The sequence below is a fragment of the Terrapene carolina genome, unplaced genomic scaffold (genome assembly GCF_002925995.2).
Source record: "Terrapene carolina triunguis isolate 2854851 unplaced genomic scaffold, T_m_triunguis-2.0 Scaffold22, whole genome shotgun sequence".
NCBI lineage: Eukaryota > Metazoa > Chordata > Testudines > Emydidae > Terrapene > Terrapene triunguis.
The window spans coordinates 18,101,605-18,173,693 of record NW_020664373.1 but is presented as its reverse complement, the minus strand read 5'-3'; positions in this window follow the sequence as shown (position 1 = coordinate 18,173,693).

The window sequence follows — 72,089 nt, the reverse complement described above, 5'->3', positions numbered from 1 at the left end:
TTTGACAGTCCCTGTGCCTCACCAGTCATTATGGTTCCTAAATGAAATGGGACTATAAGGTTTTGTGTTGATTATAGAAAACTTAACACTGTCACAACAATTGAGGCTGTTAAGGAAATTAGCAAGAAGCCCTCATAGTCATCATGTGAGCAATAAAGAGGTTGAGTTTTGCAATTGACTTAAATGGATACAGGTTTTCACCCAAAATTCTATCGTGGATTAAAAAGTAAGTAAGAGACAGAAGATGAAGGATGGGAATCCATGACTAATTTTCCTCATGAGAAGAGGATTCTCCAAGGAACCGTAAAAGGACTGGTGTTGATGATCTAGAGAAGAGGGTGATCAGATAGGTGGTGAAATTTGCAGAGGATACAAAAATTATTTAGATTATTTAGATTCTCTACACTAGAGAAGACTCGTCACTAGGCTGTGACTATTTCAGAGGGACTTAAATAGGCAGGTGTTCAGTCTGATGGCCGGTGAAATGCCGTAGACAAAGGCAATGCAATGCACATTGATGGGTCTTAAATTAACTGAAACAATTTAAGAAAAATACAAGGGCATCATTGTGGAAAGCTTAATTAAGACTTCTACTCAATGATCAGCAGTGGTCAAAAGAGCAAACTAAATAATATGATACAAAATGAGAGATAACATTAAAATATTATGCACTTATATTCATTTATGTTTAAAAGTATTATTGTGCTTAATTCTGTTCACCCCATCTCAAATATGACATCATACCAACAGATAGGGTCCAGAAACAGGTGTCAGAAGATACATAAATGAAGTGTGATAGAGGCATTTAAATTAATGAATGGAATATAGAAGGTCTTTTCTCTTACTACACTACAAAAGGAAGTAGATATTCAGTGAAACTGAAAGGCAATAAGTTGGAAACTCTTAAAAGGAAATCCTTTTTTTATATGATGCTTAAACAACCTGTAGAAATTGCAGCTAGTGCTAAAGTAACATGTATCACTGAGGCCAAGTTTTTAGTAGGATTTAAAAGAGAATTAGACAGTTGTATGGATAACAAGGACATCCACAGAAACAAAGGACAGCACAAAAGTATCCCAGGGATATTAATCATCGTGATTAACCCCACTGACTACCTTAGATTTGACAAAAACTTTTCCCATGGATAGATTACCCCATAATTTTCCATTACAGAAATTTTTGTATCTTCTTCTGAAGCATCATGTACTGACCACCGTCAGGGATGGGATACCAGACTAGATAGACCATTGGTCTGGATCTAGTGTGGTAAATACTATCGAGAAAAAAAACAAAAGGGAAACATGCTGTTACTTCCTCAGAGATCACATTAAAGAGTCATCTATGTTTGGTTTGTCAATTTTTTTCTACCTTCAAAGAGGTGGACCTATCCTGGGCAAACTTTTGCAATAACATATTAGTCAAATTTATTAAGGCTCCATTGTCTAGTCACCTGCCCATCTTCACTTTTAGGCACCACTTGCTAATAGTGCATCCTCTGAAATATCCTGCTTGCTTCCAATTTTAGAAAGCTAAGGATATTACTAAAATAGCACTAAAGAGCCTACTGTCTTTTCATCCTTCTCCAATGAACACTTATTTATGAAACAAATCTGTCATTTAACAAACAGAAAACATCCTCTGCAGGTGCCTATGCAGGACACTAAGAGCAGATGTCAGGCCAGATTTGAACAATTTGTATGTGACACTAAAAATTTGGAGGAGGAGATACTGGAAGAGACATATGCTGCTGAGCATTCCATGTAGAAGGAAAAAAGCTTTGAAAACCATCTTTTTATAACAATGGGGAGGAGGGAGAGGAAGTTCACACTTGATCTGACAAATCACTTGCAGCTGGTGGCAAAAGCACCAGGATGTTACTGACTAATCTGATAGTTTAACTTGCTACATCTTCACACAGTGGATATGTCTGAAGATATTTCCTGCATTTGCAATAAGAGAGTAAGTTATGGCAAGCTTCCAGCCTACCTTGGCACGTTTAAAGTTAGATGCTATGCAAAATGCTACTGGTTGCTAGCTGAAGAATGACAGGGCCATGTTTCTCTACCCTTCCGCACAATAGGTAGTACCTTATTCTATGAGTAGTTCTTGGAGATCAATGGGTCTACTGGAAGAGTAAGATATTACTCACTGTGGGGAAGGTGGCAGAATCTAGCCCTTAGCGATTGCTTTGTTCAACACCAGGAACTCTTTTTCTTCCTGCCTTCTCCTCCTCCACTTAACCAGTTGTTTCAAATCCAAGAGTTTGTTTTATGAATGACAATCACTAGGTATTGTAGAGCAGGAATTCTATGTGACAAGTTTAATGTGTGTGTTAGCAGTGGTCACCATTAAAATCTTTACAATTTCCAAGCTAGGTTCATCCACCTGAACTCATGCTGACTGGGACCATACTCCAGGAGTGATCCCATTGGAATAAATGGGACTACTAAAGGAGAAAGGCACGATTCAGCACAAGAGTGACAGAATGTGGCCCTCTGTTTGACAGTCATATTATGGTGGTATTCAGAGACCACATGATCCCTAAGCAAAGGGAACATCACATTGCATTTAATTAGGAGAAGGGTAACATTGTACCCATTTTAGTGGTAGACACTGTGTTAAGTCTCAGTCACAAAAGTAACTTGGTCAGTTGTGGAGAAGACTAAATAACTTGATTGGAACGTCAGTGCTGTCTCTGTTGTAAAGGAAGTTAATTAGTGCCAGTAGGCTCCTTTCTGAATGCAGAAAGCTATGAGTCATCTGAACAATATCAGATGGCTACTTCTGGTAGCTAGTGAGCATAAGAACACCACTTACTGCCGCAAGGTATGCCACTGCTGCCCTATCTACACCATGCAACACATCAATCAATGGCTTTATGAGCAGTTTAGAAAGGGGGATTTTTTAGGGAAGAAATTCACACACAGTAAGAAACAAGAAACATTTTTCATTTTTGGCTCTGTTTTTAAAAATATCTTCTCTTTCCCCAATGTCACAGGGAGTGTAGGGAGAAGGGGCTTCTCTTTCCTGTGTACTAATACTGCTGAATATTGCAGATATAATATTCGGTCCAAACCCAGACAGTCATTTTCAAGTAATTACTTGGCATCATGGAGGATATTAAGAGCTCTGCATTCAGTGCTGGTAGACGGCTAAAAAACAAAACGAACAAACACAGACTTTATTGTATTATTTCATAGTCAGTAAAACAACAGACTTAAGTTGTTTTATTAAGGGAAATCATTTAAATGATAGTATAACTAGACTGGGGATGAACAGGAAAACAATCAAACACCATAACTCTCAATGCAGGGGACACAGCAGAAGGTCATGCAATGAAGAGGGAGAAATAAGAGCTAATGATAATTACTTCTGAACTTCAACCACTTATGCCAGAGAGCAATGAACAATTTGAGGGAAAACAGACGATAGAAGATACCACATACTGCAAAGATTAGATGCTTTGGGAACACTTGTTGTATCCGGTGGGTGGCCCACTCTTTTGACATCAGTGGTAGCTGGAATGTTTTCTCAGGCTGGAAAATGTTTTTCTTCTTTATAACTCTCCATTTATGTTTATTAAATTTGTTTAGGCTGCTGAAATTGCCACAATTAAAGACAGAACATTGTTTCAAAATCACATCCCTGGGTTCAAGACCCCACTTTCCACTCCATACTCCTCAAAAAACCAAACAAACAACCCATCTCAGACCAAAACCAACCAAACAAAAAAACATCCTTTGCGGAAGGTTAGCGCCATAATCCACCATCACAGCAAGTTCCAATAGGTCAACCCCCCAAAGCTGATACTTGTGAATTTTGGAGGATATTGGATCAGAGCCTAGTTCTGAAGCCTGTTCCTATTCTACATAAAATATGAAAACCTGACTTCCTTCATACCAAATAATTTCTTCCAGGGTGGGTATAGGTTTCACAGGAGTGTCAGCACTGAAGCTTTCACAATCACAGACATGTTAGCAGCATTTTAAATTGAAGGTTTCCGAAGCTAATGTGGATAAAATTCAGAAGCAAAGAGTTCTAGGGGTCAGGAAGAGGTTCTGGGATGGAAAATCCTGGGAGCTATAGAGCTGAGATAAAGAAAAGGAATGTGTCAATCACTGTAAGAATATGTTTTTCAGTAAAGAGAGGTACTGTCTTTCCTAGTCCTTTCTGGGATCCCAGCTGACTAGTTATCCACCAGGGTTACTCCAGCCAGTTTCTCTATACCACAGATTTAGAAGGGGGTCTTCATTAATATTTGAAACAGTTTTGTAAGCCATTTTATTTCAAAAGAGAGGCAGAAAGCTGGCTAATATGACAGAAAGGAAGTTACAAGTATGTGGTATTAAAAAAAAAAAAGTATCAACTGAATTTCCAGAAATCTAGTGATTATAGTTAACACAAATGCAATGCCACTGGAATTACCCAGATAATTCTCTTCCTACCACAGCTATATATTTTTTTCTTAAAAAAAAAAAGAATTAGCTTGTTTGGCAAAATAATCTTATCTTTATCTGAGCTGAGAGAATTTCAAAAGGTTCTGATAAAAGTTCCCTCTAAAACTAGCTGCTGTTCTTCTGCTTTTTCCCAATTGCTTGATACTGTGTGGCATTTGGTTTTGGGGCCCTGCTGAGTGCAGTCAAACATCCTGTCAATTAGTCTTTGCTACACATAGTTTATGTTTCTGTTTCAGGAAGAAAGAAGGGCCCAATGGTATTTTTCAACCTGAGTCTATGTATTCTAGTCTATGTTGGTTCATATACTGTGCTCATCACTAGTATCTGAGAATCTTTCAGTAGTACATTAGGCAACACGAGTGCACATCTGTCCATAACCACAATATATTGCTCCATCTTGTGCAAAAGAGGATAGTATAGTTTCTTGAAATTTCTGGAAATCCTCTCCTCAACAACTCTCTCTATCTATATCTCTCTTCCTTTCCCTTTCCCTCAATTCACTCTTCCTGGGGGGGGGGAGCCCCAGTGATATGTTCAGGCATTTCTCTTATCAATATGGTTTAGGTTATGCAATCAGGGAGCACAAACAGTACCATGTGACTTAGCTAGCAAACCGCATGTAGTGAATTATAATGAGTAACATAGCATAACATCCACTGGAGGAGGCCTGACCTGTTGCTGGTGCTGCAGCAAATCCTTCATCTGCTGCTTCCCAGGGTAATTTCATGGGATGAGACTCCTCTAGGTTAATTCATCAATGCAGAGTCTTAGCTCATAGAATACAGAGGGGACATGAGATGCACTACAGCCAACATGCAGGAGGACACCGTAGACCAGACAGAAAGAAAGAAAAGCTCATTGAGAATTTATTGAATTGACTTGTGCAATGCTGGTGAGGCCCATAAGGGTAATATGCGCATGCTAGCAGTACACTGAGAGCTTCCTTCAATGCCAGCATCCCTAAAGGATGGTATGAAATTAGCCAGTATCTTTATAATTATATACAGCATATTTGTAACAGACTAACATGTGCTGGCCCATACAAAGTGATTTTTCCATTGCTATGCTCTGGTCATAGACATAGGTATGGTACTGGGAAAGGCCTAAACCTTTAAAAGTCCTGGTTGCTATGTATCACTTTATCCAGGTTGTCCCTAAGCTGATCACACAAATCTATGATGGCTTATGTGGTGAATTTATATTGTCAGATAACCCATGTCTGTGAGTTAAAGGAAGGTCTGCTTTGGCTCATAGACAGTATGAGCAGGGTTTGAAGGTTTTTTTTTCTGGGCTATGGGCAAACATTGCCCTTCTTCTCCTTTCCCTCACTAGCCTCAGAGAATACAAATATAGTATGATCAGGTGCCAGGAGTTGCTGCAGCACCCAAAGAGTCACGACTGACTGATCAGAGAAAAAAAAGTTTGTTTCAGATAGACTGAAACCGTCTAAGCCAACTAACAAAAAAAAGTTTCATTACAGTTTCATGTTTTAATAAGGGTGGGTTTTTTTAAATATATAAATATGTTTAGGAAAATTTCAAAGCAAAATGTGATTTCAAAAAGTAAAAACAAACCCAAACATTTGAATTCAAAAAAGTCAAAATGTCAAAACTTTTTCAAAATTTCTTTTTTCAGGCTGAAACAATTTGCCGAATTCAGCATGAATTCACAAATAGTTTCAGTTGACGTGAAGCCTGCATTTTGGGTGAATATAATATTTGTCTGAAATTTCATTGAGCTTTAGTTGTAAAAAGACTGGCTGAAAGGCTTAACTTGAAACTCTGATTTAATTATGCCATGGTAACGCTAGACCAGCTACATCGGTCTGCAGGTGAAGTGTCTGACGCTTGAAAATCCCAGCTGAATAGATAGCACTTCATTATGTGTATCATAGCATTTAGGACCCCCATTAATGAAACAGGACCCTATTTTACTAGTCCACAGTCACCCCTCTTCCAGATAGTGTCACAACCAAGTTTCCTGAGCTCAATCCCTGTACTGAAAACCCATGAGTGGGCACATATATCTTTAGCCACATTTGGGTCATAGAGGAGACCATTTGCACCCACTCACATTTCTGACTATTTCCAGAATTTTAAGGCTAGTCAAAGAATCATTGGAGCTAACAGCTGAGTGTATAATTGGTAACAGCTCTAAGGAAAACAACAGTGATGAGCAAGACAATGAATCTATTAAAATTTTAATCAGGAAGGGGAAATCAGAGGTCAACTGTAAGGAAACTGTCAGAACAGATCATGCATAAATGAATGGCTCCTCAGTACTAACTGATCCTTTAAAATATATAAAGTTGCATCGAAGGATAAATGAAACAGCCCCCCCCCCGCCCCATCCCACCCCCCAAAAAGTGAGTCTCTGTGCATGAAGTCTTTGTCCTGCTATGAGAGTGTGTAGTTGAGTACACCATTGAAAGACAGGCTTGAAGATTGAGAAAGAGAACCTTTCTGGTTCTACTTCTGCAGTTTCCAGTGTATAGTTCCATGGTCTCTCTTATATAATCACTTCTGAAATTCTGATCCTGCAATGCAGGATATGTACATTAGTAATAATAATGAACAATCTCAAAACTTTTGAGAGGCAAATTCATCAATAGTTTTATCTGAATCAACACTAGTTTCAGAGCACTCCTAAAAGGAACCCAGGTGAGTTAAGAAATACTGTGATCAAGTGAAGACTGTTCTTTTTATCTTCAAAACATTTGTTCTCAGTACTCAAATTTGTAATCTTGTATAGATTATACTTTTTTAAAAAATCTGTTGAAAATAATTGGAAAAGAAAACTTTTTTGGAAAAAGTCTTGCATCAAACAGAGCAAATGTGAGATTTAATAATAGTGAAGGATGCAATTGACTGGAAGTCTACCACCTTTATCTGGAAGTACTACAGTCAAATGTCTTATCCGCTGCTCAAACTGATCGGAGGACAGGCCAGACCAAAATGACACAATCAGAAAGTCTAAGGCACAAAATGAATTACACCTAGCAATGGACATAAAATACAAAAAGAGGAGATCTTTACATACATTAAAGGAAAAGAAAGAGGATGGAAAAATATAGGTCCTCTACTAAGTGGTAAAGAAGAGCGAATGACATCCAGAAAGCAGAGGTGTTTAATGCCTATTTTGCTTCAGTCGTCACTAAAAAGGTTAATGACAACCACATGCTCAACACAATTAATACTAAAAGCAAGGAGGAAGAAATGCAAGCCAAATGCAAGGGAAAAACAAGTTAAAGAATATTTAAGAAAGTAAGTTAGCAGGGGCTGACAAAATTCATCCTAGGGTACTTAAGGAACTAGCTGAAGCAATCTTGGAACCATTACCAATTATCTTTGCAAATTGCTGAAGAATGAGTGAAGTCCCAGAAGACCAGAAAAAGGGCAAATGTAGTACCTATCCTTAAAGCAGGGTGGGGAAGGGGGAAGTATAGACCAGTCAACCTAACTTAGAGACCTGGAAAGATACTGTCACAAGTTATTAAACAATCCATTTGTAAGCATCTAGCGGGTAATAGGGCTATAAGGAATAGCCAGCATGGATGTCAAGAACAAATCATGACAAACCATGCTAATTTCTTTCTTTGACAGGGTTACTGGCCTAATGGATGGGGGGGGGGAAGCAGTAGACATGTTATATCTTGATTTTAGTAAGGCCTTTGACACAGTCCCACATGACATTCTCATAAGCAAACTAGGGAAATGTGGTTTGGCTGGAATTACTATAAGATGGATGCACAATTACTATAAGATGGGTACACCATACTCCAAGAATATTTATCAATAGTTTGCTGTCAGACTGGGAGGGTATATCTAGTAGGGTCCTGCAGGGGTTAGTCCTGGCTCCCCCCACTATTCAATATTTTTATTAATGACTTGGATAATGAGTTGGAGAGTATGCTTATAAAATGTGCAGATGACACCAAGATAGGAGGGGTTGCAAGGACTTTGGAGGATTCAAAAGGATCTTGACAAATTGGAGAATTAGTTTGTATTCAACAAGATGAAATTCAGTAAAGACAAGTGTATAGTACTTCACTTAGGAATGAAAAATCAAACGCATAGTCACAAAATGGGGAATAACTGGATAGGTGGTGATACTGCTGAAAAGGATCTGGGAATTATAGGGGATCACAAATTGAATATTAGTCAACAATGTGATACAGTTGCAAAAAAGACTAATATTCTAATGTGAGTTAACAGGAGTGTCATATGTAAGACATGGGAAGCAACTGTCCTGCTCTACTCGGCACTGGTGAGGCCTCAGCTGGTACTACGTTTGAGGAAAAATGTGGACAAATTGGAGAGAGTGCAGAGGAGAGCAACAAAAGTGATAAAAGGTTTAGAAAATATGACCTCTGAGGAAAGATTTAAAAAAGATTAAAAAAAAAAACTAGTCATGTTTAGTCTTGAGGGGAAAAAAAGGCTGAGGGGGGACCTGAGAATAGTGTTCAAATATGCTAAGGACTGTTACAAAGAAGACACTGGTCAATTGTTCTCCATATCCACCAAAGATGAGACAAGAAGTAATGGTCTTAATCTTCAGCAAGGGAGATTTAGGTGTGACATAAGGAAAAACTTTCTAATTACAAGGGAAGTTAGGCACTGGAATATGCTTCCAAGGGAGGTGGTGGAATACGCATCATTAGAGGTTTTTAAGAACAGGTTGGACAACCACCTGTCAGGGATGGTCTAGGTTTACTTGATCCTGCCTCTGCACAAGGGGTTGGACATAATGAATTTGAGGTCCCTTCCATTTCTACGTTTCCATGCCTTTCAGTAGATAGTGATAAATCTTACCTGGAGTGTATAAAAAGGCTGGACCTATGGTTTATTCTTATGCAGTTGTGAAATGGAAATTTACTTATGTGTCCAATGAAAACTACTCAGATTTTCAGTTAAAAATGTCAAATTTGGAACAAACTGCTTGTCAGCAACCACTAGTTATTCCCAGAAATTATAAGGCAAATAGTTGTGTAAAAATGAATACTTAAGAAAATTATGTTTTACTCATGAATAGTTTGTGAACAGAAAAAGAGACATTTGTTGAATAACATGTTGCAACTGAGTTTGTTCTTTTTACAAAAATAAAAAAAATTTTGCTTGATAGTCTTTTAACCTTACTGAACTAAAGTCTTGTCCATATTCTTTAGCTAGTTTTCCAATGTGAAGTTTATCTATATCTATACCTCAGTCTGAAAACAAAACAACATTATGTAAAGGGACTTGATTTGGGCAGTTACTACAACCATGATTACGTCAAAAGATAACAAAACAGTCTGGCTTTATTTTTCCATGAATGCACCATCAACAGACAGTAGAAAAGTACATGCAGCTCTAAAGGGATTTAGTCCTCCTGTCTTTTGTTCAGGCTCATTTTTCCATCTGGCCATCTTAGCTTTTTCAATATTTTTCTGCACAGTACCATTCCATTTATAAATTTAATTTCCAATCTGCCACAGAAATGTCAATTGTTGTCCTGCCTCAAGGGTGTAGGAATGGCTTTAAAGTTGGAGATACAGGCATCTGAATGGAGAGTAAACCGCAACTTGGTAATCATTATTCTATTTGTTTTTCTTCAATTTATTCTAAAAAAACCCAACAACCCAGGATCTTATTTCTTTAGAGTCAGTAGATAACACCTGTCTAGAAAACAGAATGCAAAAAAAGTCCATTTAATACCTACTTCCACAAGAAGTGAACCTATTTTGTTCTGAAAGGCCTGGGCACCTCATTAAGACACTTCCATGCTGTGTGGTGTGATGAGCTTCACACCTCAGACCTCTCACTGAGATGAATACGATCCAACCATTCAGCTGGGATGGTAAGAAGTTCTTTCAAGTTCTCATTTTAATTTGTATTCCCTACATAACAAATCTTTGCTATGTTTCTCTCTATTATAATTATTGAAATAAAGACAGAAAATTATCAAACTATTGTCTTTTCTTTTAGTTACCTTGTGACAAATCTCTGACTTGTCCCTCCTTATAAGGCATGTCCCTTATTTCTCATTTTAAGTTTGCCTCTATCCCAGGGTGATCATACTTTTATTATTGAAAATAAATTGAGTTTCATATTGCATAATTGTGACACCGTTCAGGTTAAAAAATAATTCTCCATCAATGTAAGCCTCCTGCGGTACTATTTATTTTTCTATCGCACTTTGACCCTCTTTCCCATATTACAGTATATCCCACATTTGTGTGTTTGGTTAATCAGTTTGGTCAAAATAAGTCAGTTTTGTCCCAAACTTTCATCCACCTATCAAACCATTTCTGATGTTCAGGAATGAGCTATTTATAAACAAACTCTATATGCATTTACAAAGGACATTAGAATGACCAAAATGTGTCCAAGTCTAATATTAGCATATACAAACAAGATCTCCCCTGCCTAACTCAAGAATTTTCTGAGCACCCTCAATGGACCTTCAGAAAATGTCTGGCTAAGCAGATAGGCCTTACAGTATGCTGTGAAGATGAAGAAATTCAAGCTCTGTGAGGCCAATGGAGAAGAAAGATACAGAGATGATGGTCCTATACTGAGAATTCGGTGTCCCCCGGCACTGAAGTCTAAAGTTTCTCAGAATGAGGTTACAACTGATCTTAATTTATACCTACTATAAAGCACTATTACACTGCCAGAGTCCTGTAAAATTGCCTTAATATAAATCAAGAGATTCAGGCCCAATGAGTGGATCAGAAGAAAAAGTAGGTTACACCAAACATGATTCATTAGAGTTTTTGTTTGTTTGTTTGTTTGCTTCACTTCCTCAGACTTCAAAGTTGGGCTAGGGATATAAGATATACTAACCATTAAAGTTTTTGTTGGTCAAAAACAATATTCTGAATTGCATCCAAAAATGAAGCATAAGTCTACACAGTCCTTGGAGCAATGGTGTAATGTACTTCCAACAATAAACACCACTAAGTAAATGAATTGCCACATTCTGCTCCACCTGAAATTTCTGAAGAGGTCTTGAAGTGTGTTCACGAGCAGGTATCTAGGGACACTGAGGCACTAACAATTTATTTCTTAAGAGATAAGTACCTTGCCCTTCTGCAGCGATGCATGGCTGATCTCTGCTACTAATGGATCCAATATTCTACATGACTTTAAGGGGCAAGAAGGATGTGTGTCCAAATTATAAATGATATTCCAAAGTTTCTCAAGTACTCCCAGAATTTCTGTGATGAACTGGCCAAACCCAAACAGAGACAATTCTCCCCCACACACAAACATAGTTCTGCCACCATGGAAGCCAACAAATTGCCCTAATTCCAAACAACCTAATTTGTGAAGCAGATAGAAAACTCCTCACAGTGAGAAATACTTGACTCTGTGTGAAAACAATCAGGAGATTTGCCAGGCTGTTCGCCACCAAACATAATTCATCACATGGGATTTTGCAGGTGCTGAAGGATAGATACACTCTTTTTCATCTGCAGCACATCCACAACATAACATTGTCAAGGAATCATTATGTCATAATTGATCAAACGCAAAATAAAGCTTCTAAAACTAGCACTGTATGTTCCTTCATTCATACCACATTTGCTCTATGCCTTCTTGTGATGAAGTGGCCACCCCTCACAGGATTGGAAGAGGTTAAGATGGCCAGGCAGGCCAATTAACTCCACAGGCTGCACCTGGAGGAGGAGTCAGGCAGCAAAGAACTAATTGAAATCAGGTTCAGCTGCGCAGGAACAGGCTGGACCTGTATAAAGCCAGATAGCTGGCAACAGACAGGGTTATAGGAAAACAGGCAGCAGTCACTCCCTGGAAAGAGGGTTTTGGAACTGGTACACCCAGAGAGTTAAGGGTAACCACGTGTAGTGGAAAGCAGACCAGGGAAGGAGCAGTGAGGGCTAAGAGAGGAAAGGCTGGAACTATTGAGCTGAGGGTCCATGGACTGGAACACTGAGTAGAGGATGGGCCTGGGTTCCCCTACCAGCCACTGAGGCAGGGCCGGCTCCAGGGTTTTGGCCGCCCCAAGCAGCCCCCCCCCCCCAAAAAAGCCGCGATCGTGATCTGTGGCGGCAATTCGGCGGGAGGTTCTTCGCTCCGAGACAGAGTGAGGGACCGTCCGCCGAATTGCCGCCGAATACCTGGACGTGCTGCCCCTCTCCAGAGCGGCCGCCCCAAGCACCTGCTTGACAAGCTGGTGCCTGGAGCTGGCCCTGCACTGAGGTAGTGGCACTGAGACAATGGAAGGAAGGCTCCCTAGAAGTGCTAGGGAGAAAGGACTTTGTTACCCTGGAATGGGGGAACACTGAGTGACCCGGCTGAAAGGCTGAGTCATGAAGAGAATTCTGTGGTTCCTGGAGTGATAGAGGGGCTGCAGACCAGAGGGAGAGAAAAAGCAATGGCAAGCAAACCATGGAAGGGGGCAGTGACCTTAAGAACTAATCCCCAGAGTGACCAGGAGCAGGTGTCAGATGTGTGGTGCATCTTGTGAGAACATGGTGGAGAAAACAGGTACATGGCTGTCCCTGATGCAATGGGAGGTTGAGAGATTGTGGAAAAAACTGTATAAGGTGGTTACCCTGATACAAAGGGAGTAAAGAGACTATAGTAATGACACTTGAAGCAAAGAGATGATGGAGCCACAGTATGTGGAAGCTTTGTTTGCAAAGGGCACTTATACCCAGCCAGGCTGAACTCCTGAATTCCTGCCCCTGCAGAAGGGAGGGTGAAAAATAACAGGCACCGAATCAAGTCATGCTGTGGAAGGTGCTGGAGAGCCAGCAGAGGCAATGGGAGGCACATTGGTACTTGGCCAAATAGCAGCAGGCTCTAGTTAAGCTGCTGTGTGATGAAAGCAGCAAAGGCTACAGGGAGCGAGATTGGAAGAGAGATACCAGGAGAGCTGAGCCAAGCCATGAAGAAGAGACAGCAGTCCCTGGACTGGAGTGAGAGGGCCACAGGACAAGACAACATGGGAGGAAGACACCGTCAGAAGGGGAGTGCAATGCCTGTCAGAATTAATTCCTAGGACAGCTAGCAGAAGGTGCCACACTGTGACACTTCTATATACCAAAGCATCCTGTGATGATGACACAGGTGAAGGAGTAGGGTGACCAGATGTCCCATTTCCCCCAGTGGAGCATATCCCACTCCAGTTGCTGTGTGGAGAACCAGCCCCTGGTTGGAGCGCTCAACTCACCTACAGCCTGGCTGGCAGGCTCCTTTCTTGTCCCACTGCCTCTGGCTGGGCCGGCACCCCGGGAAAGCCCAAAACCCTCTGGCCCAGGGTGCTGGCCAGGAGGAGCCGAGCCCTGCATGTCCCAAAGACCCACATAGCGCTGGTACAGAGAATCCTCTCCACCCCTCAGCTAAGCTCTGGAGTGACGTGGGGAGGAAAAGATTTCCCGCCTGTTCGCACCCTGGCCCTGCAGGCTCCACAGCAGCCCTGGGGCAGGGGCTTATCACCCTCTTCACTCAGGGAGTGTGGGGTTGCTCTATCCCCAAGGCACCCTCCCTCTCTGGCCGGGTTTGCTGAAGCCCCTGCAGTCAGGTTCCCTGGGCCCTTGCTGTAGCCTGGGGACAGGAGATGTCTGGTTTTGAAGGTGGCCAGCAGCAGCTGCCTGGAGGTGTTAGCTGCCTTGTGGCCAGGAAGGGACAAGCTGCTTCCAGTCACACAGGGGGAGGCGGAGAAGAGATGAGCTCTGCAAAGACATGGGCCTGGTCATCCCTTCTCCTGCCGCCGCCTCCCCTGAGGCTGGAAGCAGCTCCCATCCCTTCCCTCCCTCACAGTGCTGAAAGGCTGCTGCTGGCTACATTCTGGTGAGAACCCTGGCAGAATGTGACCCGCGCGCCCCCCCCCCCCATGTTGACTCTGGATGACGTGGTGCCAGGTACCAGGAGAGGCAGGTACATCCTGGGAGCCCAGCCAGGCATGGAGTATGGAGAGGGAAGGAGGTGTATGGGAGTGTGTGTGTGTCACCCCTCCCCGTGTGAACCTTAAAGAGAAGAAGGTAAATAAAAAAAATCCAACCACATAGTATTTCTTTTTAACAGTGGCTTAGTCAATTTGATGTTAATTTGTATGTTTGTACTGCATAGTTCTGATTGATTGCTGTTGAACTCGCTTGAATACAAGTAATTTTACCAGGTGTCCCGTATTCAGCACAGGGAAATGTGGTCACCCTATGAAGGACTAATGAGAAGACACGTTATGATCTCCCATAGTCTATGTTAACCATGCCTCCATTACACTGGTCCATTCCTCAGTCATCTGAAACTTATTTGGTGCCATTTACCTCTGAAGGTAAACCAATAAAATAGGACCCCTTGAGGCTTCTCTCTATACTAAAAAAGGAAACATTCCTTGCTATTCCATATCAAAATCTATGGCAGTCACACTCTTGGAAGTTAGGTTGGGGGCTATAACCACTTCTATGGGTTGCATAACACCAGGCTGATAGTGTGGATGTGGTACTGGAGATGTTGGGGAAAACCTGGTGAGGACATGTCTGGAGAGGATATCATTTCCCATGAGTTTTCTATATCTCATGCGACTGAGATTTGTGAAAGCAGGCTTTTTTCTTTTGGATATCTGTGGCCGATTATAGGGCTGCTGGTTTGTCTCCACAGCCCAGGAAAGACTAATCATGCCCAGAGTCTCTTCAGGCCTTCTTCAAACACAATAACAGGGCAACATAAGTTCCACATATAAACCTGATCTTCCCCATACCTGGGGTCTTCCTTGGGGTCTCAGAGGTCTTTTCTTCTGCATCCATATCCACTCATGCCCACCACCCACTCCAGAGCCTGCTACAGAAACCACCCTATTTCCTACAGTTCCTCCCTTCAGATGGTCTTTCATCACTTTATAGGAATCACTTGACCCCTTCCCAGCTGAGTTTGATAATCCCTTCTCCCAGGCCAAAACACACGTCTTATTTATAAAAAAAAAAAAAAAAAAAAACTCTCTTAGAACAGGGCTGGCTAGCTCCCCACTTCCCCCCGCCCTTAAGGGGGCAGACCTCAGAGCAAGCCCCATGTGCACAAATGACTCATCAGCCAGTGCCCCCTTGTGGCTGGGCACAAATTTATCAGTCCGTCCCATTGAACATCTCTTCCTATTGATCATCACTATCTGCACCTTCTGTGGCTTTCTTCTCTGGCCAGGTCACTTACTCAATCCCCGTCCAGACTATTCAAATCTAGCTGTAACTGGTCATGCCTCCAGCTGGCTTCTCCCAACTGATCCATTCAAATTCCCTCTGCACAGCTGTCTGCTGGGCCAGCAACAAAGTTTGTCCAAACAAAACTAAATTTCACTCTTCTCTCACAGAGCAGCAGGTCCCAGGGCTGTTCCCTGGACCCCTCAGTAGAACTGCAAAACTTTAATTTTGATTGTAGTTTTGAAGCATTAAAGTATTTTTTCAGCCCTCATCACTTGTGAACTCCTCTTGAGCTCCCTTTTTCTCTTGTGGAACACTGATCCCATGCCTGGAACCTTGCTCAGGACCATGGGCGCTGACTCTGTGGGTGCTCCACGACTGGAGCACCCACAGAAAAAAATAGTGGGTGCTTAGCACCCACCAGCCACAGCTCTTCAGCAGGGCCCTGCCAATCAGTTGTTTTGTGGCTGGGGGAGGGTGGAGAGCAGCAGGTGGGTGGGGCCTTGGGGGAAGGGCAGGAGTGGGGGAGGGGCCTCAGGGAAGAGCAGGGATGAAGCACCCTGGGGGAAAAAAAATCAGTGCCGGTGCTCAGGACCCCCTACAGGCATTAGTTCAACTGCTTTTCTCCACAGCTAGCTGCAAATGGTTAGGCATCATCCCTTTTCAAGTGCTATACCCAGTACAGGTGTGGCGGAGGAGGTCTAATGAAATAGGGCTGGCCTGGAACTGGCCAGCCTACCCTGTTCCATAGGGCTAAACTTATTTATACATCAACATGATAGCTGATGAATTTGTATCTGCAGCCTTCCTGGGATTGTTTGTTCCAGAAGTTTGAGTAATGCTGTTCTGGATTGAATTCTCAACATACAGCCACTACAAGTAACAGTGAAATTTACCATTAGTGTTAATATTTGCCAGGTGCACTGCTTAATTTGTAATGAAAGCTATGCTGGGGTTCAAGCAATTTTTTTTACATTCAAAACTCATGCAGCAAGCCCAGAGGTGCCAGGGCTATGAATTGCCAAGCCTAGAGATGCCAGTGCTTAGCACTGGCACAAATGAAGCACTGGCCAGGTGCACATTTTGGGTTTGATCCTGCTCTTATTGAAATCACTGAGGTTTGTCATTCCTTGACCTCAACGGGGGCAAGATCTGGCCTAGTATTGAAAGCTGGTCTCCACAGATTTATACTATCCACTAGTAGTTATCATAGGAGAGGTGGCCTAAGTACGTTATCATTCCACTGGCATCTCACAGAATGATGCTTTGCCGTGTAAAACACTTTAAGCATTCCAAAGATAATAAATAAGAGTTGCTTTTATCGGGCCAATCGTACTGCAAGTTGACATTGCCTTTATGGTTACAAAGCAAAAGAAAGCATGCCAACTCTCTGCTGAAACTGCAGAGAAAGCAAAACATTTTCCTGAGAATGGAATGTGGTTATTAAAGTGGTAATAGTCTTAAGCTTACTGAATCACTTCCCCCCCAAAAAAGTCTGTTTCACTATCAACCAAAGAGCTTGCCTCATCAAACAGTAATGCCTACATTAAAGAAAATATGAAATATAATGTTACTAAAGTATGGCTTAGAATCATACAGCATCTTTTATGCAGTATTTATACAATATGCTGTAATCCACTCATGATAGGATATCCAGGGTTTGATTCTTCATCACTTTCTCCTTTGTTTTGAGGCTTACATTTGTTCTGAATGAGTGTCAAGTAGGCATAGATAGCTCCTAATTCAAAATATTTATATACTGCTCATTTTGCACAGATGCAAATCACTAGTCTATTCCATGTAGGCTCTTACAGCATACTCCTCACCATAGTGTTTGAGCACCTTCCAGGAGTGCATTAAGCAAAGTGGCTATGTCACAAACAAAGGTACAAGGCAATGGGAAGAAAGGTCCCACAGGTTTTCTTTGAGTGTCATTCCCCAAATGATTACTTTTTTTCCCCTTTCAGTTGATTTTATATGAAAATAAACATGTATAAACATTAGGAACAATTCTGATCTCACTTAGACAAATGTAATTCCAGAGTAACAACAGTGGAGTTACTCCACATTTTACACTAATTTAATTGAGATCAAAATCTGGCCCAGAGTTTTTGAATTTTGTCTTTTTTTTTTTATTGCAAAGATAAACAGTGGTGACATTAAGAAATTCAGGGCCTGATTCTGAAATCTCTGCATGCATGACACTGAGGGCTTATCTAAACAAACAGCTAGTACACAGCAAGATAGGGTGTAAATCCATAGAGCACTAGACTATGGTGCAATAACTGTCCCTGTGCACCGTGCTACTAGTCACTAAAATTTCCCAAACAGGAATACACCAATGCCTCGATTTTTAATAAGGGTAATGAGCAGCTTTGGGGCAGTGGCTGGGAGGATAACGGGAACAAGGATATGGAAGTAGAAAATACCACATCAGAGGTGGAAGCCAAACCCAAACATCTTAATAGGACCTAATTGGAGAGCCTGGATAATCTCCATAATCTCCATCCAAGAATATTGCCACATGAAATTGCAAGCCCTATAGTAAGGATTTTTAATGAACATGTAAACTCAAGAATTGAATCCTATGACTGGAGAATTGCAAATTGGTACCTATATTTCAAAAAAGAAAAAACAGATACGAGAAATTACAGAACCATTAGTTTGACCTCAATTATATGCAAGGTCTTAGAGCAAATTTTAAAAGAGAAAGTCGTTCAGGATATAGAGGTAAATGGTAATTGGGATAAAATGCAACATGGTTATACAAAAGGTAGAACATGCCAGACCAATGTGATCTTTCTTGGAAAAGATAACCCATTTTCTAGACAAAAGAAATACAGTAGATCTACTGTACCTGGTTTTCAGTAAAGTATTTGATACAGTTCCACGTGGAAAATTATTAATTAAATTGGAGATGGGGATTAATACGAGAATTGAAAAGTGGGTGAGGAACTGGTTAAATGGGAGATGACCATGAGTTATACTGAAAGGTGAATTGTTAGGCAGGAGGGAGGTTTCTAGTGGAATTCTTCAAGGATTAATCTTGGGACCACTCTTATTTAACATTTTCATTAATGAATTTAGCACAAAAAGTGGAAGTGTGCTAATAAAATTTATTGATGACACAACTTGGGAGGTTTTACCAATATGGAGGAGGAATGGAATATCATTTGAGACAATTGGGACAACCTTGAAAACTGGAGTAATAGAAATGTAACCGCACAAAGTGCAAGGTCATACACTCAGGGACCAACGATTACAGTTTTTGCTTAAGTCGGGGACTTTCAGTTGGAAGTGACAGAGGAGAATGACCTGGGTGTATTGACCAATCACAGGATGACTATGAGCTGCCGATGTGATGCAGCCATGAAAAAGGCTAATGAAATCCTAGGATGCATTAGAGGAGGTATTTCCAAAGAGATAGGGACGTGTTATTACCATTGTTCAAGGCACTGGTGAAACCTCATCTTGAACACACTGTGCAATTATGGAGTCCCATGTTCAAGAAAGATAAATTCATATGGGAACAGGTGTAGGAAAGGCTATTAGGATGATCAGAGGAATAGAGAACCTGCCTTAAGAAAAGAGATGTTAAGAGGTTGGCTTGTTTAGCCTAACAAAATCAAGACTGCAGGGAGACATAGTTGCTCTCTATAAATTTAGTGTGATAAACACTAGGGAGGGAGAGGAGTTATTTAAGTTAAGAGCCAAGGATGGAACAAGAACAAATGGTCATCAACAAGATGAAGGTTTCTAACTAACAGAAGAGTGAAGTTCTAGAACAGCCTTCCCAGGGGAGTAGCGGGGGCAGAAAAACTAACTTGTTTGAGGTCTTAGTTTATTAAGCTTATGGAAGGATTGGTATAATGAGGTTGCCCACAATGGTGTATGGCCCATCCGTGACTGCAAATATCTCCAATGGCTAGAGATGGGACACTAGAGGGGGAGGGCTCTGAGTTAGTACAAATAATTCTTTAACTGGAGTCTGGGTGACCCGACATGCTCGGGTCTAGCTGATTGCCATATTTGGGATCAGGAGGAAATTTTTCCCCAGGTCAGATTGGCAGAGATGCTGGATGTTTTCACCTTCTTCTGCACCTTTGGGCATGAAATACATGTTGGTTTGAACTAGAGTAAATGGTGCATTTCTGTAACTTGTAGTATTTAAATCAAGATTTGAGGATGTCAGTAACACATCCAGAGGTCATAAGCCTGTTCTAGGAGTGGGTGGATGACGTTCTGTGGCCATCAATATGTAGGAGGTCAGACTTGGATGATCGTGATAGTCCATTCTGGCTTTAAATGCTATGAGTCTATGAACTTTTAGTGCAAGTTATCTGTAACTACATAGACAATTAGTTCATGTCATATTAGTGCTCTGGAGACTTACACCCCAGCTTGCTGCATACTAACTGTTCATTTAGAAAAACCCTGAGAATTCAATGGGACTTGTGTGGATGACTTGCCTTGCTCTTAGGATCCAAAAATTTTGTTCTTATTGAAGGGCCCGAGGAGGAGGCAGGAAGCAAAGTGACTTCACACCACCTCTGTGCTTTCCATTCCCAGAACTGCTGGGGATTTGTTTGGTACCTGGTGAAAGTTAGAGCAGCCTTCAAGATTCTCTATCTTCTGCCGACTAGTAACAGCCCTGAAGAGGTGATCATGCTGATCAGGGATTTGCAGCATGCAGCAGTGTTCCAGCAACACCCCCAACATTTTCCCTATGTCAAAGGTTTTGAGAGGGGAAGCAGAGAGCCAGCTAAGCTCCCTCATGCTATCTGGAGATTTCCCCATACTTACACCACTAAAGTAGCTCAAAAGACTGCAAAGGATCTTGCATCAAATTTGTGATTGCCCAATAAACTGGCATTTTTGGACTATAGAGGATATGTCACTATATTTTCCTAACTAGATATTTCTTGATATATAAATAACTTTACTGGTCACATTTTACCTTGAAAATTCTGAGCACTGAAGCAGCAACTTCAAATGCTTTTTTGACTTCCCATTTAAAATCCATTTTCTAGAGCTTTGATTATACAACTAATTATTAATTTGTTTCAGCTACCACTTTACAAGAATTTAAGTTGAAATAAAATTAAAGGAAAAAAAGAAACATACAAAAGTTATCGTGCCAAGCTGCCAGCATCCATATTAATAATGACGGATTATTATTTGTAACCATGCCAAATAAATCTATAGCTGAAATAAAATTATTTGCTTATAAAATCATAGGTCTCGAAGGGACTTTGAAGGATCTCCAGCCCCTGTGCTGAGGCAGAATCAAGTAAATCTAGACCATCCCTGACAGGTATTTGTCTGGCCCAGCAGTTGGCAACCTGTGCCCCATGGGCCGCATGCGGCCCATCAGGATAATCTGATTGTGGGCCGTGAGACAGTTTGCTGACATTGACCGTCTGCAGGCACAACCCCCCGCAGCTCCCAGTGGCCGTGGTTCGCTGTGGGAAGCAGCGGCCAGCACATCCCTGTTCTTAAAAACCTCTAGTGATGGGGATTCCTCATGCCCCAGGAAGCCTAGTCCACTATTGAATGATTTTTATAGTTAGCAAGCTTTTCCTTAATATCTAACCTAAATCTCCCTTGCTGCAGATTAAACCCATTACTTCTTGTGCTACCATTAGTGGACGTGGAGAACAATTGATCACTGACCTTTTTATAACAGCCTTTAAGCTATTTGAAGACTGTTTTCAGGTCCCTACTCAGTCTTCTCTTTTCAAGACTAAACATGCCCGATTTTCATAAATCAAGTTTTCTAACTATTTTATCCTTGTTGCTCTCATCTGCACTCTTTCCAATTTGTCTAGATCTTTCCTAAAATATGGTGCTGAGTGGGACAATTACCTCCATGTCTTATGTACAACACTTCTGTTAATGGACTCAAGAATGATATTAGTCTTTTTTGCATCAGCATCATATTGTTATATAGTAGGGCTGTCAAGCGACTTAAAAAAAATTAATTATGATTAATCACACTGTTAAACAATAGTAGAATATAATTTATTTAAATATTTTGGATGTTTTCTACATTTTCAAATGTATTGATTTAAATTACAACAGACAATACAAAATGTATAGTGCTCACTTTATATTTTTGATTACAAGTATTTATGCTGTAAAAAAACAAAAGAAATAGTATTTTTCAATTCACCTAATACAAGTACTGTAGTGAAAAATCTTTATCATGAAAGTTGAACTTACAAATGTAGATTGTTTTTTTGAATGCAGTTATGTAAAAAAAAATGTAAAATTTTTACATCCTGCAAGTCCACTCAGTCCTATTTCTTGTTCAGCCAATTGCTCAGACAAACAAGTCTGTTTACATCTGCAGGAGATAATGCTGCCTGTTTCTTGTTTACAATGTCACCTGAAAGTGAGAACAGGCATTCTAATGGCATTGTTGTAGCTGGTGTCGCAAGATATTTATGTGCCAGATTTGCTAAAGATTCATGTCCCTTCATGCTTCAACCACCATTCCAGGGGACATGCATCCATGCTGATGATGGATTCTCCTTGATAACCATCCAAAGCAGTGCAGACCGACACATGTTCATTTTCATTATCTAAGTCAGCTGCCACCAGCAGAAGGTTAATTTTCTTTTTTGGTGGTTCGGGTTCTGTAGTTTCCTCATTGGAGTGTTTCTCTTTTAAGACTTCTGAAAGCATGCTCCACACTTCATCCCTCTCAGATTGTGGAAGGCACTTCATATTCTTAAACCTTGGGTCGAGTGCTATAGCTATCTTTAGAAATCTCATATTAGTATCTTTGTGTTTTGAACAGGGAACCCCAAGGAGTTCAGTCACAAATTTAATGTATGCATTATTTTTTTAACAAGTGTCATCAGCATGGAAGCATGTCCTCTGGAATGTTGTTCAAAGCCTGAATGGGCGTACGAATTTTTAGCATATGTGGCACGTAAATACCTTGCAATGCCAGCTACAAAAGTACCATGCAAATGCCTGTTCTCACTTTCTGGTGACATTGTAAATAAGAATACATTTACAGGAGATAATGCTGCCCTAAACAAAATTGTTTGTCTAGTGATTGGCTGAACAAGAAGTAGGACTGAGTGGCCTTGTCGGCTCTGAAGTTTTACGTTGTTTTGTTTTTGAGTGCAGTTATGTAACAAAAAAAATCTACAATCACTTTCACGATACAGATTGCACTACAGTACTTGTATGAGGTGAATTGAAAAATACTATTTCTTTTATCATTTTTACAGTGCAAATATTTGTGATAAAAAATAATATACACTTTGATTTCAATTACAACACACTATAATATATATGAAAATGTATAAAAACATCCAAAATATGTAATAAATTTCAATCGGTATTCTATTAACAGTGTGATTAAAACTGTGATTAATTGCGATTATTTTTTTTTTTAGTTAATCGCGTGAGTTAACTGTGATTAATCGACAGCCTTTTGTGTAGCCAAACAGTTTTCAACTGATGCTTCTGGATAACACATTCTCAAATTTTATCTTGCGTCTCCATCTTAAATGCTTGAAAAACATATGAAGCTCCCTTTAATGTACCTTGCAAGAGAAAAAAATTGCAGAAGTTTTGTGTCTGTATAGATCTTTTATGGTGGTGATCTCAGAATTTACAGCAAAATAGCAAGTGTAGAAATCTAAAACTATCTACTCTCCTATTATTCTTACCCTATACCAGAAGCTATGTCCATCGATATGGGACATCATTTCATTGGCAGGTTTTTTGTGACCATTGTGGTAACTTCACAACGTTTAAACCACAGAAAAAGCAATATATATTGAACTGTTAGCAGAAATTGACAAAGAGATGGAGTTGCCAGGTGCTGAGGAAATAAACTCCTTAGAGAGGAAATAAAAATAAATATACACTTGTAAAATATAAACATTTAGTCATATCTATAACAATAAGTCATGGAAAAAGAAATACTAAAAACATGACATTTATTACTATATCATTTTTTCCATTATCCTTTCATAACTCGCATGCATATCTCCTTGCTGCATTGATGCTACAAAAGGGCAATAGGAAAAAAAAATATTCTCATTACTTGCTAAGGCTGTTTGCACTGGTTGGGTGGGTGGAGGAAATCAGATGAGCAACACTTCCAGGCGGTATACAGCTAATAACATGCTGCCAAGCGCTTAGCAACTTTAAGGATTCAGAGTGTTAACATGTGTATTTTAAGGATCCATTAGATGCTGCTGTCTGAAAGACAGAAAATGTTTACTTGTTTTGTGCTGTAGGGGTGTTGAACTAATGACATGCATTTTTATTGCCTCCCTTTCTGTTGGCTGATGAGTTTGTAGTATGCTTACAGCATCAGTAGACAAATTTTCTATTGAATTTATACTGTGATTACTATTGGAGCAAACAAGCCCTTTTCCTATTCTTCCTAGCAGAAAATTAAACAATGTCATAATTTGGAATGGTTATGAATTGACAATTTCCCAGTGGCTTTCACCAGAATATAATAATTAAGGCAATGAACAATGGCCACTGTTTTTCATAAAATATTCTAAAATAAAAATACATTAGATGCTTATAACTTGTCTCAAATCATGAATCAACTTTTATCTAGGAGTCTAGCATGGGAAATATTTATTTTCCCTAAATTTTCCTCTTGTCATAAATGCAGGAGAAACAACATATTCTTTACTTTTAACTTCAATATAGTTTTATGAAATGTCTTTGAATAAGCAGATCAATTCCACCATGGCTAGAAGAAGCTAGAGATGTGAACAAAAGACTTAGTGAGGTTTAGATAAACACCATTCTCGCTGAGCAGTACTTCTTTCCTTGCTTATAGGATTGTGCAGTCCTTGAAATGCTTGCTTTCACACTGGGCTTTCTCTTTTAAGATTGATGTTAATATTCCATCAGACTTACCTCTTTTTTTCAAAGACTGACTTGCTTTACTGGGAAAATGAATTTTTATAAAGAGATTTTAGAGGCCAATGGAGGCAACAGCTGTTAGAAAATAAAGAACTTGCATCATCTTGCAGATGTACATGGTATTTTGGACTTGATTCAGGAAGGTACTCCGGCACTTGCATAATTTTAACATTAAATTCAATGGGTCTCTTGATATGCTTAAAAATAAGCATTTATTAAATAACACCTCCTCTGTGAACATACAGGTAACATTATAGTAGCTGCTGGTCTAGTCAGCTATAAGTGAAATGCGTGAACTTCAAAAATGTTACCAGCTTGAAAAGATATACTACTTACAGCAAAATTGTCTTGCTATCTAATACAGGGATGGCCAAACTGAGCCTGAGAAGGAGCCAGAATTTACCAATGTACATTGCCAAAGAGCCACAGTAATACGTCAGCAGCCCCACATCAGCTCCCCCTGCTCCCAGCGCCTACTGCCCACCAGCAGCCCTGCTGATCAGCACCTCTCCCTCCCTCCCTGCACCTCCTGATCAGCTGTTTTATGGCATGCAGGAGGCTCAGAGGGGGAGGGGGAGGAGCGAGTGCATGGCAGGTTCAGGGGAGGGGAAGGGGTGGAGTGGGGGCACAGCCTGTGGCAGAGTCAGGGATTGAGCAGCGAGCACCCCCCGGCACATTGGAAAGTTGGTACCTGTAGCTCCAGCCCCAGAGTTGGCACCTATACAAGGAGCCGCATATTAACTTCTGAAGAGCCATATGTGGCTCCGGAGCTACAGGTTGGCCACCCCTGATCTAATAAGTAATTCTACTAGAAATGGCAAAATCTTTCAAGCTTGAACACATTTTTTAAGGAAGCTCATTACAGCTAAGGTGGCAAAACAGCTTGTACTATCAAAGCTTTTTTTTCTTCCAAACACTCCAAACTTTCTGGTATTCCAAAGCTTGCTTTCTTCTAAAAGATCTTTTTATTTTTTTCTTGAATGACAAAGCAAACACTATTTAATCATTGCTAAGTGAAGAGAGACCTTCAACGTGTATTTTTCCTGCTGTGAAAAAAAATATAACCTGCAGGAAAATGTCTGAAGGGTGAAAGTTTAAACCTGGCATTGGCATAAAAGATATTTACTGATTTCTTGGGTTAATATACACATAGGTAACTCGGCCAAGTTTATAAAGCTGTACAGTGTAAGTGCTGAGTTGTGATTAAATTAGGTCACACGACTTCAAATGTCCAGACAGAGCCAACCAAAGATAATGGGAGGGCTTCAGGAGAATGTTGAGAGGAGGGATAAGGATAGCAGTAGTAAGAAAGATGTATTTATATATATTCTATATGGAGCGGAGTGAAAAATAAATTGCTAATTTCTGCTGACAAAGACAAATCTGAAAAGAAATTAGATTGTTTCATCTGATTTTTTTTCTTGCCAAAATGCCCACCCTCCCTCCGCCCACCAAAAAAAAAAAAAAAAAAAAAATCTTTCATTTTGAATGAAACATTTCAAACATGGTTTGGAAATTACATTGTTTAAATGAAAGATTGATTCAAAATGATATTTTCAAATGAAATGTTTTGTTTCAAATGAGACGTAGAAAAGGTTCATTCTGAACATGTCAGAACAAACTTTTTCAAAATTTTTTTGCAAATTTTTTTAATCAGGAAAAACTATTCACCGAACAGACCCAAATTTGCAAATAGTTTAATTTCCCCCAACTGCATTTTTTGGTTCATTTACTATTTGACTAAAATTTTTGCCTATCTCCAACTAAGTACAGAACTTGATGGTTCCAAGTCATTTAAACTTTTAAAATATATATAATTGATAAACATGGTACAGCCATAATTTTTCTCTAGGTAGGCATCATATTATATATCAATTAAAACATACCTATTTTGACCATTGACTGGTTTCCTGGTGTATTTCATCAATAACAGGTGGAATTTTTATTACACACAATATGGATTACTATGTATCACAAGTAATTTCCTTGCTTTTCTCCTTTTATTTTTCTTTCTGTCTTGAAGCTTCTTACGCTGTTATTAATAAAAGAGTAATGAAATATAAAAACCCCCATGCAATATTAAGGAAGTGACAAAGTGGCAAAGGCAATAAAATCCTGAGTTTAGAGGCTGTCACTCTTTCCTTATTAACAGACTCTACTATGCCTATATACTGTAACACATATGGAGCCAAATTCTAATAAAGCTGCAGCCAACAGTGGAAGCATGGGATGGAATTTGCCCCTCCCTGCTGGGTCCTTTTGAAACATCATGAAGATTCTGCTCTACTGACCCCCATTTAAAAGGACTCCAAAGAGTGTAACATGATGCATCTAAGACATCTGGAAAGGGTCTGCATACTCGCTCACCTTGTATGATACACTACACTTGTACAGTCCCTTCCCCTACTGATTATTTCTAGTCTTGGCAATTGATTTTGCAGGTACTTGGGCATGGGGTTGCTGACAACCAAAATATGGGTACAGTTTACCATGCAGCATATATGTGTGCTTGATTGTAGGATACTTATGCGACTTTCCTTGCACTTTTAAAGAGTTTGGCATGGCTATATATCAGGGATCGGCAACCTTTGGCATGCGGCTCACCAGGGTAAGCCCCCTAGCAGGCCGGGCTGGTTTGTTTACCTGCCACATCTGCAGTTCGGCTGATCGCGGCTCCCACTAGCCGCAGTTCACTGCTCCAGGCCAATGAGGGCGGCGGGAAGTGGCGGCCAGCACATCCCTTGGCCCGAGCCGCTTCCCGCAGCCCCCATTGGCCTGGGACGGCGAACCACGGCCAGTGGGAGCCGCGATTGGACGAGCTTTATTAGCCTTACCCTGGCGAACTGCGTGCCAAAGGTTGCCGATCCTTGCTATATATGATATCTATTAGGTGTCAAGTGCCATAAGAATCTGGTGTCATGGAGGTTTCAGAGAGAGGCTGATATAGCCAGTTCTCTCACCCCTGCTGGGAGGAGAATGATCAAAGTGGGGTGACCAAAGGTCACTGGAGGCCCATTGCCATTCCCATGGAACAGTAATCCCACCGTTTGAGACCACCAGACACCGCCCCCCCCCTTTGATAAAGCTTTCCCGCTACACTGCTCTACAGCCAAAATGCTTCTGAAATAAATGTAGTCAAACTTTACTAATTCTGGGTCATTGAGAACGAAAATGATGCTTAAAATTGTTGATTGGCTCTAGTTTTCAAGATATGCTATTGGGTCAGTATATACGACCCTTAACTTGGGAATGGCAGAGGATAAGTGAGTTATAAAGGGAAGGGATCTCAATTTAAACCAGAAATGACTAAAATACATCTTTGACTGGATCTATGAATAAATCTATGTCTGGGTTTGGACAGTACTTGCTTTTTAGGCAAAACAATGAATGATGCAATCTGAAGCTGGTATTGCATCATACATGATATGAATTGCATCATGTTATTCCTAGAAGTCATGGATGATGCAATCATAACGAAGCTTACATCACTCTGCTGAAGAAATTGCCCTATATCAGCTCTAGAAATCATACAGTGTCGTGCTCTCTTATTTGTCAGTGTTTGATTTTGCAAAGAGACACATTTCTGTTTAGCCAAAGTTAGCAGAGATGCCTCGTACTTGTGTGAACAGTGCAGATAACTTCTGCTTTGTTGGTGGTGAAGTGACTTTTGCATCACAAAAGCGCAGTATAACCACTATGGTTAAGAAAGCCTATCACCTTTCTTTTGGCTGCAAAATTGGAGATCAGGACAAGAGGTGGGCCCCACACATATGCTGCAACACTTGTGCAACAAATCTTCGCCAGTGGTTGAACAGGAAAAGGAAATCTATGCCTTTTGCAGTGCCAATGATTTGGAGAGAGCCAACAGATCATACCAGCAATTGTTACTTCTGCATGATTCCTCCAGTTGGGAAAGGTGTGTCAAAGAAGAAAAAGTGGACTGTGCATTATCCAAACATTCCATCAGCTATACGCCCAGTACCCCACGGAGAAGGACTGCCGGTTCCTGATGCACCAGAATCATTCTCACTTGAGTCAGACGAGGAAGAGGAAGAGGATGAAACTTCTGGTCCTGAACCATCAATGTCACAGGACCCACATTTTCTCCCATCCTCCTCCTCTGAACCACACCTCATAACACAAGGTGAACTGAATGACCTTGTCAGGGATTTGGAACTCCCCAAGAGTAAGGCAGAGCTGTTGGGCTCCAGACTACAGCAGTGGAATCTCCTGGCAGGTGATGTTAGGGTTTCCATGTTCCGTGACCGTCAAAAGGATCTTGTCCCATTCTTCTTCATGGAAGGTGATCTTGTAGCCTGCAACAACATCGATGGTGTGATGGCAGCCCTCAACATCATTCACGATACAGATGAGTGGAGACTGTTCATTGATTCATCGAAGACGAGTCTTAAAGCTGTTTTACTGCATAATGGCAATGTTTTGCCATCAATTCCAGTTGGTCATGCAGTCCATATGAAGGAAACCTATGACAACATGAAACAACTTTTGAGGTGCATAAACTATGACCAACATCAGTGGCAGCTTTGTGGCGATTTGAAGGTTGTTGCTCTCTTGCTTGGTCTGCAGACTGGAAACACAAAGTACTTCTGTTTTCTCTGCAAATGGGATAGTCATGCAAGAGATTCCCACTACATCAAGGAAGACTGGCCACTCCGACAGTCATTGGAGCCTGGGAGGAAAAGTGTTCAGCATCCACCACTTGTTGAATCAAGGAAGATTTTGTTACCACCCTTACAGATCAAGCTGGGTCTGATGAAGAACTTTGTCAAGGCCATTGACAAAACACAAGCAGCTTTCAAGTACTTCCGTGGAAAATTTCCAAGGTTAAGTGAAGCTAAGATAAAGGAAGGTGTCTTTGTTGGTCCTCAGATTCGTGAACTTCTTCGAGATGATGCATTTGACCATGCACTGCGTGGCAAGGAAAAGACGGCATGGAAAGCCTTCCAGTTAGTGGCAATAAATTTTCTCGGAAACAACAAGGCAGACAACTACAGGTTGTTGGTGGAAAACCTCCTCAAGGCATACAAAAGCCTTGGTTGCAACATGTCACTAAAGATACATTTTTTGCACTCTCATCTAGATTTTTTTCCCACCGAACTGCAGAGCAGTGAGCGATGAGCATGGTGAGCGATTTCACCAGGACATTGCAACAATGGAGAAACGCTATCAGGGCAAATGGAGCCCATCAATGCTTGCAGACTATTGCTGGACAGTGACAAGAGATGCTCCATTTAATGAATACAAGAGACAAGCCAAGAAGCGCCGAGTAGACACTGAATAGGACTAAACTATGTACATAATAGTTTTTTGCCTTTTGTTTCATAATAAATTTTATTTATATAACCCTTTTGCTGATTTTTAAAGTGTTACATAAACAGGACAGGTGAAATATTATCATGTAAAGCAACCATAAACACATGAAAAGACCTAGGTTTACAATTTATGATTAAAACTCTACTATCTACACAATATACATAGACATAATATGTAAAAACTTAAATATCTTAGAAACAGTAGCCAATCAGTTGTTTTAATTGTCATATTTGAATTCAGCACATCAAAATACATAATAAATAGCACATTTTATCTCTGAAGCAAACGACTTCTCAAAAATTGTAGACCAGTGATTAGCACCAACTTTCCTTAAGTCCTTCCTGACTCAGAGCTCTCATTTATTTTTAATTCTTGATCTGATTTTTTTCCCATCTAACTGGTCAAGTGCCTTGGGGAAGAAAGATGTAATTGTGGTATTACATATATAGCTCTTTCTATCCATTTTTAATATATAGTTACTGTCCACTCCATTCCAGGTGCTCGATCGAGCTATTGTTGCTTAGCTAATTTCTAGTAGGTGTCATGGTAACAGAGTCATCAAGAGGGACTTGTTTTCCTAGGTTGCAAGAGGAACCATTTTTCCCCAGCTGGAGGCTGACTCTCCCTTTGAATAGAGATAATTTATTTTTAAGATAAAATTGAATAGAAAAAATATTTCCATCACATTTTCTGATATTGCCTGCTCCTGCTAACCTTGATGCACTCACTCAACCCATCCCACTCACTCATGCAGTCTCCTCTTTCCTTCTCCCTCCCTTCCAGTTATTCACTCTCTATATTCTTTTTACAGTACCTATAACTTTTAGAATCTAAATGCCATTGTATTGCTCAACCAGCTAGTCATTCACTCACTACCCTCAGCCATACAGAGCAGGGTTATAATGAAGCTGTTGGATTATCAATAGGTTTCCCACCCTCACCCCCATGCCCTCCATAGAATGAACTTGAAGAAAAGGTTTGAACATCAGGATATTCTGGGTGAAGCAGAGAATCAGACAATAAAGAGGCATTGTGTTAACTGCAGTGACCAAGGCAAGGATGTGTCATTCTGGAGACAGAGAGCATTAGGCACAGGGAGAAGAGGACTGGTGTGTGTGAGCAGTGAAGTAGGCAGTCTGGGAGCTTGATGTGGAAGGACATTTAGAGGGAGTGACCTCAAGAGAGCAGCAACTGCTATAGCTGGACAACAGCAGGATAAAACAGTGGGATCCCCAACAAGATCACTGATAATAGAGGGCAATGTTCAATCAGTCCAATAAGAGGTACTAGAAGAGGCACCCCAACTAACCCCATAGGCCAAGGTTAGCCCTGTACCCATGAGCTAGGATTAACTGTGTTTGTCTTTTATTAAAACTGTTTAAGCCATTGCACATAAGGTTTTTGTACCCTTTACTTTATGCTACCCTGAGGTGTTTTTTTTCTTTTCTAGCCATTCACGTAAGTCTCACTGGACACCTATCAGGTGCTATTACCTATAGCCTAGCAGCTGGAGCACCTGCACTGCTTGTCTCTTAGTATATGGTACACCTGGAAAACCACCAAGTAGTTTAAAATGGATGAGTGTACCACAGTGACTCCTTGCAGTGGTGGTGGGATGTGGTTAGAGTACTTTAAGTCCCTCAGGCACTAATCCCCTGCTATCACCCACTCACCAGTCTCACCCACCCACACTAATTATTTTTTCCTGTGTCCAGGGTAGCATCTCTCCTTATAGGTTACGGTAGAAGGATCAGGAGGAGGGAGGATCAATGAGGATATTCACCCCTATTGACACACAGAAATTCTTCACTGGAAGCCTGAAGAGAGGGTTTATGGCTGATCCAACATGTGGGAACTGCACTCTCCACATATTGAATGGTAAACATGGGCAGAGCCTGCATAAATATGGTGGGTCCAGACAGAGACCAGGCGGAAGTGACACATATAGAAAGCCCAGGACTAGAAAAAGAGTCATCCAGGAACCTCTTGTTGCTATTTGCTTAAATTATTTCCTTGTGGTAAAAAATCCTATAGCATATATATGAAGGGGATCACTTTTTTATTGATCATCATATATTAATCTATAGCAGGAATAAAATTCTTTACTAAATATCACAGGTTGGTTGAAAAATTTGATAGTCAAGATATATTTCTCTATTTCATTCTATACACTTTTGGAATAACTTCTATAGAACTCTGAGTTCCATTCCTATTACATTTTATGACTCTTCTCACTAAGAGCACACTTGCTGGGATCCCTGTGCTCCCTGCTAAGCTAGAGCCTGGGACTATCTTACCACCTATGCCCTGGGAATAGTAAAGAGAGTCAGTAACAGCATACACTACCATTGGTCTGAGTTTTCTTCAATATACAGGTTAGGTGCAACAGGATGATCGAGAATGAGAAGACAACTTTAATCATCATAGTGCCAGGCTTTTTCTATCTATAAATCAGAGCCAGACATTGAACACTAATGTAATATAGTTTTCTTTATTTCATACATGGAAAATGAATATGTAATCATAAATTAACAAACCTAAGACAAATCTTCTCTGTAACTAAACCTATATGACCCGTGAGTTATTGAATATTTTTAAAAAGCGGTGCATGTGTATGAGATAAGCTAGGGTGCCCTTGAACTCATTCAACTGTTCAAAGCTTTGCAAGGTCCAGCAGGCTGTAAATTGCAAAATGGCAAATCCTGACATTTCCTGATTATAATGCAAACTCTTATTTGAAATACTACCATGTACTTAACATAATGCAAAGTAGTTTACTGCAGTCTGTCAAATCATATTACTTAAGATAAATAGGCAAAAATTGCTTATAGAACATACCTGTATTGAGCATGGACAACAGGAGACCCACACTGGATTATATTGGCTCCTAACTGTTCACAGAGGGGAAAAAAATCTTCCTCTTCCCTATGAACAGGACTTTTTTCACATTGTGAAATAATGACATTTTGCTTTGTACACTGAGAAATGTGAAAATCAGTGATGCTCTTCACAAATCAAGGATGCTTGCCAAACACCTGCTTTTTAGAACTGGTGATAAATTGATAAAATGAAAAGAAATCTCCACGCTTTTTTCTCTTTTGCTATCATTTCCTTGTTGCACAACCTTTAGAAGCATAATACAACAGGGGTGGAGAGGAGAACATTAAGAAGGGTTAATATGCATACCAATATATTAAAATAAACACATTTAGTAATTAAGAGCTGTGGTTAAAAAAAAAACACGTTTGATATTCTGGATAAATGCATGGGTTTACAAGATATATGTAAATGAAAAATTGTTGTTCTATAGGCTGAATGCAGAAAATCTTGAAGAACTAATTACATAAAGGTAATAAACCTATCTTTCATATTGTAATATCACTTTGAGTGGTAATTTTGAATGTCATTCTGATGTAAAATTTCTTCAGTGTTAAGTTTTAATCAGCTGAAAAGATGAGGTTTCATTCAAGCCACTCACAAGGCTTTCCACGGAACAAAAATCCTGGAGGTGCCTAGTAATATCAAGGGACTTCTTTCTTATGAAATCTCTGCCTTGGAGATTAAATTATTGAAGGTGCATAACAGCACTTTAGGAATTCTTTCTAGCTTCTTGACAGGACTATCTCAAAGTCCTCTCTTTGTTAGAACGACAGTAACCTCTCCTCTGTATTTTGGAAAAGATCCAAGAGTCAGTCCCTTGTGTTCTCAGTCGTAGGTGGGTGTTTTGTGTCATGCAAAGTATTTCTATGTCTGTTATTTCTCCTTAGTTGCCTTCCCTCCCTTCTGTCTGGTTAGCTCTTTCACTGATTACTAAGTTAGAAAGAACAGATTTATTTTAAAGATCATTTTTAAGTCTTTGTTCATGGCAGATTTAAAAAACACAATGACCCATAAAAAATCACAATTAAACAGCTTAAAGCAGTATTTCAGTGGCACTTGTTTATGACCTACTCTAAAAAACTGAGGAGTAAGCATGAGAGGAAAATGAAGGTTAACGTGTGATTATGTTCAACAGCCTGCTGTAAAAAAAAAATGTGTCTGCAGTGTGGAGGCGAAGTCGAGATCCTCTCCAGCAGTTGAGCTCTGAGATGGGACTGTGCAGGGTGAATTCAGGGGGCATTTAAGAGGGATGGTCGTGGGATAGGGAAAGAATCATAGGATGTGTGACTGTGTGGATCCTGTAGTCCAAACCTACAGCTAGTTAAACTGCTTGTTACAAATAATTAACTTGCAATGCTCTGAGCATGTGTTTGAGCAGCGATCAGCCCTCGCTCCCATTGCAGTCACTGGAAAGTGAGAAGGCTCCTTACTTCTTAAAGCAGCTCAGAACTTTATTTTCCATGTTTTCTAGTTTCCGATGAAGTATAACCTTTCTTTACTGAATTCTCTGAGAGCAAGAGAGCTTTCAGATTCTCCAGTTCAGTGATCAGAGACTTAGAATTTTTTCATTCACAGGGCTTGATTCTGATTTTAGCTCTGCACATGTTTAGAACCAAAATTAGAATACACCTCTACCCCGATATAACGCGACCCAATATAACACAAATTCTGATATAATGCGGTAAAGCAGCGCTCCAGGGGGGCAGGGCTGCGTGTTCTGGCGGATCAAAGCAAGTTCGATATAACGCGGTTTCACCTATAACGCGGTAAGATTTTTTGGCTCCCAAAGACAGCATTATATTGGGGTAGAGGTATAGTGCAAAAAGAGCTAGAGAAATTCTCCACACTAAGCTATTGCTCTGATATGCCATAATATTATATGATATAATCTCCTTATACAGCATTGGAAAGTCCATTTGTAAGGTGCTGTGCAGCAAGATCTGAAAGAGCTCTTATCTAATTCCTTGTGCAGCTTGCATATAAATGACTTTTCTGGAATCTGTTTATTTGGTATAGACATAGTAGTCCACTATACTAGAAAAAACACATGTGTAGTTAAGGTTGTAGAATAAAGTGGTGTGTGTGTGTGTGTGTGTGTGTGTGTAGGGAATAGTGGGTAGAGACTATTATAATGCATATGCAAAAAGAGAGTAGAGTCAAGTCTCTGCATTTGAGTAAAGCCAGTTCGAAAATTGGGGGGAAAATGTGGCAGATTGGGGAATAAAACTTGTTGGGTTTCTTTTGTCGCTATGTTTTGATCAGGTATAGCATTGGTCAGAAAATATTAATGACAATGAGAATTCAGTGAAAAACCAAACATTTTTCAAACACATTATTTTTTTGGTCAAAGTTTTCCTGCCAGCCCTATGATAGTGCTTAAAACAATTATAATGTTCTCAACATAGTGTCTTTTTGTGGCACATTAATGGGTTAATGGATGCAAAACCACATAAACAATAAATGATGGTACACATACTCCCTTCTGCATACCAGCAGTACAAAAGAATTTAATGTGCTTTCTGGAATAAATTACACACTTGTTTCCTCAGATATGTAATTAATAGGGATATATCTGATTTTACACAATTTGCAGCTTGCTCAGATTCAAATGGAAACTTCAGCACTCTGGAGGATCATATGAATGTATGATACTCTTTGGGACTTTTGGTCCATAAATCAACTAATGAATTAGTCATATATTGCACATGTGTATATACATTGTTTTAATCAGTGGTGGCTTTCTGTAGTATTCTTTGTTTAATAAGTAGTTCAAGTAAAATTCAAGACAGGTTTCTCAAATATGTTAGAAATATTCTTCAATATACATAAATAATTCAAAATATCATGAATAACAGAATGCAACTAAATGGAAATAACCTATACATAATATGAGCGGGGGCAGCAGCATTGTGTGATGTGTGGCATGCCAGTCACTGAAATGAAAGGCATGTCACACTCTGTGTTTTGTTTTTTTTCCTTTTAGCTGAAACATGCAACCAAAGCTGTGGGATGTCAGTCAAAAAGACATCCTGAGATCCACTTTTCACTTAAGTGAGAGGCACATCATATGTCACAAAATGCTGTAATTTACTAACATTATTGTAATGCAGTGCATGTTACGGTGTAGTTATATAGAACTTAAGATTTCAGCAGTTACAAATAGAACATAAGCAATGTGAATAAACACTGTACACAGGTACATTGTATTTCTTGTTCTTAGCCTGTATATACAGGATTTTTGGGAAACAGAGTTTGAAATGCATATATATTTAATATCTAATTTAGCATCAGTAACTATGAAAATCTGTGTCCAGTAAATAAACCACAAAGCCTACCATGGATCTAAGACAGCCAAAATGAGACACATTGTAGGCAAAAATTGTGTAAGTCAAATACATATATAGATATAGATAGGGTGAAAATGTGCAAGAAAACTAGACATAGAACCATATCCATAGTTTGAATGCACTTTTTTGCAAGACATGTATAGAACTATATGATGTAAACTGTAGTGGTCTTGTATATATTAGAACTGAGACCATGGTTTGCAATTTATTATGTATGTATTGTCCAAGTCCAGTAATTTGCAGTGCAAAAATTTCTAGATTCCCTTGCCGCGTCCCTCAATTTCTTCCAAGAAAAAGGAAATAATTCTAGCAAGCTGTTCAAACTCTATAAAAAAAAATCCCATCCAACTAGTAGTCTACTGGGGTACATACTGGAGCAGTCATTAGAAATCAGGGGGAAAGGCACGGAGAAATAATCAGGATTAACCAAACAACTCAGATGTGTAGAGGTTGTTCACCCTCAGTATACAGATACACTGTGCTTTTAACATTTTAAAAGAGAATCAGAAACACTGCCTGCAGTCTGATACTAGGATTCAATTCCTAGAAGTACTGATTTCCAGGAAATGTGTACTAAGTGTAGGTATCTGAGATAATGATGGCAAGGACTGGTTTTGAGGCAGGTGAAGTAATCAATATGTCTTCCTGACCTGGGGTTCCCAAACATTCCTGTATTTTTTTTATGGAGTAAAGGTCTACAAGAGACTGATGAGGAAAGGCCAGAGTAATCCACAAGGATGTAAGCATAGTATTCTTCTGGGATTTAAATTTACTGTCAGTTGAAGGAAAAATACAGATCAGAGAAGCTGTAAGAAAAAGGGACATACTGAGATTGTGTTTGGAGATCTGAAATTCTAAAAGTACTTCTTGGAAAGATCGAGACCTTGGTCCAAATTCTACTGATATAAACTTGGAGTAAGCCTGTCAATCAGACTCAGAACACCATGCCTGAAAGCACCATATAGCAGCTAATGTACACCCCAGAGAGACAAATAAAGACCAACAAGAGATGTCTTTGAGAAGGGCAATAGCTTGATGAATCATAAAATTGAGGGACTGGAATGGACTTTGAGAGGTCATCTAGTGCAGTCCCCTGCACTCCTGGCAGGACTAAGTATTATCTAGACCAACCCTGACAGGTATTTGTCTAACCTGCTCTTAAAAATCTCCAATGATGGAGATTCCACAACCTCCCTAGGCACTTTATTCCAGTGGTTAACGAACCAACCTGACAGGAAGTTTATTTTCCTAATGTCCAACCTTAACCACCCTTGCTGCAATTTAAGCCCATTGCTTCTTGTCCTATCCTCAGAAGTTAAGAAGAATAATTTTTCTCTCTCCTCTTTGTAATAACCTTTTATGTACTGGAAAACTGTTATCATGTCCCTTCTCAGTCCTCTCTTCTCCAGACTAAACAAACCCATTTTTTAAAATCTTCCCTCATAGGTCATGTTTTCGAGACTTTTAGTGGCTCTTCTCTGGACTTTCTTCTATTCATCGACATCTTTCCTGAAATGTGGCACCCAGAACGGGAAACCTACTCTAGTTGAAGCCTAATCAGTGCAGAGTAGAGCAGAAGAATTACTTCTTGTGTCTTGCTTATGACACTCCTGCTAATACATTCCAGAATAGTGTTAACTTTTTCAGCAACAGGATTACACTGTTGACACCATATTTAGCTTGTGATCCACTATGACCCTCAGAGCCCTTTTCACAGTACTCCTTCCTAGGCAGTCATTTCCCATTTTGTATGTGTGCAACTGATTGTTCCTTCCTACGTGCAGTACTTTGCATTTGTCCTTATTGAATTTCATGCTGTTTACTTCAGACTGTTTGTCCAGATCATTTTGAATTTTAATAGTATCTTCCAAAGCACTTGCAACCCCTCCCAGCTTTGTATCATCCGCAAACTTTATAAGTGTACTCTCTATGCCATTATCTAAATCATTGATGAAGATATTGAACAGAACCAGACCCAGAACTGATCCCTGTAGGACCCCACCTGATATGTTCTTCCATCTTCACTGGGAACCACTGATAATTACTCTCTGGGCACGGTTTTCCAACTAGTTATACACCCACTTTATAGTAGCTCCATCTAGGTTGTATTTCCCTAGTTTATTTATGAGAAGGTCATTCGAGACAGTATCAAAAGCCTAACTAAAGTCAAGATATACCACATCTGCTGCTTCCTCACATCCACAAGGCTTGTTACTCTATGAAAGAATGCTATTAGGTTGGTTTGACATGATTTGTTCTTGACAAATCCATGCTGACTCTTACTTATCACCTTATCTTCACGGCATTTGCAAATTGATTGCTTAATTATTTGCTCCATTATCTTTTCAGGTACTGAAGTTAAGCTGATTTAACATATCAGATTTCCTTGTGATACACAAAAATAAGGGAAATATGGAAGGGATGAGAAAGGGGCTACAGGGAGGGAGTGGGGCACAATGGACCAGCGTTAGCGTGGTGTCTAGGATCCTGCATCACCTTATTCCAGACTGGCAACAATAAACTTTTATGGAAATCCTTGTTATGGATTGATTTTGCTGCTAAGGAGGTGTCTATGGCAGCTTTGATATACCCCAGTGTTTCTAAATTGAGACCATCTTCCAAGTTGAACAGTACGGGGTAGATGGCAAGATGAGAAAATATATCTTTAAATAGCTGCACTATAGAGAGAGTCCGCCATACTAAATAGAGTGCATTGGAACAATAATTTATTGAAAATTGCAAAATGCTAGGTCTGCTAACCTTATCATAATGATTTGCTGTGACAACCCTTCACAGAGTTTTATGTGGACTGAGTCTGAACTACCCAAAGGTATTTTGTATTGTTGAAACTTCAAAGTTATTGCTTTGAAGTGGATGCAGCTTTTATGATACGGTCCAGCTTACATACAGAGTGTGAACAAACTTACAGGATATCACTAATGTCCTGTTCTTTCCCATATAACAAAGAGTTAGTTTGCAAATGCAGATTTTTCCTCTGATAGTTCTAATAAAACTGTAGAAGCATCTCTATACACAATGGATTGCAATGGGAGATACCCATAACTGGTCTCAATTGATGTATTACAGCAATCTGGAGAAGCTGTCACATAGTAAAATCTTCTATGAACTACACCTGTGTTTGGCAATTGTGTCCTAAACAGAAGCATTGAAACACCAATAGAAGTAGTTTTAAAACATCCATATGACATTTAAAGAAGGATATAGTTACCTGTCTTAAAGATCTTTCATTTAAGATTCCAATATTGGCTTTTGCAGCCCCTGAAGTGATGTACTTGTACAAGTTTATATAGCCATGCCAATAAAATCTATAGATAAACTTCCATTTAGTTCTTAAATCTAATCCTGAGTTTGAGCCTTCTCTGACTTCCTCATCAATGTTGCTCTTTAGGTATGTTCTCTAAGCTGAAGAAATATTATTTCAAAGTTTGAAGATAACAGGCCATGGTGTCTTGCGTATGGGAAAGATTTTTGTTTTTTTTTTTGGGGGGGGGGGGGAAACACATTTTTTTGGAAATTGTAATTTTATCTCAAATCTCTTGGTCTCCAGATTTGGTTTATTCAGTCACACTCATTGAGAACTACTAATCAATCAGATTTTTTTTAAATGAAAAATGTGTCAGATGGGAAGTAATTTTAGAATTAAGAACAATGACTCCATGAACCCTTGAAAATAATATCTGGTCCTAAGGAAACTTTAATATTTCTGTGGTTAACCCTTTGAGTGTCACAACCATCATTTTATTTATTTTAAGGATGGTTTCCATAGTGAAATTAAAAAAAACCCAAAACCCTAAATATTGATGTTAAAAGTTTATGATGTCAAGTATCAGGGGGTAGCCGTGTTAGTCTGTATTTACAGAAACAAGAAGGAGTCTGGTGGCACCTTAAAGACTAACAGATTTATTTGGGCATAAGCTTTCGTGGGTAAAAACCTCACTTCTTCGGATGCAAGTTTATGATGTGTCCTCCTTTCCATTCATTTTCCAGTAATTGTAGCCCTTTCATTTTCAAGGCCTCTCTCTCCTGCTGGAGCCTTGAGGGACAAAGCCTGGGACCAGTGGGTGCACTGTACAGCATCCATCCCACTTTCACAGGATGGAATAGGCCATGATTTGTCCTTTAATGTCCACTCTATGTATTAGATCATCTAATTAGAGTCAGTTCTTTAATTGTAACTTCAGTAAGGGATTCAGGGGGAAAAAAACTATTTTATTTCTTTTATCTATCCAGTGTTCCTTCTGTCTACAATTTATCTCATTTTTAATTAAAACTATAATGTTACTAGCATCATGATCCACCAATTTATTTTTCTCAGGGCTTTATCAATGTACATTCTGTCCTCTGTTTATCTGAGCCTTTGGTTCCTGCCAGCAGTGTCACACAGGTTTCATCATTTTAGTAAACAGCCACTTTGTTTTACTGTTCACTGAAGTATAAGCCCATTTCTTAATTAATTATTTCCATAAATTCTGTGGAGGCCTTTTCGTCCTGGAGCTGTGGGGTGGTGGCCAGCATAGAGAATTATGAGTTTGTCAATGCAGCACTCACTTGCAAAAATGATCTGTAAGTTTTGTGGTTAATTAATTTATTTAAAAATATATTTCATTCAGTCTTTCCAGAACATCGTGATGTCATGACACATTTGTTATCGCAATTCCAATTTTTTTTTTAAAAAGCACCATAACTGTCATATTTGTTGCAGTTTTTAAGAGCTCTACAAACCTGAATCTTCATTCAGGGCTGGCAGGCTCATCACCTTTTTGGAACATATATTTTGTACTACATCCACGGATTTCACATTTTATATAGGAAAAGATGAATGGACCATTATAACAGGGCCAGCTGCCACCCAAACACCCCCTCATGGCTCGGGACGCCTCTTTTCTTTGCCCTGACTTTCAGCAGAGCTCCTCCAACAAACTCCACAGTCTCTTTCAGGAACTGCCCTTCTTACGGTCTTGGGGTTTTTTTTTGTTTTTGTTTTTAAATTAAATTAACAATATTATCAATCAAACAAGCAATCTTCCACCCAGACTTATGCTGGGCATGTCCACTCCTTCATAAAGACCTGCTCTTTCTCAGGACCACTGCAGGAGAAGACTTCCTTTCCCTGCTGCTTCACTCTGCAGATCCCTCACTGTAGGAACCTCCTCCCTGCAGCTTCCTACTTCCTTTTACCCTGGGATCATCTGATTGAACCCTGGTGGGGCTCATGCTGGCCTAGCCCCAGACACTCCAGCACCCTAATACACTCATTTATACTTACTGGTGATATGCAATAATATTGTACATTTCATAATCTGAATGTAAATGTTCAACACATTTGACATGAAGGATTGGGTTGTAGAGGGACACAATTTTTTGCAATGGTTAGAACAAAAGAAGGGGACCCAGAATATCTGGGTTCTGTTCCCGTCACTTATTTACTGTGTGATATCGAACAAGTCACTTAACCTTTTAATGTCTCATTTCCCCATCAGTAACACAAATGGAAGTTACATATTACATGCATAAATGAGAAAATATGTCCCAAAGTATTAATCAGATGCATGGAATTCAACTGTTTAATTATTAGTTGATTGAACTTTCAATACTGATTTTTCTGTAGCTATTATTCAATATATTTTAACATTACAGCAGCTTGTAAAATCTGTTACAGTCATTAAACACAGAAACACGATTTCATTTTATTTTACATTTCAGAACTCAAAGAATGAATTGACTACTTTTTGTTGTGTTTTTGTAGTTTTATTCAAGTACTTAGTAAAACAGGATATTATTTGTTTAGACCAATGTCTACTTTCAAATAAGATACTAGAGAACAATTTAATATTACAAATATATGCAAGTAAAGTTAACATAAAAACAGACACATGCATATACTCTTCATAAAGGAGAAATATTCCTTTTTGCCCACAAACACCTTTGACGGGGTAATTCAGGAAAATGAAAAGTCAATATTGATACTTTCATTTTTAGATCAGCTGTTCAAATATACTCAAAAGTCACCACCATTGAAAAGCCCTTTGTTTGCCTCTGCACCTGAGTTGGTGGACCAATGTTCATAGCCCAACAAAATCAACATCGAATTCAGGAATCACTTGTATCCCCAGAAAGGCCAATTATTGATGAGCAAACTGAACTAATTAGTGGGGCTTATTTAATAATTTATTCAACTAATTTTGCCTCTTTTTTGGGTCAATCAGTGTGTTTTTGGAATTCAACCAGCTTTAGTCATTATGCTCCTTTCCCCTAGAGAGGGTCAGGATTGATAGGGGAATGGGGGGAAGCTTAAATTTTTGTTGCACATGCTGTTCCTGTAAACATAGGATTAATATTCCGTAAATGTCCTCTGTGTAGCAACTTTCACTATTACATTTAGTATGGGGAAAAAAAGTGTTTATCACATGTTTAGAGCTGAAGGACTGAATTCTCTCTTCAATTTATTAATATACTCGCAGTAATGGGAATTGTGCATATGTGAGTCAAACTGAGACTATAAACCAGAATGTGCCTTTTCCATAATCGCAGAGGTACTCATTAAAACAATACTTAAACAGGCAGGGTTGGATCAACACTGAAAAACACTTTTTACTCTTAATATGTTTAGTATGATACCAACATTTGTACATAATGCTGTTGAACTACTATAAATATGATAATTAAATTTGAATTGTTCAGTACCTGTGAAAGGGAAAAATGCTCTTTGCAGCTTTGCTTGGTGGCTCTCACTTCTAAAATTTTGCTCTCTCCACGTGCACTGAATACCACAGATGTAACAAGAGAAGTTTGTCCTCATTCTGCCTCTCAGCCATAAGTATACAGCACAAACAATGTCTACTAGATTGTAGAAAGGTAAGAAGAAACAAGGCAATGACTAATGTTATGCCAATTTTTAAAAAGAGTAAACAGGAAGACCTGGTAGTTGTACGCCTGTCAGCCTGACATTGATCCTGAGCAAGATAATGGAGTGGCTGATAATGGAACTCGATTAATAAAGAATTAAAGAAAGGTAATGTAATAAATGAAAATCAATATGGATCAAATAGATCCTGTCTAACTTGATACCTTTTTTGGATGAGGTTACAAGTTTGGTTGATAAAGATAATAGTACTGATGCACTACATTTAGACTTTTCTAAGGTGCTTGACTTGGCACTGCACAACATTCTGATTAAAAATTAGAATATAAAATTAACATGGCACATTAAATGGATTAAAATCTGGCTAACTGATTTCTGGTCTCAGAATGTAATTGTAAATGGGGAATCAGCATCAAGTGGATCTGTTTCCAATGGGGTCCCGTAGGATTTGTCCCTTGGGTCTATGCTATTTAACATTTTTATCAGTGACCTGGGTGAAAACACAAAATCATCAGTGATAAACTTTTCAGGTGACACAGAAATTGGGGCACGGCTAAATAATGAAGAGAACAGGTAAGTGTTTCAGAGCAATTTGGGTGGTGTAGTAAACTAGGTGCAATCAAACAAAATGAATTTTAATACAGCTAAATGTATGTAAATTTATACATCTAGGAACAAAGAATATAGGCTATACTTATATGATGGGGAAACTATCCTGGGAAGCAGTGCCTCTGTTAATGATCTGGTGATTGTGGTAGATAATCAGCTGAACATGAGCTTCCAGTGTTACGCTGTGGCCAAAGGAGCTAATGTGATCCTGTGATGCATAAACAGGAATCAAAATTGGATGTTTTTCCTAAAAGATATACTCTAGGAATTGTTTTGGGGAAGTTGTATGGTCTGAGTTATACGGGGGATCAGACTAAATGGTCCCTTCTTTCCTTGGAATCTATGAATATAAATGACATTGCAAATTAGACTTCCATGATAGTCCAGGGTGCACACTTTCTCACTCAAAGAACACAAGGAGATACAACTATTCACTATGCAGCTATATTATCCACACATTATGCACAGCACAGATTTAGAATGTTGGGTAAAAGAACTAAAAATGTACTCAAAGCCCTGTGCTCATTGAGAAGTGCAATTTTCAAACTCTCATAACTCTATCAAATCAAAACCAATTGTCACTGGAACACTCAAAGGCACTTCTTCTCCATGAGGTCAAACTTCAACTTTCAGCTCCTAATTGTTTTGACACTAGAACTATTAAAAAAAAACCCACACAATTGCAAGATTTCTTTTTTTATATATAATTGGAAAAGAAACTCAGCCAACAAATTTAGCAGCTGAGCTGACTCTCAGCAAATGCTGGTCCCAGGGAGAACAAGAGAGCTGGATTCAGAGTCCTGAATCTATCAGATGCAAGTTGTGAAAAGGACCAGATAAATACAGAAAGGTTCTGTGTTTAACAAGTGTGTCGTTATTTGGTAGACTATTCTCATAGTATGGGACAATGATAATTGGCTGTATCTGCCTGGACTGAGGTTGGCTTTCAAATAAATCACTAAAGAAAAGTTGGTGACATGACTGAGGCCCTATCTACAATGGATACAAACAGTTATATTTAAATCAAGTCATGAAACATAGTTGTAGCACAAGTGCCTTATACAGCAGTTTTCTTCTTGCCCACGTAGACAAAAAAAGTAATTATTTTAGAGACCTATGTTATCTACCATGGTTGAAAATGGTTCTCTACCACATATTTTTCTGTCCACTGGGCAAGAACAAACACATTACACCATGTTTTGGCCAAAACCATATTTCACAACTCTGTTTAAACTGGGTTATTTTTGATTGAGTACATGGAAGCGGAGCATCTAACACCAGCCAGTGGTTGCTCAGAATGATCTCATGAAATTTGGAACTGTTTCTCTAACCATTATTTCTCATGTGCATTCCTCAATAGCTGAAAGCTGAACAACAGTTGTCTGACAATCTGTGTTATTTGGCCAGCGAATTACAGAAGATATCTCTTACGTTTGGCAAATTTAGCACCCAGTTTACCTACCCCTACTTGCAGGTAGATGCTTGGTTGATGTACAGAAGCTGTTGGTGCTGTTATTAGGGATGTCGTGTCTGAACAGACTGATTTTTTTCATCAGCATCTCACACTTTCACTTTGAGACATAATTCCCGAATACATCAAGGATAATGTGAAAACATGGTAGCACCCATCATTTTAGAGTGCTTGGGATTAAAACTGGGCAAACAATGGATGTTTTGGATTCCTGTTAATTCTGAAAAACTGATAGGAAAAAATGTTGGGGGCTGAACAGAAAATGAAATATTTGGTAAATTGTAAAGTAAAAACAAATTCCTTTGGGGTAAAACAAATGCTTTGTTCAAATCAAAATGAGACATTGTTTTGATTTTCAGTAATTTTTAATGTTTTTAATATTTTAAATAAAATGAAAGGAAATTTCAATATGAATCATTTTGAATAAAAAATGGTGGGTTTTTTCCAATGGAAACAATTTGGTGAAAACAAAACTAATTTGTTAAATATTTCAGTGTCACTGCATCTGTAGTTTTCACAAATAAATAAATGCCCATCTCTCTCTTGGATAAACCCATGGACCTTCTGGTAAATAAGGTCTCTTCAGTGTAGCCTATTCTAAATACACTTCTATTTCTTTAAAACTGTAAAAGTGATTGAAGTGTCTCTTCAATAAGAGACAAGTTTGATTCATTCAGATCAGTTTCTTTAAAAACATCAAATTAAAATGTAAATTACATTGATCTTACAAATACTGTAGTAAGGGATACGCAGACATCTGGGTAGCAAAACAATTTAACTCGGTTTGATGATACATATGTTATCAAAGCAGAATAAGCAGAAAATCATGTGCAATGACACAGGAGATGAAATGCAAATGTAAGCATAAAATGTTTCACAAAATAAGATGAGATTTTTAGGAATGTATGAAATCAACAACCTACAGGGGGGAAAAGACCTCTTGTTAGAAAAACAGCATATCAAAACTTTCTATTTCCTATACTGCTAGCTATAAAATATATTTGTCAGGTATTATTTTGGTTATTACTTACCTAATAGATACAAAATCCATAGTAAACAGCAGGACTTCAGTTCCTAATTTTACTTATTACCATGGTAACAGATCATTCTTTAGACTATCTTACCACCCTTAAGCCACAAGCCACAGCAGATGTATGTGAGAAGAAGGACCTCAGTAGTAGGAGTCATTGGAAGAATGCTAACTGTCTCAGCCAGGAGACATGGGGGAGCTACCTGCCTATCTATATCTTATGGTTTTATACTGTCACCCATAATCATATTAGCTGAAAACCTTCCTCATAAAACAGACGAGGAATAGCAAAGTCCCCAATGACCCAGCTTCACACTACACCTTGGTATTCCTTCTAAAGAGTTGAATGGAGACAGCCATTCTAGAATCTCCTAGCCCCTAAACTCCTTAGGTTGAATCCATCAAAGTTCAGAGTGCTTTCATCTCCAAGTCTTCACAGGAGATGCTCAGCATAATTATACCCAGGGAGTAGTGATTCAGGCCCCCTGCTCAGTGATACAATGGAAAAGAGGGAAGCGATCTTTTGGCCACCCTTAACCCTTGCAAAACTCCAGGGGGTCAGTCAAATTCTGTTCCTTTGTATTTTGCTCAAAGCAGTATTTTAAAAGTATGACTTCACTCCTACCATTTAAACTTTCTAACACATTCATGTTCACTCTTCACTGGGGTATTTGCCTGCACGTGGACAAAAATGCATGATATCCTTTAATAGCGCATATGCACATCAACAACATAACACTTGGTTCAAAATCAATGTGTCAGGCATAGACTCCTATTATAAATTCCAATATTCATCCTCTACAAGGAGTTTTAGTTTCCCAAAGTGGCTTAAAATTAATAATTAATAATATAAAGTAATGTAAAATCTGCAGTTGGATGGGTTGTGATACACACTGAACAGAGCATAACTTAATGCAAATCCAGAATATTATTTTTAAAGATTTGTGGTCACTGATTGGCAGATCCTGCCCCATCTCAACTCCTGTGCCCCTGCGGTCCTCATCACAGCTGAAATGGTATAGTTCTGGGGCTGAGCCCAGCATATTTGAAGTCAATGGAGGCTTTCTGATGGTTTCAAAGTGGAAAAAAATGCAAACAATATTTAGAAGTGTTAACTGAACTCTTTGAAGTTAGGTTCTGAAGATTTTCAGTTGAGGTTAAATAAAGGGAAAGATACTTCAGAAAAGCTACTGTCTTTTCCTTCTCTAAGGGCTTGTCTACACACAGAAGATTCGCCAGTTTAATTAAAGGTGTGATTTTAAGACAAGGTAGGTAAACCACGACTATTGTATGTGGACACTCTACTTTGGTTTTAATGTGGAATACATTGGTTTAGGTTGGTCCGTCAATATAAGTAAGGTTTAAGCCAAGATGTGTTCACATACAGCATTTCACAGCTTTAATTAAATCAATTAAACATTACACGTTAGTTAAACAGGTACAACTTTTGTGTATATCAGGTTCTTGTCCTTCCCAATTTGCTTCTTTTCTCTCTTTTTTCTTCCTCTTTACTCCTTTTACACTGTTGTGAATGTGCAAGGCACTTTAAAACATGAGAAGGAGGGAGATGTTGAATGGTTCAGTTCAGTTAGGTGCCTGACTCCCATTGAAAGACAATGGGAATTTGGTGTGTAACTCCCATATCTGCCTTTGTAAATTTCCCCCCAGGAAGAATCTGTCCCTGAAGAATTTACATTCTAATGATTCTTATCATGGAGCTCATAGTAAGACGATGAGAATGAGTTTCAAATTGGTGTCAGTTCCCAGAGAGCTATTGTGCCTGAAGGGCAAGCAGAAAGTCTCAGGAAATGCTGAGGAATACAGATTTAAGAAGTCATTATAGCACCCTTTAATGATGTACAGTGTGCACTCTCCTCCGTACTGGCTTCTGTTAGCTGGGTGGTGTAGAAGTTGAGCCAGAGCCTTCCCCTGAGAAGTCTGGCATTGGGATGGGTCATGAATTCCCCCCAGTTCTTACATCCTGGGAGTACAAGGATCAGGACCATGTCTGGTTCCTGAAGAGGTGAACAAGGATGGGAATGATACTTGTGACCTCTTGCCAAAGACACACATCTTTCCATCCCAGCCAACACCACAACCCACACATCTGGCCCTATGTGATTTAGCCTAACCATTTCACTCACCCGCAACTCTAATATATTCGAGTTGTGAATTATAGTATAATCTCTAATTTAATCAGTTCCTCAGGCTAAAACATTTTTTATATTTCTTCTTATTTTAATTCTACCCAAGTCTACATGTTTCCATAAGCATTTAATTACCCAGGTGAGAGTTGCTATATAAAACCCTAAATAAGATAGATAATATTGACTTTTTGTTGAGCAGTAGCAAATTTTAAGACCTTGCAGGTTGGCTGATGGTTGGACGAGAAATCAGTTACATGCAATGTGGGTATTTTCTAAGTGTAACTTGCTTTATTTACTCTCCTTGAACACCAGTGGTCATAAACAGCCTGCAGGCAATCCTTGCTTTCAGAAATCTCAACCCTAGCACTAGTATTCATTTCCAAGGAAGCAACTCTGCCCCAAAAAAATGATTATAGTTAGAGAGATCAAGGCAGAAAGCAACACCTTGTTGTTGTTTGCAACACCTTCTCCAAAAAGAGCCCACATCCCAAAACAAATAATAGATCATTTCTTCAAAGAATTTATACTGCTTGTATGCTAAGAAAATCATTGGGTAAGACTATGTAATAGCAGCATCGAGTCCTACATTAACAATACAATAAATAGATAATTGCTTTGTGATATTAGTGCTTTTATTCATTTTATATTTAACTATCAGCTATTTTCTGACATCAGAATTATGGAATCTGCAATAAAACAACAAGTGCTTATATAGGACAGTCATTCACTGACACAATGTTTACACAAGTGAAGGATCACCTTACTGAATACATTTGATTCTGTGTCTTATAACTTGACCAAAAGCGGTTAAATCAGTTTCTTAAACAAATGATCAATAAAATCCATGATTCACTTAATTTCTTGTGAAATACAATCCTCTTTCTTCAATTCAAAGAATCTGGCAAAGCTTTAAAATGTTTGTACTATTAATAAAATAAGTTTCCTTGTTATATTGAACTCTTTATTAATTATCATGATCCCTGCCCCTAGGACTTTAGTCATGAACCAGGACCCCATTGCGCTAGGCATAGTACAAACACAGAACAAAAAGAAAGTTCCTGCCCCAGAAGCCTATAATTTAAGAATAAGACAAGAGACAACAAATAGATAAAGGCAGATAGACAGGGAGTACAAGGAAATAATGAGACAATATGTCTCATTATGATAGGCAGTGATCTCATCACATCAAGAGCCTAACTGTAGTCAAGTTTCCTGCCATCGGGTAGCATGGTGAAAAGCATGAAGGTGCTTATTTGAAAATGTAATAAATGGGAAACAGAGGCTGGTATTGTGGGCCAAATGGAGGTGAGCACTGACGGCTCGATAGCAAATGAGAGATGATAGGAAGGGTGGAGCTATGCCATGAAGGGCCTTGAAATTGAATATAAACAGTTTATATTGGATGCAATAGAGAAAGGGGAGCCACTGTAGGGATTCAAAGAGAGTGGTGACATTACCGAAATGATGGGCTAGGAGAATGATATTTGCAGCAGCAAAGATCTTTGACTTTTATATGGAAAAAGATGTATATCGTAGCACAGAAAACTATAGTTCACTGATAATAACCATACAAATAGGGTGAAATAAACTCCTGGTGTGAAGGACAAACAGCATAATAAGCCACAGATGTAGAGCTGGTTGGGAAATTATTTTCCCACAAAAACTTTTTGTTTTTGTTTAAAAAGTCAATTTTGGGAGTGGGGCTCACCGAAAAAAACCCAAAAAACGGAACCATTTTATTTTTCCAGATTTTCGGCTTTTGGATGAAAATTCTGAAATTTTCAATGAAAAGATCTCTTTTGGTGATGAAAATATCCATGCTGTTACAATACCATTTCCCTTCAGAAGTTGTTTTGACAGAAATTTTTCGATCAGCTCCATGCAGATGGAGCAGCTACACAGGAGATTTGATGCCAGATCTTCAGCTAGTGTATCATCAGGGCCGGCTCCAGGCACCAGCCGACCAAGCATGTGCTTGGGGCGGCACCTTGGGGCAGGGCGGCGCTCGATTTTTAATTTTTTATTTTTGGATTCGGCGGCGCGGCGCTCGGAGGGGAGGCGGGGCTTCGGGCGGCGTGGTGCTCGGAGGGGGGGCGGGGGCTTCGGGCGGTGCTCGGAGGGAGGGGGTGGCTTCAGGCGGCGTGGTGCTCGGAGGGGTGGCGGGGCTTCGGGCGGCGCGGTGCTCAGAGGGGGGGCGGGGGCTTTGGGCGGTGCTCGGGGGGCGGGGCTTCGGGCGGCGTGGTGCTCGGGGGGACGGGGTCTTGGCAGGGCAGGGGCTGGCGCGGTTCGGCGCTCGGAGGGGGGGCGGGGGCTTTGGGCGGCGCAGCGCTTGGAGGGGGCGGGGCTTCGGGCGGCGCAGCGCTGGGGGGCGGGGCTTCGGTGGCATGGTGCTGGGGGGGCGGGGATTTTGGCGGCACTCACGGGGGGGAGTACGGCAGAGCGGCTCTCTTCTTTTTTGCCTGGGGCGGCAAAAAAGTTAGAGCCAGCCCTGTGTATCATGTCCTAGCTCCATTGGCTTCATTTGAGCTATGACAGTTTATACAAGTTGAGGATTTGGTCCTCTCTGCAGAAGAACATCTGCATTTCCTGAATGTAGCTATGTGGACTGTGCACTGACCAGGAGTGGAGGAACCGCCCTAAAAGTGTGTGTGTGGGGGGGGGAACAAGTGCCCGAACAATGGTCCCACCCCTCCGCTCTGCTCCACACCCCCCAAGGCATTGCCCCCGCACCACCCCTTCTCCCTGAGACCCCGCTCTCACATCTCCCATTCCCTCCAAGGCCTCTGCCCCCACACTGCCTCTTCTCCCCGAGCCTCCACCCTCGCACCATCCCTTCCCCCAAGACCCCGCCCCCCAGTCGCTCCTCTCAACCCCCTTCCGCCATTGCTTGCCCTTACAGCCAGTAAAAAGTGGAAGGGCATAGCCTGTTCTGGCACCCCTGGCACAGACCCCAAATAGTGTAAGGGTTGGATTTGGAAATGGGACCATGGGACTTTCTGTTCTTAGAACTGGTGCCCATGTAGTGGTTATGGAGCAGCAGCAGCTACAATTACAGTCCATAGATTGGAATAACAGATATTGAGGGGCTTTTCTGCCCAGATATTGAGGAGCTTTTCTGCCCAAGTTTGGGGGGGCATGAATTCCACTAGCACCACCACATGGTGCAAATCCCTCCAGGAAACTGTGTAACTTTGTGTGGGGATAATGAAATAAACACATAAAGAGCTGATTTTGCCAATATTCATGCTGATCGCCTAATTTGTTCAACTCAGGCTACGTCTTCACTACAATAGCATAGCTGAATTCGACATATCGCAGCCGACTTACCCCGCTGTAGGGACGGTGGCAAAATCGACCTCTGCGGCTTCCTGTCAACGGCGCTTACTCCCACCTTCGCTGGTGGAGTAAGAGCGTCGATTCGGGGATCGATTGTCGCGTCCCAACGGGACGCGATAAATCGATCCCCGAGAGGTCGATTTCTACCCGCCGATTCAGGCGGGTAGTGTAGACCTAGCCTAAGAAATAGCTCTTAAAATACCATATTGTTTCTTACCTGATGATAGACTAGAAGTACCTGTACATTATTTCGCCTGGAAAACTTCAGAAATGTGCTGCAAAACTACTAAAATGGATGTTAAAGGTATATTATATCCAAAAATCTATGTTTAAAAAAACATCAAGGTTGTGAAGTGAAGCACTCAAAAGTTAGGAAATACCAGAATTAAGGTTGCACATGCATCTGTAATTTGGCCTCTTTGTGAATATGCATTAAAATACAGTTTTTAATAATATGATCATATAGTATGTTTTCCATGGGACCCCTGCCTCATTCAGAGGCAGAGTAGTGATTCAATATTTCTGTTTATCCTCCTCATTCAATGTGTGGCTCCCAGGCCTTATTTATCATACATCATTCAAATCCCATACTGAATAAAAAAATATTCATTTCCTCCAGCGTCTGTTTCTGGTGCTCTTACCTTATATCTCAGACAGACTTCACAGACAGTAATGAATTTATCTTCACAACACCTATGTGAAATTAGGTGGTATCATTGTCCCCATTTTACAGCTGAGGAGTACTGAGACACACAGAGATAAAGGCCAAAATTATCAAACACAGCAACCTGCTGAGCATCCATCAGGGGATCTCAGCCGGGGATGTAACAGAACATATTTACGTAAATATATATGATAATGTACTTAAGATAAGTGTCACTACTACTTTAGCTGCCATAAGCAAATGTATGTTGTTTGACTAGGTTTCATACCTAGTATCATCTGAAATATGATACTGTAATATGGTAATATATGATTGAGATGTTTTCATTTTGAAATTAGAGCATAATCCAAAAAACTCAACTAATTTATATGTGACACATTAAAATAATTTCACTCTGATAATGGTCAAAAACTAAAGAGGTCTCTTTATGGGGAGACATTCTGGTGTACCTGAAAAATCTCATCAATCTGATCAGAAAGTGCCATGGGCATTCAAAAAAGTGATACAAAGAATCAAACAAATACTATGATTGCATTGCATTTCTGTTACCTCTGTCCCTTGCATATCAGCAGCTGGCAGGATAATGAGAGATATCCAAGTAGCCCACTAAAGCTTCAGGGATCCCACTGAGAAGCTGGAGGGATCTCATAGTGCATCACATGAGTCCCCTGTTAAAGAACCAATCTATACAGTCTCATGAAGGAATATTTTAGCTTTCATGACAAAAAAAGAGAGAAAGTCTCTAGCCCTTTTCCTTGGGAAGACAGTCTTGAAAAGATAAAATGAAATAAACTACTGCAAAAAGATTACTAGGGGAATGGCAACAAGCAACTGGGCTCCATTTCCATTGGCTGAGGTGAACCTAGAAGCACACACAGATACACACACTTTTTATGTAAGTTTGGGGTGTATATGCCCCTCTTTCCCAAATCTCTTTACTAACCCTCCTGAAAAAATCCTTAGACTCGCCCTGTGCATGGTGGTGTGATTATAGTGAACAAGATTTGTTTGACTGGATGTGGGTAGGAATGCACACAGAGTCTGCCCCAAAATGGTAAGGACAGATGTCCTTGTGTAAATGTTTAGTGCCTCTCTGGGAACGGCAGCAAGGTGGCTGCTCTCCAGGCAGTGGTTGAGGCACCAGTGCCCTCCCATTGCTGTAGCAACTACTGCAAAGGGAACTTCCTGTTAAGAACTAATGTCAAGAATTGCAGGAAGACACCATCTGCACAACAATGACTTAGACTGTAATCTCTTTGCAGACAGGAACATCTTCTTGTAAATGGCCTACCACAATGGAGCCCTCATCCATGACTGGGTGTCCTGGGAACTAATGCAATGCACATTAAAATCAATAAGCATCAGGGGAATGGGCCATGTATCCCCTCCTTTCCCTCAGCCAGTCACTCCAACAGTGCCCAACGAGGTGAAGATTGTGTGGGTAGGGGTGAGGAGAAATGATTTTGATAGCATGGGAGAAATGGTGCGAAAACTGACTTGCATTGTGGAGTGAAAATTGAACCTTTGCTGGTGATTCATTTAGATGTGTGGAGGAGAGTGGGGAGGGGAATACTGAGTATGCTGGGAAGTCATTATAAGGAAAGCGGATGTTGAATGTGATGGTATGGAAAAATTGGCCATGATGGAATCAGTCCCAGTCTGGAAATGGCAATGGCGCGGCAGAAGAAGGTTTTAGTTTGACAATGGTAAGAGGACAGGTGGCCCGTGTGATGGCTTTAATGCAACGAAGTTTGTGAATCCTTCTACTAGTCCATGTTGCTTTTGGCAGGCATCACCACCTTGTACTTATTCAACAGGATTTTTCACAATTGACAGGTGTGAATTTCCTACCCAAAAATAGCCTTTGAGGTTGTCACAGTGAGTATTTTCTTCTGGATTTTTGTCTCACTACATCTATGCTGCAGATATTTTGCAAACTGAAAAAACAGCTAAATATCAATGAATATCTTACTCTAGTTATTTGTAACATGAAGCAATAAAGATTTGTTATCTAAAATACATTGTTCTGCCTCTCTTTATTTTTAAGCAGTATTGCTTTACTAAAGACCATAGGAACATCACACTGACCGCTGACTAAATGGAGTTTTTCAGGGAGGTTCTTCTCCACTGTAAACCTAATTGATGAACAATGCTAAGCTTGTGTGCTTGTAGGAGAAAGGGGATTCACCAAAGCAAAAAAACAAGACTGGTCACCACTCTCCACAAACTTTTAGAAGCCTGAAGCATCTGGGTGCCTACCCAGGCAAGCTTCAGACTGAGTCATTGTAAAGAAACAGCACAAATCATGGCATTCAGTGACCTTCTCAGCACAATGGGTAGAGGGCAGATACCTTTGCAAATACTCCTCTGCCTGTCAGCAGCTTTCTACATGGTCAGTCCCACAAAGCTGCTGACATTGCTTTAAGAATAGGCAGGGATGGACAGAATCACTGTAGATTGATTCTATTTGTTCTTTTCTGATCAGTTTCAGAATGATGGGGACTTCCCCTCCTCACCAGAATTTTTTCCAGTTGGTCACGTCTTAGTTCCATAGCTAACTGGCAAAGATGGAGGCAGCAGAGAAACATGGTGTTTCTTCTCTTTTACTGACATCTTGAATGGCTTAGGTACAGCCTTGTAAAACATTCATCATGATCGTTGCCAAATACCATGAGTGCTTGTAATAAAATAATGATAATAATAATCATTAATAAATAGCAATGACACAGTAATGACAACAACTAAACAAGTCACATTTGGCTTTACCAAAATGGCATGAGAGCAAACCTGGAAAATTATTGAAGGAGACACAGAGAGATGAGTGTCGTATTTCATTACACTGTGAAAACAAGATGAAGGAAAAATGTTAATAGTAATTTGAATATACAACCAAAGACCAGACCAATCACCAAGAATCAGGATCCTATAATTTATTGAGTTTATGTTCTAGTATCTATAATACTAACTTATAATTATCAACCACTTTAGGGGCTAGATTGTACTTTAATTTACACCCCATTCAGCCAGTGGAACTGCATGTGGTGTGAATAAAGGCAGAAGTTTTTAACCATGCTTAGTAACTGATCCAACTCCCCTGAAAGTAAAGGAAACACTCATATTACATTCATTAGGAAATGGATCAGGCCTTAAATTTGATCTTCATTCTGTACATGTTTCAATTTGAAATGTTTCTGAGGTGTAGCCTCATTTAAATTTCATAAATAGTCATCAAGGCCCAGATCCACAAAAGATTCTGAAATCTCAGGTTTAGGTGTCTAAATTCCAGTTTTAGGATCTAATGCAATCCACAAAATTCCCACTTGGCTGTGCCTAAACTCAGTCCCTAAATGTTCAGGGTCAAGGTTCCCTGGGCAGCTAAGTTTTTTCCTCTGGGCATGCATACTGATGCTGCCCCTTAGACATCCAGACAGCTATCTCCTGCCTCAGTCCCAGCGCAATCCACAAACTGGGGGAAGATGAGCATTTATCCACCTGTGGGGCCTGATCCAGGAGGCATGCTCAGAGGTTACGAACTGGATCAGTCCCCATTCAAAAATGACTGAGGAGGAACTGCTGCCACCATGCACCTTATAACATTTAGCCCCATGGTTAGAGCACTCACACAGAATACAGGAGGGGCAGGTTCATTCCCCCCCTCTGCTGAGATGGGCAAAAGGATTTGAACAGTAGTCTCCCCCCCTCATGTAAGTGCACTAGCCACACATCTATGGGATAATCTGATGTGGGGTGCTCTCATTCTCTCCTCTTGAAGTGGTTCCACTCTTGATAACTAACGAAAGAGTCAGTGGAGCAGAGGGACTGGCCCCTGGGTCTGCCACCTCCGTGCCCTATTCATCAGGCTATAGAGGAATTCTCATGCTCTTTCTACCCCCATGACTATTTAAGTGTTTACAGACAGTGGAACCACTTCAACCAGAGGGATTAAGAAAGACTCACACTACAATATCCCAGAGCTCAGTGCTTAGAACCTTTTCCTAAGAAATGGCCAACCCCTGTTCAAATCTTTTCTTCCTCTCAGGCAGAGGCGGGAATTGAACCTGACTCTTCCACATCCCAGCTGAGTGCTCTAAGCACTGGGCTAAAAAGCTTTAAAGTGAACACTGCCACTACCTCCAGACATTTTGTTTGGCATAAAGTGGGTGCCTAACTCATTCTCATAAGAAACTTACCTAAGCTGCCCTACTCCAGGAGAGGGGTTCCCAGCTGTGGATTGCAAGCAGAGTTAGGTAACTCTCTGCAGCCTGGATTTAGGCACCCAGCTCTATGAGAGGGGTGGGAGTTAGAAAACACTCCTCTTGTCAGCATCTCCCATTGGCTAGTTTAGGTGGTTCCTCACTTGGCATGCTGGCTTTGGCATTCTTAGGCATTTGTCTCCATTCATTGTATTGGGAGTTTAGGTACCTAACTCAGACTTCGTGGATTGCATTGTTGTTCCTGTAATTTTCTAGGAACCTAAAAGTTACGTGTCACAATACTGAGCACTGCAGTGCCTAAGTACTCTGTGGATGTGGACCTTACTGTTGAGGTGCTAAAGGCAGGGATAATCAGAGCAAGGTCTACATCTAAGGCAAATGGCTGCATTTCTTTTGCTGCCACAGCTGCTACCAGAGCATGTAGAAGCAGCCAAAGATCTCACAAAAGCCCCAGATTGCAAACCCATGATAAACAGTGAACATACTCCCCACTCACACAGTGTGCCATTAATCTCTCAATATCTGTCCTTATCTGAATTGCTGACCCATGTCTTCTCTTGTTTTGTTTCCCTGCCCTGCCCTATATCATAACTCTCTGGGTCACGGAATGTGGTTTTTTTTTTCTGTGTAAGTTACAGCACTGTACAGATGAGCATTAAATACAAATACATTCATGCATAATAATGTTTTTTGAGGCACAATAATCTTTGCTTGAAAAGGGGGCCTTATCATTTCTAAGATGTGCATATCTAAAGCCAGCTCTTTGTAAAACCTAGCCCATTAGATGGATACAATACAGTTAAAAAGATAGAATGCTTGGGTTTGGGAGAGGGTGCGTGCTTTCCAAGCTGATCAACAATGGGAAATTAAGGGAAAGTAGTTAGGTTAAGGAGCAAAGTAAAGGAAGAAGGAGAGGTTTCTTGCTTTATGGGAAGATGGAAGCTGAAAAGTATAAAAATACCATAGAGTCAAGAAAAAGAAGGGAGTAAAGATAGGAATGGTCAGAAAGTAGGCAAGTTAGGGTGTGGAATGAAACAAAGACTGAGATTATCTAGTAAGGGGAGGAGCTGTCTAAATCTAACAGCTTGAATTTTCAGTAGATAGGGAAAGAAATCAAGTGAAGAAATTTAGGGTTAGATTCTGCAACCCTTATTTGTGTTGGGTAATAGCCAGGTAAATAGTCTAATTGAGGTGTGGAAGTTACATGAGTAACAGATACTCAGTGTGAGTAAAGGTTGAAGATTATGACCTTTAAGTAACATAAAGGGAGAAAAATGATTCGATCTGCATTATTTTAGATAGATGAGAAAATGTGAGAGGCCGAATGGGTGGATATCTGACAGTAATGTAGGTGAAAGATGAGTAAGACATGGCCAAGGTCTTTAGAGATGAGGACAGAGAGGAAGTAACAGAATGTAGAGATAACACAACGGGTAAAAGGGCAGGATTTAAAAGTAGCCTCAATAAACGGTCTGGAGCTCATGGGGAAGTCTGGGTAGTGAGAGATAGTGATGAATCAAAGGTGACTCTGAGGCTGAGAACCTTGGAGCCAGAGAGGTTATCAGTATGACAAAGAGAGGAGAAGGCCTACGACCAGAGATAGGAAGTTGAGTTCTATCATATTTTGTTGGAGGTGGTGTCACGACGTACATGGGGATGTATCTGAATGACAACCGCAAATGCAAGATTAGGGAGAGGTCATTATTATATGTCCGTCCGTCCCCCCCTCAATAACCTACAAAATTAAAAACAAACAAACAAACCAAAAACAAACACAAAACTAAGAAAACCCATATTGTACGGCAGGAGAAGCAGCTTTCAATTAGCAAATTTTTCAGCACACCTGATTTCTTATATTTTGAAAAAAAATTCTGTTCAAAACAGATTTGCTTCCTAGAGTCCTACTGTTTACAAAGGGGTTTAGATTGCTACTTACTATGCTGCAATGAAACAACTAATGCCTATTGTAGCATTTATAACACCACCACCTCTCAGGTACTGAGTACCTGGTTAAAGTAAATCTTTCAAGAATGCTTTAGGTATTTTCAGTGCAATCAAAGGTCTATATGCAGTATGACTCCCCATCGACTCTCATTGACATCTGTGGAATTTTATTGGGAGGTCAAGTCTGTCATATGACATCATGAAAAGATGGATTCATCGTTTTTTAAAGCATGTTTTTGAAAGTTTTGATCAATAGCAATGTTTTGTTAGTATTTTTTAGTATAATAAAATCAGAAGATTTACTGAACAAATATAAAAATGATGAAATTATATACGTATGGGAGAGTCTGAAATTGTTGTAAGGGATAAATGTCTTCTGAGAGTTCCCTTCTTTTGTAGCATTTTTGACAAGGGGAAATGCAAGAAAAGGGACCTTTATTGCTACATTAATGCCTAAAGATCCTCAACGATTTCCAGCAGTAAACATGTAGCCAGTGCTAAGTCAAGTGATAAGGGGATGTTTCCTAACAATTATGGATGTGCTGGCTTGTGCCTACAAAAGTCTCCTTGGTTTTCTCTGGAAAACCACATCTATATTATTGGCCTCTACTGACATAGAAACCTTCTAAAATTTTATGTTGTAATTTTCCATACATATTTTGTATAGATGGGGAAATTATAGAATTGTTTAAAGAAGAGGATAAGACAGAAAATGGTAATAGTGAAAAAGAATATGAACTTTTTTTAAAAAGTCCACAATTAAGTTAAGTGCTGAATTCTAGTGGGAAAATCTGGCTTATTTCTACACAGTTTTGCCCTTCAGCTCAGCTGTTGGCTCTGCATTAGCATTCAGACAGCAGTATTGCCATTTCTAGTGATTCACTGAGGTATTATGAATATGCAAAATAGCAGGAGCTTTTTATGTCTATGGTTTGTCTTTCTTAGATGTTTGAAGGAATAATTGAAGCCAATCAGCTACTGATAACATGCATATAGATGAATTTGGCTCGTGGAAGAAAAATGTTTTAATAATTCTTTTCATAGCAGCCCAAAAGGTTGATTTCAATCAGGTTTTTGAAAACAAAACCTCTTGGTTTTTTTTCCAATTACACTGATTGATTTACAGGTTAATATGTCATATCGTTGTTGCTTCTCAACTTATTATGATAGCATATATTTAAGAACTATCTATTCAATGAAATGTTTGGTTTTCAATTATTTTCTCATTAAAAAAAAAAATCAAGTTTGCCTCCTGTTGAGTACTGATCTGCCCTTCCAGGCTAAAACGTTGAAGTATTTTTAAAAAAGCATCTTATAACACACAATCAAATTTTGCTTCCCATATGAAGGCAAGTTGGCCCATCAAAGCCAAGTGAGGTGAACAGAATTTGACCCCTAAGCAGTCCTGCCCTCTTTTCATAGTTACAACAATAATATTGTCATTAAATAGATGGCAAAGATCTATTATGTGACTTAGGAAATGAGTGTTTTTGTGACCTTTCTAGACTCTTTTTATTGTTGATGGAAAAACAATATTTATCAAGAGAAGGGAAGAGGATGATAAATAATTGCCCATTGACCAGAGCAGTGCCAGGCTATTTTAAATGTCAATACCAGGGTCAGGTAATTATAACTAATGACATAGTTATTATAATTAATGATGTAATTTTTAACATGGCTGAGACTATTTAAATATGGTACCTAATAATTCTGGCATGTTACATCTTGATTTGGGATTTATTGGTTTAATTTAATAATTTTAATTTCATTCTCAGGCTATGTATCAAAAACTGTGATATACTTCATATCTTGCCTGCATATAGCTATCAACTTGTGTGACACAAGTGTGACTCACTAATCTGAATTCTCATAATGATGGCCTAATGCCACTTTATTTTCAAAAAGAAATGGTGACATTGCACTAAACGTCTGAATTTTCAGCTGGAGTTTAATGTGTGAAAAATAGTCCCACCAAAAACGTGGATTTAATTAACCAGTCGCTTTAGTTGTAACAAAAAAGATTCTGAAGCAAAATTGTTTTGAAGAAATGTAAACAAATAAATTGACTGTGTTGATTTAATTAAACACTAACAATTTAGGAGGGTTTGGGGTGCATGGGTTTGGGGTTATGTTGGGTTTTTATTTATTAAATATATCTATTCATTATATTATTATTATTTATTATTATTTATTTTCTACAGGTACTAGGTTTGCTTTAGGAAGAGATCATTTTATACTTTAAACCAGTTGGCACAAGGGGCAATACAGAATGGCAACATCTACGAAGTAGCACTGACACAATCTCAGAGCTGCTTTGTGTCAACAAGGGCAGAGCAGTCTTTTCCAGTCATTAAAATGGAAGTAAATTAGGATGCAGGAAATTGTGGTCTGCACAAAGGGGTGGGGGGAAGGAAAGGGGTGTCAAGATGACACTCCCTTCTCTCTGGCCCTCCACACCTTTTTCTTCTCCTTTTGAGGATCTTGCTTATAATTACATAAAAAATTATTCATCTTTCTTTTGCACTTTAGCTTCTCATGTGATTTTTAGATGTCTATTGTTTGCAGGGTTAGTCAGCTAAGGATTTCAGAGTCCCAGTCCATACATCCCATCTCCCTGGATCTTGCCTTCAGCTGCATAGGATTTCTGGCAGCACGGACATGGACGGACATAGGTGCTGGAATGGGCAGGCATGACTGGGACCAGGAGAGGAGGAATCAGGAATGCTGCCAGGGTTAGAAAGAGGTCAAATCAGTGATGGGGATTAGACAGAAAAAGGTTGAGGTAACACATAAATTAGTGAGATTGGAAGGGAGACTGGTGAAATTATTGCAAGGGTGAGTAGTAAAACATATCCCATCCATAGATTTTAAACTGTGTGCTTGAAGGCAAATTGTTTAATCATTAAATATAGTTGCAGGTTGCTAATTGTTCTCTTTTGAAAATGGTATAATCTTGTCTGTCATCTTTTTCTGGGGAAAGGATGTAAAGAAAAAAAAATTGTAGTCGTAAATAAAAGGCGGGAAAAAAGAGGATTACAAATTGTCATCCTGTTTTTATTATTAATTATTGTTATGATTCATTTCTATTATTGTAGCACTAAGGAGCCAATGCCATGGAGCAGGACCTCCACTGTGCTAGGTGCTACACAAACACAGAAGAAAAAGACAGTCCCTGGCCCAAAGAGCTTACAATTTAAGTTGTTTGCAGTGTTGTTGTAGCCGTGTTGGTCCCAGGATATTAGAGAGACAAGGTGGGGGAGGTAATACCTTTTATTAGACCAATTTCTGTTGGTGAGAGAGACAAGCTTTCGAGCTTACTCAGAGCTCTTCAAGAGCTTCAAGCTGTGTACGGTCGAAAACTTGAATCTCTCACCAACAGAAGTTGGTCCAATAAAAGATATTACCTCCCTCACCTTCTCTCTACAATTTAAATAAAATACAAGAAAGAACAGATGGTGCAATAGGAAACACTGGGACAATATGCTCTCAGCACATTAGCAGCCTAGCTATTGTCAAGGTTTACGTGAACGTTAACATGAATGAATCAGAAATACTTTTAATACCCACAATAGTACCATTTATGTATAGGTCATTTGAAGCAGTTCACCAAAAAGAAATCAGAATTTCTACGTGCAAGAAGGATTTTAAAATAGCATTAAAAAGAGCAGTTTATCTTAAAGACTGATGATATGTTCATATGGATGCACAGTCAGGATCATTCCTATGGTATAGATGTGTTCTCTATAGATCTTTGAGATGTCAGTTTATACCACTTATGTTTGTCATTTTCTTACACTGTGCAGCTAAAACTCCCACTAAAAGCATGAGGGACTAAAACGGCAGTGTTAGCCACTTGTCTGTTTGTGGCGAACCTTTCATTTACCAGTAAGTTGTATGCCACTCTAATATAACTTTGAATATGTCAGACCTGTTTGAATATATTATTAGTAGTATATATTCCACACCCAGTTACAGGGATAGACTATGGCATTTGTGGATGAACACCCAGAGATAGTGTCTCAGAGAGGCACAGAATCACCCAGGGTTGTCTGCAACATGCTTTCTCTGTTGGGATGAATCAGATTACTCCCCACAGTGCACCAGCCCAGCTACATCAGCTGGGAGGGTGAATAGGGTCATGGCTCTTCCTGCTCTCCATCTGTTTGTTTGGAGTCTTGGTCCTTGGAGGGAAGTGGGTATGAGTGGTCCCTACACTGCCTAAAGTTCACTGCTATTGTAGGAGTCTCTTTCATGGCTGTGCAAGGGAGGGAGAGACTCTTTACCTGACTCTTTCCCCGCCTTTGCAACCAGTCAAGGGCCATTATAGCATGGCTCACTATACATAACTGACGGGACTGAAGTATCTTGATCAATTGTTTACCTCTGCAACATTTTAGAAGCCATTTAATAAACAGTTTATGTTTTAATTAAAAGTAAGAAAGACCTTCTGCCTGCAATATTACTATAAAATAACCTCTTTACTAGGCTCATTAAACTTGTGCTATAATCTCCTGGAATTGTGTTTATCTCATGAGGAATTAAAAAACAAAACAATAGCTCAGTGGTTTGAGCATTGGCCTGTTAAACCCAGGGTTGTGAGTTCAATCCTTAAGGGAGCTATTTAGGGATCTGGGGCAAAAAAATAGTTGGGGATTGGTCCTGCTTTAAGCAGGGGATTAGACTAGATGATCTCCTGAGGTCCCTTCCAACCCTAATATTCTAAAACACGTTAGTTTGTCATGTTGCTTAGATTCCACACATCTCTTCCCCCTGTGTGAGCGCACACACACAATACCTGTCCTGGGCCTGCAGTATTGCAATAGATCTGTGTATAGAAGAGTTTTGATGTAGTTTTCTTCTCTGCACAGGTATATAGTATTCACTGTAACTTTACTGTATGCATAATATTTTAGATTAGAGATATAGGGCCCGATTCGGCTCTCCTTTGGCTTCAATGGGTTTCCTCAATGTAAGTACGGGAAGAAATAGATTCAGTCTTTTTTTCTAACATCTTGACAAGTGCATATAGTCATTTTATTTATGGTAAACTAATTAATGATACAATGTACAGACAAAAAGAAATTGTCTTAGCCTTCCAAATTACCCATGAAGTTACAGAAGCAATCTGAAAACAGGGAGTGAAGGTAGTTGACTACCAGGAGCATTAACTATGTCAAATAAGTAAGTTCATGTTTGATTCATAACATGAAAACAATAGTAAATATAGGGTCATGAAATGTTATAAGAACTACAGTTGTGCTTTGGTTTATATTTGCTAGTATTATGCTATGTCATAACCACTATTTTTTCCTTCCATCCAGGCAAGTCTATTTCTGGGTTTATTGTTTCTGTGTATATTTTAAAAGGTATACATTTAGAATCAATCAGTACCTGGAAAGGTAAATAATCTCTACACATTTTTATAAGTAAATGCTTACATGGGTTGGGTATCCGGGCCAAATTCAGCCTTTGTGGTAACCTAGAGGAACAACTATGCAACTAGTGTGACAGAGAAGGCATCAAAACAGAAAAAAAAAATCTGTTTACGCCATAGCCACTTTTTATGCTACTGTCAAATTTGCTCCTTTGGTTCTGCTGTCTGAAGTCAGCAAATTCGGGCTGCAGTAGAGCTTAACGGCCTCAGCCAAGATTATTATGCTAGGTGTTCTACAAATACATAATCAAAGATAATCCCTGCCCTGAAGAGTTCACCGTCTAAATAGATACGACACACAAAGCGCTGGAGTAGATGGGGGAGACATAAATTAGTGAAGTGACTTACCCAAGCTCACACATTAAGTTAGTGGGAGAACTGGAAATAGAACCCAGGTCCACTATGCACGCTGATTCGCTCTAGCTTGTGGAATCTTCCCCTGGTGGGGCTGGCTAAAAATTAAAGCTGTGCCCCCTAACAGAGCCCCTAGGCTAATGGGTGACTTCCTGGTGAGATTCTGCCTGTCTTCTTGTAACTGCTCCCATAGCTGCAAGGGGGTGAGGAGTTAATTGACTCCATGTCTTTATCTTAAATTCAAATAAAATTGCTCTAGTTGCTGGCTGCATCCACAAAGCATTTAGACTTCACTGATTAAAAACACACAATGTGATTTATTGTAGGATCATATTGTGCAGTGCTTATGGAGGAAAAAATGTCATGAACGCCAATGGAAGATTTGACCTTAGTAAGGTCTGAGAGATAGAATGTGCCATTTAGCTGCAATCCGGAGTAGGGTGCGAACCTGCCCTTTTATATCCCCAGTGGGAGGAGTGGAAGGGATTGTGGACATAGTTCACAATCAGTGGACATAGTTCCTCCCAGAGCTAGAGGTAGTGTTGTGCAGTGGCATGTTTCACTACTTCATGGGATGGTGCAAGGTTCTACAGACTTATAGGGAGTCATGCTTTGTGACAAATTATGATCCTAGGGATGCTAAGAGGGGACAGCACTTACTCCTCTGAGTTCAGGAATTACAGTTGCCGCTGGTCATTGTGATGCATGCACCGGAGGTGGGAGAATAATTTCCTGCTCATTCACTCCAATATGCTCACAACAAGGTTAGAGACCATTTGACCCTGATTTAGGACCTTAGGAGAGTTTTGTCATCTTTCTCTATTCCACTCAAAAGTATCCTTCAATTCTTTTGTGGGTGGGAAAATAGCTCAAGAGTTAAAAAAAGTTATCTTGTGACTTCTTTTTCCTGCAGTGCTCTAAATGTGCCTCCTAACATCTGCTGTTAGTATAGAGCAACATATTGTAGATCTTTTCTTCATGTGGACATTTTTAAAACAAAAAATGTTCATTGATGTTACTGATGTTTCTTAAATCTATACATTCCTTGCAGTGCTATTCAGTTCTTGGAATGATGTATAACTACAGTGTTTCATGTATAACTACAGTGTTTCATGACAGGATCCACCCCTGCAGAAACATGTTGTCTAAGTTTGTTTTTCTAATTTTCAAGAATATAAATGCATTAAGGTTTTACATTTATTAGCATTGGATGCATACATCTCCTATGATTCATAAATATTTAGATCTAAGGGTATGTCTACACTACCGTGGTAGTTCGACGGCTGGCAATCGAACTTCCGGGTTCGATTTATCGCGTCTGGTCTGGACGCGATAATTCGAACCAGGAAGTGCTCGCCGTCGACTGCGGTACTCCACCTCAGCGAGAGGAGTACCGCGGAGTCGACGGGGGAGCCTGCCTGCCGCGTGTGGACCGCGTCTGAACCGCGGTAAATTCGAACTAAGGTATGTCGACTTCAGCTACGTTATTCACGTAGCTGAAGTTGCGTACCTTAGATCGAATTGGGGTGTTAGTGTAGACCAGGCCTTAGATTAGCAAGAAAAATATAAAAATGCTGCATATACCATTGTCCCCACACAAATATAACTGTGTTCCTGAATTACTGCAGCATCAGAGGTAATACCTTTAAACTAAAGAAGTTTTTATTGCAGTAAAGATTTTTTCGGAGGTTCACTGTTTATAAACTTTGTTGGCATATACTGCAACTAAATTCCTTCATTTTCCTTGTTTGGATAACAAAAATTATCTTCAGAAATATACGTGCAAGCACATGCTCACAAAGTAACTAACCAACATACCAAAGGCACACACAGTGTCACTCAAAATCATCTGCTGGATCTGCATAGTTTGAATCTATTAGTCTCGCCTTGCTGCAAAATTTGCCCTCTGTGGCTATGCATGTGAGCCATTGTTAAACTGCTCTTTATGTTGCACATTGACTGTGTGGACACCACGCTCAAGGTCATTAATACCCTCTCTCATCTGAGTTCTGCTGCTGTCAAGGGATCTCTGTGACATGATAAGGGGCAGACAAGAATTGGCCTTCAGTCTTGCAAAATCCCCTTTGAAGTCAGGACCAGTGACTTCTATGGGAGTTAGATGGAGTGAGGATTGAAAAAGTATTGCAGGGTTTGACCCCTGAAGATTAACATTATTATTAACATTTCATATGACATGTACTTTGCAATTTTCAGTCAACCAGCCAAATCTGTGTGTGTATGTCTCAAATTACCTTCAGAGATTGGCTGGTATATGCACATCTGAGAGCAGAATTTGGTGTCAGGTAAGTTATAGAACTGGCAAAAAAGTTGTTTTTTATATGAGAGTATAATAAGTAAAATTAGGGACAAATCATATCTTGATAAACAACCTGCTCTGTGCTTTTTATGGAAAATCTAGATACCTTAATGCAGGGGGTGGGGAGGGGGTGAAGGGAATAAGATACTTAGAGAATGAAAAAAGGCCCAAATCCTGCAGACTACATTCATGACCCGATCATTCACCACAGACCTACATGCGTTGTTTCCATCTCCATGCACCATATAGATTCAGGTCAGGAGTTAATACAATAGGTGAACTTATTTCAACACCACCAGCCACAAAGTCTGCAAACACCCTATTATAAGGAAACACACACAGGACTAAGATGGTGTTTTTTGATTCTATGACCCACATTCCATTCTGTGGTACTGTGACATACTCTACCCTATGTTACTCCTGTATCCATATTCACTACTTTGATTATGATATGTTTTGTAAAATGTGTGCCTTGTGAGGTATCATTTGAAAAGTCTTAAGTTGATGAATCTGATTATCCTGTTTAAATGTGTGTATCATCATTGTATGTCAAGTTATGAGATTTTGCTATATGTTTGTTATTGAAACATGTTGTGAGCCTGGGAAACGCCTACAGACTAACCTCTTAGAAATAACAAAGGGACTATAAACAAAAGCCTTACATGTAACCCTCTGAGATGGCCCACGCTTCACATAGACTAAAAATGTGAACGAGAATTTGCAATTCATGTGAAGGACACTGGGCAGCTCACATAGGCCATAACCTCATGACACCATATGGATTTTTCCAGCACCTGGAGAAAAGTATAAATGAGGAACAGTGATATCATTACTTCACCTGCCTTTTCTCCCCCATCTCTACACAAAGAAGCAAGCTCTTCTGGAAGACAAAGAAACTCCATTGAGACTATGGGAGGGTTTGGTCCCAATTACAAGGCATTCTAGTTAGCAAGAACTGCTGAGAAGTTTTGGGGTGAGAGAAATCCTTTTGCTTCTAGAATTATTAGCATGGTAAAGCTTAGGAATTAGCTTGCGATTTTATATTTTATTTCCTTTGTAACCAACTCTGATCTTCTGTGCCAATACCACTTAATCACTTTAAATGTATCTTTCTATAGTTAATAAAACTATTCTATATTTATACTAAACCAGTGTGTTTTTGGCTGAAGCATTTGGGGAATCTACTCAGGATACAAAGGCTGGTATATGATCAATTTCTTTGTTAAATTGATGGACCTTATGAGCAAACAGTACAAGGCAGCACATTTCTGGGGTGCAAGGCTGGGACCAGAGATATGTGGATGTCACCCTATATGTAATTCAAGAGTGGCTGGGCATAGCACCGTGGTATATGTCTGGAGACAACTTGCATGCTAGAAGCTGGGGCAGCTCATATAGCAAAGTAGGGCATATTGTACATCAGACTGGAGAATTAAGGGGGCACAATGATCCAACATCCAGTCCAGATGGGGTATGTCACAGGTACCCATGTTTTATTTAGCCTATCAAATACTGTTACCAGTTTTAACTCAAGCTGCTAGCCAAAATTTGGGCCGCTTTGGGTTATTTCTGTTAGGGAGAGAAATTGATGATGGAGTCAGGTATTTCTCTGATGTGATCCGGTTTATTTATAAAGAATGTACAAAGTCCAGTTTCCCTGAAACATCAGATAACAGGAAAGAGTTTCTTTGCTCACCGTTCCAAGCCCCCTTCAGTCAGCAGTCAGCCCCAAAGCTCTCCTCTAGGCTTGACTTGGGGCCAGGCTCTCAGTGTATTTGGCTCTCCACTTCTTCTCTTTGTCTGTGGTGTTTCTTCTCAATAGTACCTAAACATTACGCAAGATGTGTGTCATTGGTAGTGGCGAGGAGCAGCAGCACCGGTTTCCTGCCTGCCCACTCAGGTTTGGCCCTGTCATCCTTCTCTCATGACAGAGGCTGGTGTGTGGTAGAGGTCCAAAACTGAGTGAGTGGCAGTGCAACCTGGTGCTCAGGTTTCACATTTCACTCAATTTTGGCCCTATGCTCCTTCCCCACCATGATGAGGGAGGAGCTGTGGGGTGGCAAGCAATTGTGTCCCCTCTCAGGAATGGGGCATGACACTGCACCTGGGCAGGATGGGTTAAATAGTGGGGGCTGATCATGGTGTGGACTTTCCAGGGGAGGCACTGAGTTGAGTGGCTTCAGTGGGAATGGCTACAGAGGGATTGATGGGTGTGCACCATATAAACATTTTCTGGGATGCCCCAGTTTCTCTCTCTCTGTCTCTCTCTCTCTCTCACACACACACACACACCCTGCTCAAAACAATACCCAGCCATGACCACTCTTACATAGTTGAAATTCCTGAGGGGTGAAGGGCACTGATTGTCTCATAAAAGAGCTTAATATTTTCTTACACTTATGTTAAATAAAGGATGGTGGTTACACTCACCAGCTCCAGTGTTTTCCCAACCCACAACAATGTGAAAGTTTTCAGGTGATTTTAGTTCTTTTTGAGCTGCAATTTACTCAGCCACCTTTTTGTTGCTTCATCCTATGCTTAAACTCTGCAACTTGTTAAGAATGGAGGTAAATTACTGTGTTTTCCCTCAGGCTGACATTTTGGGGTTAGGGAGAATAATTGATGCTGCTTATCCTCATCTTCCATCTCATTAACATGGGTAAGTAAAATGGGGAGTAATCCCAGTCCCTGCATCACTGCCTGCACAAATGCCTCCTCTTTGATTCTTTGCTGTTTATTGTTAACCCTCTGTTTCATTCCATTTTTCAGTCTGTGCAAGAGAGTACCTGTATCCAAGGCAATCTAAATTAATTTTCCAAGGACATTTTCAGGGATATTGTTTCAGATGGTTTGCTGGAGTATACATCTATTCCACTTACTGCATTCACTTCATCTATTAATTTTTAAATTTGATATAAAAAAGTAGTCAGTTTACCAGGCAAGATTTTATATTTATGTGGCTGAATTGTGCCTCAGAAATGTGTATTCAGTTCCCATGGGGAGTTAATGGGAGCCAGAGGGCAGAATTTGGCAATGCTGTTTATTCTCCATGATTTCATGAGTCTCTAGGTGCTTGTAGATACGGTTCCCTTAATATTTGTTCCATGATTTTGCAAGGTTAGACTCACTTGATGTTAGAATCAATGGATAGGGCAAGTTTATTCACAAAAAGTGGTACCTTACTTCAGTGGTGCTATTCTCAAAGTAAGAATCTACTCAGTAACTTACAGAGTAAATTAAGGGTTTTATACTATAAGAAGCGAAGTTTCAAATACACAGGTATGTAAACAAACTGCTGACCCTCTGAACTTTATTATGGTGCATTTGTCCATCACTATAAAAAAAAACAAAAACCTTCTGTTCTTGCTACCTCCAGTAGTCTTTTAGAGTTATTTTATTTCTTGTTTTTTTCCTTGTTGCTGGGTTTTTTGCATTTAATATTAGAAATAATTTAATGCAAGCATTTAATATTAGAAATCAATTCAAATTGATCAATTAAATCAAATTCAAAACCACACACACATTTAACAGAATAATTAATTTCTAAAAATTCTATTCAGACATTAGCAAAGCTGGCAATTGTGATTATCTTTCAAGTCAATGTCTCTAGTGAAATTAGTACACTAGCTCAGGCCCTTATGCTTAGAGTTTGCTTCTCCTCTTGTATTTCACCTCTGTATACTCTCTCCCCAGATGCTATCACAACATACCTGTGCCTACCCCCACACTTCTGCCTGAGCTTATATATGATGCCTAAATCTACGAGTGCACACTGCTCTGCTCTCTGAAAAACAACCAGTCTCTCTGATTTGAGCCTATCCCTCCTATCTTCACCTGCTTGTCAAGCCCCTTCAATCTCAATTTTTTAATGTTTGGAGGGATGGTTTATACAACCCCCAGGAAGTGTGGATGCTTATAACTGATGGATCCTAAAGAGAGAGACTATTTCTACAACTCCCCTCTTGTAATAGGGAGGCTGCCTCCTCTTCCCTCATGGGACAGCTGGAGCTTTTGGGAGACAAATCTATGGTTTTATGCCTGTAGGAATCATTTTTTGGGAGGCTGTGTGCATTTCCCCACCTGCAGCGCTCTCTCTCTCTCTCTGACAGCAATTACACAGGCTTTCCTTTAAGCATCTGCCTTGACCTGTGCTACTGTTGAGTGAGACTCAGCAGCAACCTGCAAGAAGAGGTGTCACAGCCTTCATAATCTGGAGTGTTATCTGGAGGAAACTCCACACTCCTTCCTTCACCTGCAGCACCACTCACTGTGAGGCCCTGATCCTGAGCTGTAGCACTCTTCCATGGAGATGGACAAATGTGCGGGAGGGTATGCACAGCCTCCAAGCCTCAGAAGCAGCAGCTGGCAGAACTAGACCTTCTCTTGACTATTTTGAATACAGTAGCACTGGGCTTTACTGGGGAGAAAAGCCACACAGTACACAGTACATTGTGCTGAGAGCACTGCCTGTCATGCTGACCAATATTGTCTTATTGTTTCCTTGTCTTTTCCCATCTGCCTGAATCCATCTGTTGTCTCTCAGCTTAGACTTTTAATGTAAGCTTTTAAAAGCTCTGTTCTGTGTTTATACAATGTCTAGCACAATGGAGAATGAAAGTGGTTCCTAGGTGATACCGCAATATAAATAAAACAGTAAACAATAACCAGACTTGCTCTACAGACCAGCTGTGACTCCATTTTTAAGAGAAAGAAAAAAAATTGTGCCTAGAGGAGGCAGAGTTGGTGCCAGAGGAGTGGATGGCCTCTGTAAGTAAAACATCTACAAACCTGGCTTAAGTACATGGTTTAGGGCAGTTCTGAAGCCAGTTTTTCATGTGTATTTCTTGATAGGGTGTCATTCCAGCCAACTGAGTGGTAAGTTACCTGCTGTTGCCTATCTGTACCCAAAGGTTGTGGAAAAATCCTACCCTAGCTCTTGTGCAACTTGAATTACTGATTCCAGAACAGTTTTGCTGAGAATTTCCATGCTCTTATTTTAGCCAATGTTTTGTGTGACCTGCCGTGCTAAAACATTATTTGTCTTGCTGAAACTTTAGAGAATCAGGGTTTCTGAAAAGGGTTTCTGAAAAGAGGGAGCTTTCTTTTAAAATGGCAGTTTAGTATGGTGAGGGAACAAACATAATTATGAGGTCAGTATGGGAGCTATTATACTTTCCCTACCTACAGGTATGCAGTTAAAACTACTGCTCAGAGGAAAGCAAATAGTCATTAATGTAACCACAAGAACTTTCACTGTTTGAATTCAATACCTGAAAGGAGTCCCATGGATTTTAAAAATTAAGACATTACTTGACATGAATATCTGCTGTGGAAATTAGTTTATTGCTTGTTTGTCAATTTCAGTGATATATAGATCCTGGGGAACGCTATTCTCCAAAATGTTTTTGTTCTTGTATATTCCTACCAACTCTCCCTTCAGTTAATTGTTGATCACATTCATACTGACCTGCTCAATGATAGACAAGCAGCACATGCCCATTTTCTCCCCACCTTCTCCATCCCTGTAGGAGAGCCGTGTAAGCTCAAGGAGGTTTATTGTAAAGTCACAATTCCTTACCACACTGATCCATCACACAGGCACAGGTATCTGCAAA